This window comes from Mytilus edulis, chromosome 8 (assembly GCF_963676685.1).
Source record: "Mytilus edulis chromosome 8, xbMytEdul2.2, whole genome shotgun sequence".
NCBI classification, from domain to species: Eukaryota; Metazoa; Mollusca; class Bivalvia; order Mytilida; family Mytilidae; genus Mytilus; species Mytilus edulis.
The window spans coordinates 65,237,569-65,309,657 of record NC_092351.1 but is presented as its reverse complement, the minus strand read 5'-3'; the positions used below and the strand labels follow the sequence as shown (position 1 = coordinate 65,309,657).

The 72,089-nt window shown below is 31.5% G+C and overlaps 1 protein-coding gene across 2 annotated transcripts; it reads left to right on the top strand.

Moving 5' to 3' along the window:
* Positions 1-27,382: 27,382 nt before the first annotated feature.
* Positions 27,383-39,966, top strand: LOC139486093 (uncharacterized). Of its 2 annotated transcripts, none has more exons than XM_071270796.1 (8): positions 27,383-27,761; positions 31,358-31,737; positions 32,853-32,990; positions 33,375-33,774; positions 34,965-35,135; positions 35,992-36,076; positions 36,481-36,612; positions 37,383-39,966. In XM_071270796.1, exons 2-8 carry the CDS (start codon positions 31,602-31,604, stop codon positions 37,932-37,934), a joined length of 1,614 nt encoding a protein of 537 aa, XP_071126897.1. In that variant the 5' UTR covers positions 27,383-27,761; positions 31,358-31,601; the 3' UTR covers positions 37,935-39,966. The 2 variants fall into 2 exon arrangements, with proteins under 2 accessions (XP_071126897.1, XP_071126898.1); XM_071270797.1 differs by lacking the exon at positions 27,383-27,761 and adding an exon at positions 29,060-29,076 and having other exon boundaries at positions 31,484-31,737.
* Positions 39,967-72,089: the final 32,123 nt, after the last annotated feature.

The following is a 72,089-nucleotide window of genomic DNA, read 5'->3' as shown; positions in this document are numbered from 1 at the left end:
TTGTTCAATTTTGATAGATCCTATTGCTTCAGTAGTATTTTACACAAATCCATGTGAAATATGAAGTAGTTGTATTCGCTAATAATTCGTAAATAAGCAAAATATCACTTACGTAGTGGGAGCAGCCGACCAGCGCTAACCACCAATCATCATTTAATTTTAATCGACACGATTGGGATTTTTGAATATAAGAACATGGTTTATCTATTAGTTGAAAATGCGGCTTTGAACTAGCTTTCAGTACCTGCGAGAATTCGTTGTTCAATAATGTGTCTTTGTGTTATTATTTTATGTGATAAGTTCTTGTGTTGGTACACCACTGTAACAATGAAGGAGGAAATGAGGAGGGTTGGTTGGGTGGAAGTGGGGAGGGGTATGCGGAGTGCTAACAAACATGTCTATGCGGCATGGGCCTTGATCATTGTTGAAGCATCAATGTAAGGGGCATTTAATATCTTAATAAAACTATTTTTATTTTAGATACTATATATTGTTATCTGATATTGGACGAAAGAAGTTGCCCTTTTATGTAATTATGTAATACAAGTTACGATCATTTGAAAACACATATTAAACAGCCAAATGGATGCACAAGAGCTAAATTAGGAGTCATAGATTCTATTGACAACAATTATCTGCCCAATTTTATTGTTTTTGTAACATTTGTTTCAAATATGACCAACTTCTTATCCAAAATCACCAGCACCGTATCAGGACCCACCAGCACAATGACAGGACCCACCAGCACAGTATCAGGACATGAATAAATTGAGAAAATGCTAAATTTAAATAAATTGCAATGTTTTTTCACAAAATAGTTTTGTCGTGTGGATTGCGGTATAGAAAGCGGAGCAATTTTTGTTTTATTTTTTCAGTTCTAGATTTTCTGAAAATGAGCATTTTAAAATTTGTGTTACGCTTACTGAAACAGTTTAGAGGGTCAACTTTTTAATGGTTTACATATGAACGCATAAGAAAAAAAAATTGAAAAATCTCAACTGTTTTCTTCCATTTTTTATGAGTGAAAACGTCAAAAATCATCATTTTCGTTTTTGTTTACATTTTTTCATTGATCACCAGCACCCGTCAGGACCGAATCACCAGCACAGAACGTTCTCTCGCAGGACAACCATACCCACCGTGATATTGAACGCGCCCCAGTTAATGATAAAATAGATACAATGATTGGTCTTTATTGAAAAATTATATATGAATTATGTGTAAACTGGTTCCCTTTCATGTTTTGATTATTTTAACGTTATTATATTTGGCATCCATCGTCAGTCAGTTAATGATCTAGTATTATTTGTGGTACGCTTTATTAACCCCAAGCAGAATTGCTTTTGCTACAAATGTACAATATATAAATATGTCAATTTTGCAATGTATCATGTAAGCTGTTCATAGCTGTGATCATCTAGTCGTTGGTTCCGAAGGAAATAACTCTGATATTAACAGTGCAAAGTTCAAGCCTAGTACATGGAATGATTTTTTTGTAATGTTTTTTTCTCTACCAAAATATTGTTTTTAATCTTAGAGGTATCTATATTTCGTTTTAACTATTAAGTTGACGAATTTGTTTCTGGGTTTACCGTCCAAGAAGTAGTTTTACAGTCGTAGCTTATCACACTTTATTCACATAAGAGTCAGTTACATGTTGATGTATATTTGGACCATTTATTATCAAACAAAGAAAAACTAAGTGGTCATAGTATGATATCATTATAATCCTAAAACCAAAAGTAAGCATTTACTATGATGAAAAGGGAAAGGCCTTGTACGTTTAAAGTGATAAGTGTAATGAGTACATTGGATGTTTATTTTATCAAGTAATTGTACTAATAAGTAATTTTTACAATTCCTTGATTTTATAGTGTTTATATATTTTATTAGATAACAAAAAGACAATGCATTGACAGATATACGCTATAAGAGTGATATTTAAATAATAATTTTTATCAGCACTCATGGTCTAGTGGTATCATGCATAGACTACAGACTTCACTGTTGAAAATACGCGCGAGTTCGAACCTTTCATTAGTCACTCGTTTTTGAGAGGATTACATATCGTAAGTTTAAAGTTGAAAGTTATGATATAAGTTATCTGAAGTTAACATAGTGGTCAGTGGATGCTTGATAAATAATCCACTGTAAGAACAAAGAAATGGGTTAAAATTGATGACTACTATTGTCTTATGATTTGTTTCAAAATCACAAATAGCAAAATGAGTACGACGTTTCTTTTGTTGATATGTTTCATATAAGCTTTGGATTTCAAATTTTTAGGCCACGAGCATCACTGAAGAGACATGTATTGTCGAAATGCGTTTCTGGTGCAGGAAAATAGGTACCGTTAATGTTATTTTACATGATACCTACAGGGTTAAGTTGTATTTAAGCTACAATAGTGATAATAGCAATTGAGTATAGTATAGATATTATCCATTTAACTATAAAAAAGAAGATGTGGTAAATGACAAAGAAATGTACAAATATAGGTCACCGTACGGCCTTTAACAATGAGCAAAGCCCATACCGCATAGTCAGCTATCAAAGGCCTGAAATTACAATGTAAAACAATTCAAATGAGTAAATGAATGGCCTTATTTAACGTCTTCTTTTAAATATATTACGGTATACGATGTCTGCAGTAAATAAGTCAAGGACTTTCCGCAAATTTAATGGTAAATTACCGTTTTAGAGAGTAAAGATATTTAATTAAAATGACATTTTATTTATAAATCATAATAAAACGATGAATAAAAGAAGTAAGCAGAACATAATCTTATTTTGTGTTATCCAGACAACGTGAAGTATTATTTCATGTCATTGAGTAGAAAAAAAATGATTAAAGCTTGTGATACCTTTGATAAAATCAATATCTAAAGACGAAACATACGATAGTTTTAATCGGCGGATGAATATTTCTAATATCCATGGGTATAGTTCTTAAGACAAATGTCATTTGTTAGCAATATAATGTTGATGATTAATTCAAATATTTCTCTTAATTCAACATTATCTCATTGTGAATTTGTAACACTACATCCTATTATATTCTTCAATATAGGATTTGGCATACTAAGTATAACTTTAAATTCTTTTGTAGTAGCCGTTTATTTCTTGACAAAGGTGTTTAGAACAAATATATTTTATAAACTTTTATTCTCAATTAATATTATGCATATCATTAGTGCAGTTGGAGTACTATTAGGTTATACGTGCCTCCAGGATGCATTAGATATGAGAATAGTGTGTGCAAGTGGACGAATTATTATGCTTGCAACCAATACATCGTCAATAACTCAAACAGCTATAGTTTCAATTGATCGGTTTCAATCATCTCGATGTCTATCTAAAACTGTCATAACAATGCGCAGATTAAAATTGGGAATAGTTTCGATTGTGCTATGCTGCGTTATATATATTTTTTTCAGTGTAATGGGAGGTTTCGGTTACAAGGAACATATGAAATGTACGTCTGATCAAGGTCTTAAAGAGGGAACTGCATTTACAACTGTCAAGAGTATATTTGGAGCATCCGTTTTTATTTGTATTTTTGTTATAGATATTCCACTATGTATATTAACATATGTTAATATCAAGAAAAAATGTAATACTATTAAATACAATGTTAGTTTTACTAATACATGTGCTATGACGGCAAATGGAAGTCCAGTAAAGATTTACTGTCGATATACACCCGTGCTTAAATGGAGACTGGAAAAACTGAAGTTTCAAGCATTTAAAGTGTTGTGCCTTCTTGTATTAAGCCACACGGTAACGTACATATTTTATATGGCACTGTTCAGTTTTGGAAAGAAAATTAAAGAACAGTATATTTTCAAGGAATTAATAATCTGTGCATCTGTGATAAATTTTGTCGTCGATCCAATTGTCTGCATTTTAACAATTAGGCGGATACAACGAATATTAATCAGATTCGTCGGCAGACGAAAACCATCAGTCTTTGACAATCTGTATGGTTAGTACATACATGACAATATTGTAATGTTATTTTTAGCAGTACAACTTGTATTCACAAAACAAAATAGAACAAAACAGGTGATATGTTTTTGAAATATGTTCTGTTAAGCTGTGAACTCTTGTTACAATATTCTAATTCAAAACTAAGAGAAATTTTCCAAACATGTTTGACATTATTTCTAAATTAATTCAATTCGAAAGTCAAGTGTTCATTTATATACTTTGTAGTTGTTTAACTATTATTTTCTTCTAAAATTAAAAACATATTACTGCTATTGGCGATTTGTTCAGGTCATACAAAGGACACACATTTGCTTGTTTCACTGTGCACCTTGGCCTTTGAAAATAGAGACGATATATATGATTTGATCGTTTTTCGTTTATTTTGTTATAGTTATAGCAGTTTGTGTTCGACTCATGTGATTGAATCCCCAGTCGATATCGTTCGCCTCTCTTATGGATTAAAATTTTGTAGTGTTTCAACTATTGATTCTATTTTGTTAAACACTTTTAACAATTTGAGTAAATATTTGACCCTTCGTGTACATCGTGTAGGATATTTTATACAGAGCTTTGAAACGAAAGTGACCAAAGCCTTTTCCAAATGGAACCAAATTCAATTAATGGGACCCGTTCTGCCTTATGATTGTACTTAATCAAGATTTTGGTCAAACCGTATATACTCTAAGCTTATAAATTGATTGAAATTGGCCAACGATTGCATCTGGAATATATAAATATTTAACTCTGATCACTTTCGAAATATTCTTTATGGCAGAAAATAGAAAAGAGAGGATATGGGGTATCCATCATTTGCACAAATTAGAAATCGCACAGCAAAGAACAAATAAACATTTGAAGCTTGTGAAAAGTTCCATGACTCATACCAGAGGAAAGATACCCAAGGGACAGCCAAACTCATAAATTTAATGTGTACAATTGATTTGAAAGTTAAATCTAAATGAAAAGCGTTTAAAATATGTTATAAATTCAAAGTATATACATAACGGAATTTAAAAAGTCGATGTCATTGTTTTTGTTTAGATATACCGGTAATTAATTGAAAATGTGTCGGTAAATAAGTCTTAAAAAAAGTTTCTAGATTGTTCTTACATTTAACATTTGTATAATTTTTCTTTCTAAAAATATAATAAAATTTAACAAGATTTTTTAAAAATTGCCTTTTAAACTAAATCTAATTAAATAATGAGAAGAACAGTAGGATTTAGCAGGCAAATATGTTTTTATTTACACTAAATGGATAACGCTAATATCTGTTAAAAAGCCGCAATAGAGAGCAGCGAAAAATATTCAACTCCATATTTAGTTTGATTTAATTGAACTATATCATGTATATTGCACGTTTCCCGTACCATATGTCGATTGATCAATATCTATTTCGATAATCTGTAGAGATCGTTCAAATCGTACAAAAACCTTGCCCTAAATCGCAGACGACAGTTGCAATAACGAACCGCATTTCTTTTATATAATGATAGAAATTGAAAACATTAAATCAAATTTCTACTAATGAAAGAAAGGAAGTAATTTTTTGACAAACGAAACATTGATACAGATGCATTTCCTAATTATCTCTGAACTTATTGTTTTACATTATAACTAGAAGGATGATCAAAGAGGGACGAAAGACGCCAAAGAGACAGGTAAACTCATAAATCCAAAACAAACTGACAACGCCATGGCTAAAAATGAAAAAGACAAACAGAAAAACAATAGTACACACGAAACAACATAGAAAACTAAAGAATAAACAACAAGAATCCCACCAAAAACTAGGGGTGATCTCAGGTGCTCCGGAAGGGTAAGCAGATCCTGCTCCACATGTGGCACCCGTCGTGTTGCTTATGTGATTACAAATCCGGTAAAGTCTAATTTGGTAGGTCACATTCATGAAAGGTATATATAGTATGCCAATGCCAAGGCAAAAGACGAAAAACCATAAAAATGAATGGATTACAAAACACAACATACAAATATAAAGACTGATCAAAACAATACAGACAAAATATCAACGTGATCCGGGATCAGGGTGTGATCTCAGGTGCTACAGAAGGGTAAGCAGATCATGTTTCACATTTTACACCAGTCGTGTTGCTTATGTAAGTACAGAACCGGTTATAAGTCTAATTCGGTAGGTCACAATCAAGGAGAAATGCACGGGATGGGGAGGGGGGACGACAATTTGACCATGTATGTGATCATATGTGAAACAGATTTTATGTGAAGGTCAATAAATTAGTAATGACATTTTTTATTTTTTTAATAACGTGTTAACAATTCCTAGTTTTGTCCTTGCTTGTTTAACCCTTTACTGTTTAGTTGATTTTTGAATGTATACCTATGCCGTGACTCGGTGCTATACATCCATCAATTGTGCTATTATCACTTTATTTTTCTTTGTTAATTGTCTGTTGGCCGAACCCTAGTTTTTGATATTTTTACTGAATGTGTCTGTTTGCTTTGCTGATAGATTGTAGTCAATACATTGGAATTCATTGCGACTGTCATACATGTCAGAGGGTTAGCTTGCTTAAAGAACCCAGATTTTCCCCACCATTTCTACATAACGAAATGGATGTACAAGGTCAGGAAAATGACAGTTGTTTTCCATTCGTCAGATATGTTTGAGCTCTTGATAAAGGATTTTCCGTTTTGATTTCCCTGCTATCGGTATTTTTGTCATTTTTTATTTGAATGCATATTCAATTATCTTTTACAGTCACTGTGGTATAAAATAAAGAATGATTTATGTAACTGTAATATGCCAGTTATGCTGGCACTTATGGTAGAAGCATCGTTTTGGGACAAAGAACGATAACTCTTTCTAGACGACCCATCTGAAAAGTTTCGTCACTCTCGTTAAATCTCGTACGATTTTTTTTTTAATGGCGGCCAAATTTAACGTTTCAACGCGATCTTGTAAAAACGGGGCAGATCGGAAAAATTACAATGTTTAATACGACATGAATTTCTATTTGTTTGCAAAAACAAGAATTCAGAAATTTTTGTAACTTGTGAAGCTTATTTAAATTTAATTGTACCACGGAAATTACCGAAGTGAGGACAACAACATCTGACGCCATGTTTCGTCTGCTTCAACATTCCATTATCAGTGAAGTCAAAACAAATTACCTAAAAATCACAGGTACTTCATTTAAAAGTCACACAATCTCAGTTAACGATAACATATTTAGTGTAAAAGTTCCGTCCAGGTATGGGAACACAGAAAAGAACTCCGCAAGCAATACATTTCGGATTTTTTTTTATAATGGCCATGCGGCATGCGGGGTAAACTACGGTGCACTGGTTGACCACGACTACTTATGTTCATCTGCCACATTATTCCCCAAATCAAGGAACAGTGATAATTATACTGTTGACTGGTTGTCACGGTTATTCATGGAGTCAATGGCGAATCCAGCATTTTTCATAAAAGGGGGGGGGGGGGGCGCTGACGGGGTGCTCCAGTCATGCTTCAGGCTTCAGTGATTACCTATATAATCAACATTTTTTCCCCACGGACCGCCCCCTCTGGATCCTATGGTAGCCCACAGACTAATTCAAAACTTAACAAAAGTTTAGAACACAAACAAATATTCAAATAATTCACAATCTTCTAATTTTGTACTTCTTTGGCAAAATCTCAACAAATCTTTTCTATGATTATGTCACACCATATACAGTTTGTACAGTCCCAGGAGATGGAAACTGTTTTGTTTTCTCCCTCTTAGTTTATTCATAAAAGGAGACTTGAGTCTGAGTAGTACATTTAGAACTGACTACTGTATATATTGTATGCTCCGATATTGTCCAAAATTGGATTTTATTGGAAGATGGATTTATTTTAACCCATGAGAATGAGAACTTTGATAGGTATATACAGGGCATGTTACTTGGAAGTATGTGGGCTACATCCTTTAAAATTCAAGCTGCAACAGTGGCCTGCATATTTTATGCATCAGTTTAAACCTGATCAAAACATTTTCACTCTACCAAGTACTTTATCGTTATGTCACTATCAGGTTCACATTTCAACCTATTTAGCAATACACACTTATGGTTATATAACCTCACAGTACCAAAATTATACTCAGTAACCAAATTGCACCTATTCAGCAAAAAAAACCTTCAAAAATTTTACTAAGTTTGCTTTCACCATGTGAAGTTATCTTATTATCATCTTTTTAAAATGAGCAAATTACATTTGTTACCAGCATCCTTTTCTTAAAAAAAAATAGTTTAAAGTATTAAATAATGTAAAATTGTTTGAAATATTTGAAGAAATAAAACAAAATTTATGTTTATATCCCAGTTTTAAGGATTTGAAAGTAACCATACATGTAATGATGTATGGAATTTGGGTACTCACCTCATTACAGTATCATGGATTGTTTAGATGTAATTTCAAACCCATTTTTCAATGACTCTACATGGACTCAAAATTAAAATGGTGTATCTATATTGTAAACAAGGATAGTCTACAAAATTAGCATAGAATAAACTTTTGTCTGGTACATAAAAAAAGTTGGTAAAAAACTGACAATTTAGGTGCAATTTGGGTATTTTCATGTTAGCAACTTCACAACAGAACTACAAATTTGTTTTCATGACCAAAACAAAAAAAAGTACAAACCTAAAGGCAATAAAATGCTTCGCCATGCACAGCCTGATACAACCTCAGATGTATGTTTAGCATATAAAATATATTTATGTCAGTTAGAATCAAACATGTTTTAATTTTGGATCCTTTAAACTTCAATATATGGACTAATTTAAAAACAGGTATCAGGTGAACCCACATATTTCTATTCAGCAGCAGTCTCTAACTACATATCTCCTTAATTTCATATGATAGTAAGTCCTAAAAAAATATTGAAAATGTGTACATTTAATTTTTTTTCTAGCTTCTCTCATGTGAAAGCAGTACCTTTTTGGTCACTATTTATGTGTTGCGTCTAAATAAGAATTGTAACACTTTATAGTGACTGAACAGGTTAAACAAATACTTCTCAAGAAAAAGAAGAGAACTTAAAACAGCACCAGCCATGCCAGTATATGTATGAATAAAAACTCAGATCAGAATAGCATGGACAATATGTTAGTTCTAATGTACTTGTGAATATATTGTGAGGAAAGATATCAATAATTCTGCAGATAATGCAATTTTATCAAGTGTTTTGTACATTTTCTGTTAAAAATGTTCATAATCAGTGAAACTTTCAAACAGGCTAAACTAAATTTTTATTATTGAAAGTTTCAAACAATTACAAGTGTTTTATTTACTAAATTTTTATTATTGAAAGTTTCAAACAATGACAAGTGTTTTATTTACCAAATAACTCATGTGTTTCTGTGAGAACAAACAATCATGTGTAATTTTTGGAATTGAAGGGAAAGAAGATCCTTTTGCAGTGCACTTGAGCAGGTCAATTGTGAATATATACTTACTAAATATATTTTCTCCATCATGATACTCACATAGACATTATCAAGAAGTACATATCATTGGAAAAGTGCACAAATTACAGATAAAATATTAAATAAAAAATACCCTATTTTGAGTGCATCTCCTGCCAAATCACTATTTGTTGCATCTATATATAATACTAGACGAGTATAATCAATGTAAATAAGGTAATTTTTGGAAGAAAACCCCAAAATTTGGAAAAGAACCCTCCCCAATAATGTTGTACCAAAATCAATTCTAATCTTCCTTTTGTGTATTAAAGTTTCATAGAGATCCATTCACTTATACTCAAGTTATTGTCTAGAAACCAAATGTGTCTTCTTGAAAACAACTATGACACAAAAATATGACATGATTACTTTTGTATGCTTGTATTATAAAAAAAGAAGATGTGGTATGTTTGCCAATGAGACAACTATCCACAGAAGACAAAAATGACACGGCCTTCAACAATGAGCAAAGCCCAAACCACATTGTCAGCTATAAAAGGTCCCGATAAGACAATGTAAAACAATTCAAACAAGAAAACTAACGGCCTTATTTATGTAAAAAAATGAAAGAAAAACAAATATGTAACACATAAACAAACGACAACCACTGAATTACAGGCTCCTGACTTGGGACAGGCACATACAAAAATAATTGTATTTCCCATTTCCATTCTCAATTTTATTTTGCTGCCATTTAAAAACTTGAAAAGTAAGCTACATCCTGTACATGTAACAAAAAAAAATATATATGCAAAAAATAACATAAAACCGACTCTTAATTAGTACAAAAAATTGATGTAGAACTCACAAACTGACGATGATCAGAATTACAAATGTTTGTTTATTAGAGTCTGATTTTTTTTTACGAAAGCCCTTCAGCGCTATCAATTAAACTTATTTAGTCAAAATTTAACACTAGTTTAAAGGTATATCATAACAAATTGGCAAATACAGCCTTATTATCACCTTAAAAACTACTGTGTACGGAGTTACATGTGCGGTTTGGGAAGTTTTATGTTTTTAGATATATAAAAGTTCAATTTATTTTGCATTTCTGAAAGATAAAATCATTTTTGGTCAATATCAAAATATTTTTTTTGTCGTATGCTTGAATAGATTTTTTATTCATCAATTTGGGAATCAGAATATTTTTTTCAGGAAAAATACCATTACCCCTCATGCCTTTTCAAGTTCAATGTTCGTTCCCTACACATTTTCCATCTGAACTTATAATTTTATTTTAGACATAAACAATATCTTAATGTAGGCAATGTAGCCTAGGACATTCGTTCTGAACATGCATGAAATATTTGCCACTGGACGTTAAACAACCAACAACCTAATCTATATTTAGGACATTGTCTTAGTACAAAGCTGGCATTTAAGGTAGCGCCTTCCTCATATTAATTAAAATAATAGTGATCAACCTGTGACAAAACACACAACATGGTAGGAATTTGCTATCAAACCCTAAAATATATTTCAAGTTATTATTAAGTGTTTTATTTAAAAAAAAATGGAATATGTCTTTTATCAAAACTTATAGATTTGAATTACAAACACATGTTCAGTCAAAAACGAAGGATAGAGATTATCAACACACTATATAACGCTGATGTTATCGGTGTATTATTTTACAGTTAACTACATCTGTCCTTCAGAGGAAAATAGAGCGCTAGATGTCTCATCAATCTCTATCAATACTAAGTCAAAGACAGGGATTTTTATATGGGTTTACTATTATGTAAAATAGTTTTAATGGTTTCTACTGGAATAGTTTCCGGTTTTAATCATTTTAATTTCCCATGTTTATCTGTTTCTAAAGACTGATGGCATATTACATATGTGCAATTGTGAGATACATAAAATTGTTATTTTCTCATAGAAACAACACGATTTTAACATTTTCCCTATGTGTCTGTTTCATAACTTGAACTATAGCATAAAACACGTGCAAATATGAAGTAAAATATTTTTTCATTTCGCGCTTCATACAAAATGTACTTCGGTCACCGCTTTTACAACCCTATGAAGTTACAAAAAGGAGCATTCAATACTGATAATTACATATTTTAGCTAGCATCATGAAAAATAATTTTTATTGAGTTTTTATTCAATTTACCTGTGCACTTTATTACGGAACCTCGTGACATTATAAATGATGAATTTTATTGTGTAATGAAATTGACTAAGGCATAAGGCGAGATTGCAGTGTATGCAATCAGAATAACGTATTATAATGAAACATACATCTAATGTAATTATATATAAAACACGATTTAAGCAATTTTCATTGCTTGTTTGTTTCGTAACTTTGTTTATGACGTTTTACACGTGCGAATGTGAAATGAAATTATTTTTGTATTACTAATATGCGATTGTCACAGCATTCATTCCTAAGATTCTAATTTATTGTCAGACTAATGATATATATAACACATTTGACATGTATTTATAACCATCAAACCAGACATCATTTAATTGCTTATGTAATTCTCGACTCCTAGGAGTCGAGATTAAGAATTGAACTAAGGACAGTGAGTGCGTGAATTTTTCTTGCTACCTGATTGGAAGATATTACGAGACGTGAATAATCAAAGTTTATTGATTGGTTAGGACAATCCAAACCAAGTAAATGTCCTTCAATCCCGTAGAGTATTGGATTTGTCCTCTCTATTTTAGCAATAAGATTTTACACAGGTAACCTTTATCTATAAATAGTCGAATCTTCTGGAGTAAACAAAAACGTTAAACGATACTACTTCATAGCGTGTGACCTCGCGTGTGTGGTAAAAATTGTTGATTGATGCACGTGGTTATATTCTAGTAAATGAATTAATCTACAAAGCGAGAGCACTTTCCATTTTCATCAGCTAAGAGTCGAATAACCTTTTTGAAAGGCTAACGCTTGTTTTGCATGTTATGTATTTGAATTCTTAATTATCGACACTGAATTATTTCATATTTAAATGAACTTATCACGCAAGTCTCGTTTCAAGACATTGTCCATGTAGAACAAGTATGAGCTCTTAGTTTGAATAGAGTTTTAAATGTTAATCTAAATCATCTTATGGAGAAAGGTAAATTCAACACCTGCAGTAACAATAAATATGAATAATAGTTGAGTAACTTCCGTTTAATTTAAATTTTCATTTTTACTGTTAAAAATGTAGTAGAGTTGAAGTGTTGTAATTCAACTAATTTAAATTGATTTGTCGAAAATACGGATTTGCCAATAAATGCATGAATTATTAAATATGTATATATAACTATACTAGTTATTTCATATGAAAAAAAAAGTAGTTGTATCATTGATCTATACATATTATATTGACAACAATCTATATAGACTTTATTGCTCTATTTGTTTTGTGCAGAGTATATACAATCTAATGTTATTGTATCATACACTGCCACATATTTTTTTAATTGTTTTTTATAAATATATATAAAATAGGAGTATATACAGATATTTGTACAAGTACTAATTATTGTGTCCATTGACTTAGGCATTGTTGTGTGGATAATATATTTTGAAAGGAAATGGTATATGGAAACTGTTCTTGTATCTATGTTTTTGAAGATTTACTTGAATCAGTTTGTCTGTTGTGATATTCATCTGTAAGGGTTGTTGCTGGTCTTTTCCCCTGTTTTTGTACTGGTGTTGTTGATTCAGGGTTTACAATGAATTTGTCAATTGGTCCCTTTGATTCAACTTTTGGCTTGTTTTTTGTTTTGTCTTTGTCTTTGTTTTTCTTTTTTCTTGTTTTTTTCTCCTGTAAATCAGGATCAATTTCTGTGGTGACTTTACTGATAGCTGTTGTTGTTGCTGTTATTGCTTCTGTAGGTAGCAATATGGACTGTGAAGGTGGGGTTTCACTGTGATCAACATGATCACCAATGTCAGTCTCTTCCCCACTTTCACTCTCACTAGAATCAGACTGGTCATCTGTTTTATTTGCCTCATTGTCTGATGTTGCTTTACTAGGAGTTTCATTGGCTGGTGTTGCTGTACTGGGAGTTTGGCATTCTTTTGCTTTATGCCCTTCTTTTCCACATTCATTACAAACCCAATCGTTTTGGCATTTGTCTTGTTTGTGTCCCTTATTCAGGCATTTTTGACAAGATATATGTGCATTTATGTAGATTTGGCCTTTGTAATATATTTTAGCATTGTACTTGCTTATCTTTGTGAATCTGGGTAGTGTGCCCTCCAATGGTTCGACATAAAAGATTCTGTCTCCAGATTGGCAGTCAGTCATTTCGCCATCTATTCTCACTCTCTCTCTGAAATAGCTAGTAACGACTACGCCATTAGATTGGAAGAACGAGAAGATCATACCGTCCTCAGCTGATAGTGGAATGTTGGACACACGTACTCGGAGGTATTCTGGGTGTTGCTCAGCTTGAGGGATTCTTGGGTTTTTATCATATACTGTTAAAAGTTTATTACGTATAGATACACCTTTTGTAAGGAGGTGATCTCTTGCTAGTTCTTGTGCAAGATAAATACGCCACATTCCCTTGACTCTTTGTAACCCTTTCATTTGGAATCTGGGTACCTCTGAACCGATACTTTTGTAGACTTCTTCATGTTGTAAGAAGTCTTTTTGTTGGAGTTCTGTATTGCCAAATAAATCTGTTTCTAAAATGAATACCGGTTTTACTGACCTCAGTTCCTCAAGACCTTCATGTATCGGGTAAAAGTTGGTATGTTTATGATATGCTGGTTGTGAAACCACATCGGAATATGAGTTGATGTCAGCCATATTGTTTGTTTTGGTTTACTTGACTGGTTGGATATATTAAATTTACGGTTTTAAGCGTTTGTTAAATTGTTAAATATACTTTTCTAACTTTCCTGATTGTTGTTTTCTGTAACACTATACAAATTTGTGATCTTAGACAAGTATTTCTTTGGTTATTTAAACAATCAATATGTGCGCTATGTCGTATAATCCCGTAAACAGAAAAGCAATAGCACTCTACTATATTTATATAGATATGCAAATTAATTACATCGCCATTTCCACACACCTGTATACAAAATGTAAACAAATCAGTTTGATCTATTTATACCTGTTTTTATATACAGATAATTATCCTTTTTTAGTCGTAGCCTCAAAAGTTTCCATTCATGTATTATGTCTTCATTTTTTTAATTATTTGCATCAAGATCTCCGTGTCCTGCTAAATATCTGTATAATTAAAGTCAAGCCCCGTAAACAAAATAGTTGTAATATCTGTACTGTTATCATAAGCATGCGAAAGTATTTGATAATAATCTCCCGTTGTTTTTGCTACTCGTTTATTAATGTTTTTATTTCTGAAAAGTGTTTTAAAAATATACAGTTAACGAAAAATAAATTCAATACTCACCAATTTAGAAAGATATATATTACATCCATCACATTTGTATACTTCTATGTACGATATATTAGTCTATTAAAGTTAATCCTCGTGCGAATTAATCGTTTTACATGTGAAGGTCAATATATTTTACCAGCTAACAATTCTAAATATAGAAATAGGTGGAAACCTATTAAAGTCGGTCAATATGAAATTAAAACTATGTGTGTACATGTAATTATACTTAGTCTAGCAACTCATACAGTCAAAGCTAAAACTGTCATTAGAGATGCACATATGATTGTATTTTTATCTCTAAATTCTGTATATATTTGTATGTATATTCTGTTTTTTATATTTGAAATACATGTATCGAATACTTTTTTTAAAAACAAACCAAGATGTCACGTAATCCATTGCATATATGTTCTTTAAATTGTCAGGGGTTAAGAAAATATGAAAAAAGAATTAGACTAAAAGAATGGATAAAACAACAAAAATGCAACATAATATTTTTACAAGAAACACATTTTTCGAACAATTCAATAGATAAAGAATTTACGGGCGATTTATATCATAGTTTTGGAAGCACACAATCAAGAGGTGTTTCGATTTATATCAACCAAAAAATTAAATATGAAATCATAGATAAATATGTAGATCAAGACGGAAGAATTGTTTTAATCAACACAGAAATAGATAAAAATATATTTACCTTTGTAAACCTTTATGCCCCAAACACATGTAAAGATAGAAATATATTCTTTAAAAAAGCTTTAAGTGTCATTGAAAAATATAGCCTTGGTATAATTATCATAGGCGGTGATATGAATGAAACGCTTAATATAAAAGATAGAAAAAGTAATAGAAAAGATCAACAAAAAATAAAAAATAAGACAAATGGGCTAAAAACTCTGATAAAAAAACTAAAAGTTATAGATATATGGAGAGCAATAAATCCAAATAAAACACAATATACCTGGAAAAGAAAAAATAATGAAGTAGCTAGTAGAATTGATTATTTTCTAGTTAGTCAAGATGTGAGACCAAGAGTACTCAGCACTGATATACGACCTGCTACTATTCAATATACAGATCACTTAGCGATCTCACTTAAAATTAATCATTGCCAAGGGAACAAAGGAAAGGGATACTTCAAATTAAACAACAGTATTCTTAATGACGAATCATACAAAATAAAAATAAATACTTTGATAGATAAATATGAAAAATTAAGAAATAAAAAAAGTCTAGCAATCGTGTGGGATCTCTTTAAAATAGAAGTAAGAGAGAAAACTATAGAACATTGTAAATTAAAACCTAAACAGAAAAGAGACGAAATTACAAAACTCGAACAAAAACTTAAACTTTTGAACGAAATTCATGATAACAACCTGGATGGAAAAAATAATAATTTGCCAAATATAATAGATTCAATAAATAAAACAGAAGAAACGCTACAAACTCTATATTCAGATAAAATAAAAGGGGCACAAATAAGATCACGAGTTAAATGGATAGAAGAGGGCGAAAAAAATACAAAATATTTCTTGGGATTAGAAAAATCAAGACAAACAAGGAAAAACATTACTGCTATAAGGGACAGTAAAGGAGAAATAACAGAAGATCAAGGCAAAATATTAGAAACGGGGAGAAATTATTATGTCAATTTATATAAGTCAACTAACCCGGATTTAAGAGAAATTGAAAATTATATTGAAAAAACTAAAATAAATTACAAATTAAGTACACAAGAAGGTAATGAAATTGACGGCAACCTGACAATAGAGGAATGTACACAATCTGTTTTTAAAATGAAACTTAATAAAACACCAGGTATCGATGGTCTCTCAATTGAATTTTATAGAGCTTTCTGGTCCAACTTACAAAACTTTGCTGTAGATGTTTTTAATAATTGCTATGAAAAAAAAGAATTGACAAATTCTCAGAAACTAGGATTAATTACCCTTATATACAAGAAAAACGACCCATTAAATTTAGATAATTATAGACCAATTACCTTACTAAATGTAGATACCAAAATTATAGCATACTCTCTTGCACAAAGACTGAAACCAATATTGCATAAAATCATTCATAGTGATCAAAACGGTTATGTAAAAAACAGATATATTGGATTTAATATTAGACAAATCCAAGATATTATAGATTATTCGGAAAAATTTAATGTAGATGGAGCAATCCTATTTTTAGACTTCACAAAAGCATTTGACTCGCTAGAATGGGAATTTATGTATTGTTCTTTAAAGAAATTTGGTTTCCAGGAATCTCTTTTGAGGTGGATAAATACGTTATACACAGATATAAAGGGTTGCATATTAAATAATGGCTGGATTTCAAGACCCTTCAACATTGAGCGCGGAATCCGTCAAGGGTGTCCCGCGAGTTCTATAATTTTTGTAATTGCTGTTGAAATTTTAGCTAGTAGATTAAGACAAAATAAAAGTAAATAAATAAAACCCATACCTTAAAATTAAGCCAGCTGGCAGACGACACTACTTTATTTTTAAATTCAAAACAAGAAGTGTCATTAACTCTGAATATTATAGAAATTTTTGGATCACTTTCAGGCCTAAAGCTTAACCGAAATAAAACAGAAGGAATATGGCTCGGCAATTTAAAGTCCTGCAAAGATAAAGTTGAAAACATTAATTTTACACAAAAACCTATAAAAGTTTTGGGAATATACTTTGGACTTAATAAAAATGAGTGTAAAAAATTAAACTTGCAACGACAATACGAAAAATCTGAAAAAATAATTAAAGATTGGAATAAAAGAAATTTAACTATGTTAGGTAAGATAACTCTTGTTAAATCATTAATCTTACCGAACATTACTTACGTTGCATCTGTAACCGAAATTGATAACGAATACCTAGCAAAATTTAAAAAATTGATACACAGTTTTATATGGAATAATAAATCAGAAAAAGTTAAAAGGGATATAATAAGTAAAAATTACCATGATGGCGGGCTTAAAATGATAAACATAGATAAATATCTAGAAGCGATAAATATTAGTTGGGTAAAAAAACTCATCGATAATGAAGATCTATCACCCAATTGGAAAGTCTTACCAAAATTTTATTTTGATAAATTTGGACAAGAATTCCTTATATTTAAAATGAATTTCAACAATATTAATTTGGTCTATAAACTGAAAGAACTAATTCCACAATTTTACTTAAGAATAATCATATCATGGATAAATTCAAAATCTGAAAAAGAATCAGATCATCTATCATATAAACAAATTAGACAGCAGCTTATATGGGGCAATACAAATATCAAATTAAACGGTAAATGTCTCATTTTCAAAAACTGGATAAACAGTAAAATTCTTTTTTTAAATGACATTATTGATAATAAAGGAAAATTTAATCAAAACATGATCTTAGATAAACTTTGCTGTCATGCTAACTGGTTTTCGGAATATTCTAAATTAATGAAAGCAATACCAAAACAGTGGTTACAAGAGTTAACTAAAGAAGAATCAATAAAAACAAAAGTTGCCATTGACTCCGAATATAAATTTAAAGATAAAAAAGGGAAAATGGTATCACTTAAAAACATTTCCTCTAAAGACATTTACATCTCCCTCTTAAATAGATATTATGAAAAACCAATAAGATTTCAAAAATGGGACAACATATTCATCTTGGAAAACAACACAAACAAAAGACAACAAATGCTAAATTATATTTTTTATTATTTACAAGATAATAAATTCAAAATGTTAAGATGGAAATTTCTGCACTACATTTTACCAACCAAACAATTACTTTTCTCTTGGAAAATAACTAAAACTCCGCTATGTAATATTTGTGATGTCATCGAAGATTATGAGCACTACTTTTTAACATGCAAATTTCTGAAATCATTTTGGGATCAAATAAAACTATTACTTGATAAACTTAAAATAGGACATCATATCATATCAATTAAATCACTTTTGTACGGATACAAAATAAACGATACAAGTTATTACAGTATTAATGATTTAATAACAATTATTCTTTTTACTGTATACAAAGGATACTATATATCCGAACAAAAAACAAAACAAATTAATATGTTTGAAATTTTCAAAAAAGAATTTCTTCAATATCACGAAATATTGATAAATAAAGAAGGCAAATATGAAAAATTCCATAATATGGTTGCAGCAAAAATTAAATTAATTTCATAAATTAGAATTTATAATACATCATGTTATCATATTTCTATTCCGTTACATACATGTCATTATTACTATATATATATATTGTGCACTAACAAGTACTAACTTATCAATGAATTGCTATATACTAACGTTAACGAGGCCGGGATAAGGTACCGGTACTTCATGTATCTCTAACAAATGTAAAATTCAAATAAAACATTATAATTTCAAAAAAAAAAAAAAAAAAAAAAAAAAAAAAAAAAAAAAATAAATAAATGCATGATCGATCATACTAAGATTCGGAAAGTGTAGAAATCTGTAATTTATATAAACATCGTGTTCGTTATCACAGCCATACAGGTCAAGATTATAAATAGTCAGTTGGTATAATTGGCATTAAAGGATTGAAATTATGGACATGGCTCAGTGTAAGTGATCAATGTTGAAAGTTACATAACCATTTTTCTTAACGTTTGCTTAAAATTTATCATATTTTATTAAAATCTGTACATTTGTTAGTTAAAAACATCAAGTACAGGTACCTTGTCCCGACCTCGTTAACATTAGTGAATAACATATTTATACAGTTGTTAGTATTTGATAGTATTATACATTCAATTTTCAATATTTGTAAAAACAAATAATTATACAATGTCAGTAATTTAAACAAAAATGAAGTTACCATTAAGATTTTCAAACATAATTATCTAGTATAACAAATGCACAGGTTTTGAAAATAGATATTTATATATATATAATTTTTTATATTAAATTTCTTTTTTTCTTATGTGCACATGAACATAATAAGTTACACACATTTGTATGCATAAGTGTTAAATACACTAAAAAGAAGATATATAATATATTCAATAGACACAGATGTTTTAGTTTGATACATTGCAGATAATGATTTTAAGACAGAGGCTGTTTGGATATGAAATATATATACATTATATGTGGAGTCTATTGGTTTTTGTTTTTTTGTTTTTATGATAGTAACGGAGTCCAGGGGTTCAAACAGTTTTCTGCGCTACTGAGTAATTTATCTTTATAGAATATGTTTTTTTCTATCAATATGTTTTCTTTTAAAAAAAAATTAAGTGCTATTATATTAGTTTGTTTCATAGATAATTTGCTTCTATAGATGTAGAATTTTGTTAACAAAAGTATTAAGTTTCTTATATCGTTTTTATCTGTTTTGTTAGAATAACAAATAAAACCAAATCAATATTTAAAGTTATTTCTATTTCTGTCTTCTCAAAAATCCAGGAGTTAAGGTCTTCCCATAATTTTGATATATATGGACACGTCCAATATATATGTTCTATTGTTTCGACCCCTCCGCAACCAAAACTACAAATATGTGTATCTTTAATTTTTATTTTAAGAAGAAGTTCATTCGTGCCTAAAATTCGATGTATTATTCTGTATTGAAACCACTGCAATTTTGATTTTTTTGTAGCATAAAAGGGCAATACATGGATATTTTTTCAATTGAAGTTTGCATTGAGAATTAATGACAATTTTTGTTCACATTTTTGTTTAGGATTTGACTTTTTACCATTCAAAATATTATACTTATCTTTTGAACCTTTCTGGGATTTAAAACAAACCTTTAACACTGAGGGCAAAACTGGACCGTTTTCTCTCTTTTAATCATTTGGACATATTTGATACTCTTTTAAATACTTTTTAATTGCCGAAATTAGGCCTTGATATGTGAGAAAATTAGTTTTAATATTGTAAATATTATTAAAGTGATCAAAAGTCATAAAATTTCCACCTTCGTGTAAAGTCATTGATCAGCCAAACCCCTTTTTTTGTCCAATCTTTATATAAAACTGAATGGTTACCAATCTTTATCCCATCATTCTTCCATAAAAGGCATGTTTTAATTTGAGAGTTATTTTTTACATTTTGAAGATCTTGCCGAGCATCAAATACTTCTTTCCAAAATGGATTATTTAACTTTTTATAAGGACCAAGAAATTGAATTTCCAAAAAATTCAAATTCTCTGAAAAGAGGAATAGTTTCACTAGTTTTGAATTATTTCTATTCATTTTTCTTATCCAGGTTAATTTAAGACCTTTTATGTAGTTTTCAATATTTATCATTCAACAGTGTGGTTTGGATAAGGTGTCTCTATTGACTTCATCTGGTTTGTTATCCCAGATAAAGGAAAATATTTTTAAAGTAAAATGTTTAAGCTTTGTGCTATTTTGACTAGGTATGGACAGGAATAGATGGTTTAATTTTAATATTAAGTGTTTTTATCACTGTTATTTTTCCAATTGGTGAGAGTATTTGATTAGTCCAAGTTTTAATAATGTTTTCGATTTCTTTCAACCTGGGTGTATAGTTTAAATTTTCAATTTCACTAATAAAACGCACACCTTACCGGATAGCACGAACGGACGCCTAACGGATGAAAATAAAAGTTGTCCGTTGACAAAATTGTTATCAGTTGGGGGTCCGTTGATGTACTGACCGAATAAAAAGGACGTGTAACGAATGCACATGTACAATGGACACACACCGGATATGCAACGGACGAGAAACGGAAACGTACCGGACAGAACGGATGTCGAACGTACATCCAACGGACGAGTACCGCATAAAACGGACACCTAACGGAAGCGTACCGGATAAAACGGATGAACAAGATATACGGAAAAATTAAAGGCTACAATAATAATACATGTAGATCGCATAAATATTCAAAATGTTTCTGTGTAACTGGTTTTGGTTTGTTCTTCAAAATGCCAGTAAAGGGCAGTGTTTGGCCTGAATAAGAGCTGCTTGATTGTGAAGACGTACCCTTACTCCAAGATCGATTATGAATAATAAGAAAATCATGAACCTTAAGAAATCTGACATACCAATAACTAGCATTTCTGCGCGAAATTTTAAATTGGTATTTATCCGTTTCAGATCCGTTCATCATCCGTGTTATCCGTTATACGTCCGGTAGAAGTCCGTTTCTCATTCGTTCAACATCCGTTTTATTCGTTAAACGTTCGGCAGAAGTCCGTTGGTGAATCCATTTTCCAACCTCCAACGGATGTATAACGGACACGTAACGGATACAAAACGGAAACGAAACGGACGTGTACCGTACAAAACGGACGCCTACCGGAAGTTCAACGGACATTTCATCCGTTGGACGTGCGTTCAAAGTTTTGAACATGCTAAAAAATTTCCACCGGACAGAACGGACGTCGACGGATAAAACGTATGCTAAACGGACATGCAACGGATTTGGACAAACGTCTTACAGATAAGAACGGACGTCTAACGGACATGAACGGATTGAAAAAAAATTATCCGTTAGGCATCCGTTCGAGCTATCCGTTAAGGTGTGATCGAGGCTTAAGAACGTGCTATAATCGCAGTAGAAGCGTGGTTAGATCGTGTTGCGATCGGATAACTCGTACATTACGTAGAACCGAATTAAAATTTGCCAACAACTTTTCTAGCAGTTAGGGAACGACCATTTGACTTTAAAAAAAGGGGGAATGGATTTTGCCACAATTCATCAAAACAATCGGGTCATTCAAACAAATATTCTGAATTCAAAGTTTCCCCATACAATATAGTGTTAAATATTGAATTGGTAACATAAAAAAATAAATAATTATATACTTTCGCGAGAGAAAAAAATCTGACTTAGAGACCCCCCCCCCCCCAAGATTTTCAAGATGTTTTTTAAACGATATTGGAAATGTATAGCAATATTTGGTATTCAACATAAACATTGTATCTCAAATCGACACTATAAAAATCTAACAATATCTACCAGGAATAAGTTGACCACTACGATGTTTCGCGCCTAAACTATCGAGATTCATATTTTCATGGTTTCAGATCGTAGTACATTCGTTTTTGGCTTAGTATATTCAATGATTGTGACATAGTTAACGGGTTGTTTCGTTAATAATACGCAAATTTGTATACTCTAATCAACTGCCGTCTTGTTTAATTTAATAAAAAAAAATACAGAACTTGACCTCAATACGGACACAGGTTTATTAAAAAGGACAAACATTTGTTTCAATGACAAAAATAAAGTAAATAAGCAAAAATACCGAACTCCACGGAAAATTCAAAACGGAAAGTCCTTTATAAAATTGCAAAAAAAAAAAAAAAGCTCAAACACATTTAACGAATGGAAAACATTTGTCATACCCCGAACGTACCAGGTAAATGTAATTTCAGACATTAACCGTGATTGAATATTCATTAAAAAGTACATCAAAACTATACATAAAAAATACATCAAATTTTATATATAAGATCAATCAAAATGGTATGAAGGAAGTTAATTTCAGGGCAAAATTGAATACACCTAACTTCATGTCATGCAAATTAGTTTGTACAATAAATTAATCATTATTAGCAAAACACTCGTATTCGTCCTTCTTTAGTATATCTACTAAAACTTATATATGCTATTATAGCAATTCAAAATATTAAAAAAATACACATAAACTTGTGTAATTCGAACTCATATTCATTATACGCGTACCAACAGAAAATAAAACTACCCACACCATTGTTTGTCGAATATGGTAGATTTTCAAAATGTTGACATTGAAGATCACTCATTGTGACATTCATAGAGATGCACAATGCTAAAACGAATAAGTAATACGGATAGGAAGTTAACTATAATTTTCAATTATAATAGTCAAAAGTAAATAAGATGGAAAGATTCACCCATCAAAAGGAATACTAGTAAGGGGGCTCGCGGGTCTAATTCATTTTTTTTTTAATTTAAAATAGGATTTCGCTATATTTTTCTATAAATGAACTTTATCTTATACTTAATAGAAAAATTAAATATAAAAAATGGGGTCACCGTCCATTTACGCTCACAATCTGCCTTCGAAAGAAGCATAAATTTTTGTAAAAAGTACTTATTTTCTGTTGAAGTGATAGGAGAAAAAGAGGTAATATCGAAATAAAAAAGAACTAAATTACAGAAATCGCTATAATTTTACAATTATTAGTTTATGTACAGCTTATTCGAAAACAACAATAAAAAAATATAGGTCACCGATGAGTTAAAACAGGTATTTCAATTTAAATGCCACAAAATGGCATTTTTGCACCAAAGGGAGATCATTTGGAGCTTTTTCAATGATATTTACATTTTAAAAATCACCTGGAGCCAACACGAATTGATTTTTTGGAATACGTTTTGTACCATATGATAAAGTAACAACTACTAAAGGTAATTAATAAAATTTGTAATGAAAAATAAATGTTTTTTTTTTTGAAAATCTTATACATGCAAGCCATCTTAAACTACATAATGAACGGTAACAATTATGTTCTACAATATATTAGACACAACACTAGTTTTGTCATGTTCAATATCTGAAATAAACCTAGGGTACCGATCAAGGAAAAGCAATAATGGAGTAATTGAATATATTCTTTTTAAAGAGCGATTCTTGATATGCATACATTATCGCTATAAATACAGGCAACAGTAGTATACCGCTGTTCGAAATTCATAAATCGATTGAGAAAAAAAAACAACCTGGGCTACAAACTAAAACTGAGGGAAACGCATCAAATATAGGAGGAGAACTACGAAACCAGAAACACAACTTTAAAATTTAACACACACAGCAACGAACTATAATATAACAATGGACATTTTCCTGACTTGGTACAGGACACTTTAAGAAAAAAAAAGTGGTGGGTTGAACCTGGTTTGGTAGTAATCCAAACCTCACGCGTTTATGGCAATGTAAAACAAATCACAAACATATTGAATTCCGAGAAAATTCATAACAGATAGTCCCTAACAAATGGAAAAATCAAAAGCACTAGCTCATCAAACGAATAGACAACAACTGTCATATTCCTGAGTTAGAACAGGCATTTATTATGTAGAAAATGATGGATTGATCCTAGTTTAATAGCGTTAAATCTTTCACTTGTATGAATCAACATTTCAAATTCGCTAAAAGACGTTATCGTACAATTGTTGCACAGACGACTACTCGACCATTAACTTTAACATGCATTACTTATGCCATGTATGTCAAAACCTATTTTTATAATTGAAAATTAAAAATGGAAAGTTGTATTTACCTTCAGTAATATTACTTTTTTATTTTTTCTTAATTAGGTCCTTGTGAAATAGCTGTAAGCACTTCAAATTAAATAGTTCTGTGTGAAATAAGAATTAAGACAAAACTTTTGTACTGGGGAAATTTCCATATTCGGTGATCTTTGTGATCAATAAAACTAAATTCTGCAGGTAAGATTTTTCATCATCATCACTTCCTTCTCTAAAACCCTGTCAAGGATTTTCACACGTCTTTAATTTCTATTTCATTTTTTTAAATCTTTTGTTAACCTTTTAATAAACGTAAAATTATGTCAGCGCTTTTAACATTTTTACTTGTTATTTTTTTTTTAACTGTGACAAGCGTAATGTTAAAATAAAACTTTTATGTTGGTTTACTGTATTCTCTATTTCGTTTTTCTTCTATGCGTTTTATTCATTTATTAGCATTGTCTTGTTTTTTTTCTATGATATAAAAAAGGAGATGTGGTATGATTGCAAATGAGGCAACTCTCCAAAAGAGACAAAAATGACAGACAAATAAACAACTATAGGTCACCGTACGGCCTTCAACAATGAACAAAGCCCATACCGCATAGTCAGCTATAAAAGGCTCCGAAATGACAATGTAAAACAATTCAAACGAGAAAACTAACTTCCTTATTTATGTTAAAAAAATGAACGAAAACAAATATGTAACACATTAACAAACGACAACCACTAAATTACAGGCTCCTGACTTAGGACAGGCACATGCATACATAATGTGGCGGGGATAAGCATATTAACGGGATCACTTTCCTAACCTGGATTAGTGGTATAACAGTACAATTTGAGAACGAAATATAAAATTCAGTTGAAAAAGGCATACAATACTAAATTTTATATAACAATAAACGTGATTTAGGAGAATAAAGGTAAATATATATAATTATAATCCTACGGTCTTTCCATTCGGAATACTTCCTACTTTATTTAATTGAAAATAAAAGCCTGATTTTGAAAATGAAGCACTTCCTGGTTACTATTTTTTTGTTTAGAATATCAACCTCTTAAGGACGCTAACGTTAAATATAATACAAATGTCTACGCCTTTCTATTATTATTGTATATATTAAATGAATACACTCTTTTCACAACGAAATATTAATAAAAACTAAAACACAAAAAATGTATTTTCCAATTGCTGGCCTTGATTCACACCGATTGAATCGTTTATTATAATTCTTTTTATACCTAAACTAAAATTGTTCCATATATTTACGACCAAGTTTATTGTATATATACGTTATGCACTTGTGTAGGGATTGATTGGGTTAAACTCCTAAGTTATATAATTGTATCTTTACCGTCATATGTCTACTTAAGAAAATGCCAGAACCAGTCATGAAGATGTAAGTTGTTGTCAATTCGTATGATGTGTTTAAGCTTTTGATTTTGCCATTTGATAAGGGACTTTCTGTTTTTGATTTCCTCGGAGTTCAGTATTTTTGTGATTTTACTTTTTTTATATGCATGTAGTGTATATATGTTACAGGGAATTTGTAAAACCAGGGATTTTGTAAAATCACTGGACTATTCAGTGATTTTGTAAACTCACTAACAGTTTCAGTGGTTTTGTAAAATCCCTGAAATTGTTAGGGATTTTACAAAATCACTGAAAATAATGTGTTTTTCTTAATATAAAAATAGACTAATGATCACTAATGATTTTGAAATATATTTGTTTAATAAACACTGTGAGTTAGAACTAGTGTATAATGATAATGACTAAAAGGCATATAAGCAGATATTTAGACCACTGTGAATTTAATTATTTATGCATGGCAAGTTTGGATGACATCTACTGTTACATCATTGCCCTGCTTTTCGATGCATGTCTGTATCAAATCAACCTGTTCTTCGAAAAATTGAACTCTTTGCTTAACGACAATAACTTTATTGTAGCAGCTCTACAATTTTTTTTTACTTGGCATTCCTCTAAAAAATTTTGAAAATTTCTAAAGCTTTGTTTGAAACCTTTGCACACTTTCTATTTGGGTACTTTTAATAACATTTTGTCCCTACCACCATGACCTATTGATATGTGAATTTTCTGAACTATGCTTTACATGTCTTCAAGACTTACATAATATTTTTGACATCTTTCTGTAATGAATTGTACCGTTTTTAACTATTTTTCAAATCTCCACATTGAAGAACTTCATACCTACATTAAGGTAGAGACGGACGGGTATCACATGACCTACTTAGCACGTGCATTTTGCGTAATTAAAATCGGTTCCGATTCTTTTTTTACTCAATCGGTAGACAAGGTAAACAACAAAAATGGCAGACGACTGCGACCGCCTTCGTGTTCGCGGTCGGTTTATAAAGAAAGATAGGTTCAAAAAATCCACAAGGATGGACTCTTTGAATGAGAGTGGTAAATCGATTCAATGGGGAGACCATGATTACGGTTCGAGGGGAGAATTGCCATCGGAACCGACAAAAGAAGAGACACCGATATTAGTTGAAAACATTGCCTCGAATGTTACGGTTTTAACTGATATCGGGCAGAGTGAAAACATCTCATGGAATGAAGGCAGGAGGGTTGTTGAGTTGGAAGTTCTAGCGGAACAACTCTTTTGCAACAAATGCAACACCCCACTTCATCTGAAGGATATAGTTGGTGAAATGAGGTAAACAATAATTTTCAGCACCCCTTCATCTGTTCATTTTTTACAAACTATGTAGCCTAAACCATGTGAAGTTTGTAGGAATATGATTGCAATTCACCTTCAAATATGTCCTGCTGTCAGAAATCGTTACAATTTCTCTCTCAATCTAAACCCTTGTACAAAATGTTGTAGGAAATACATAATTTATTAATTATTTGGACTAAGGCAAGCTATGAAAAATCAAGTTAGATATGAAACATTCCTCAGTTCCTGACATGTTATCAAGTTTATAGAATGGACTGTCTATGAAAAATATACATAGCTGTGATACATACATGTTTAGTTTCTCACTTTCTGACACTATATACTTGTCACTGCACTGCATCAAAATGAAACCTCTACATACATTTGTAAAAAGGGACAAGAAATAAATTTGGCATTTTCAGCACTGAGGTGTATGCACAATGGCTTAAAGGTTAACTTTAATGATAGTTTTGAGGTTAGAAAGATAGAATTTTTAAAATTCTAAAAAAAAGAAGGTAAGAATCACCTATTTAATAGTAACACAGAGAGTGTATATATGGTTCATATTCCATAAATGTAACCTGTCCCAATAACCTCTCTTCTTTTTCTTTCAACACATCTTCGGTCTGGGATGTACATGGGTGGGGGGTTGAAGTTTTAAAAGGCATTTGCTAGGAGGGGTGCTGTCCAAATTTTGTGGATCAGTTGTTAGTTGCTATATATATTATATTTGTTTTTTGTTTATTATTTTGTACATGTATAAATCAGGCTGTTACTTTTCTCATTTGAATTGTTTGACAACATTGTTTCTTAGCCTTTTATACATTGTAGGTAATTTTACTATGCTACAGGGTTTTACTCATTTTTTGTAGGCCCTGCAGGCTGACCTAAAGTTGTTAAATTCTGTGTCGTTTGGTGTCTTGTTGAGATTTGTGTAGATGGTTGTTTTATTGGAAATCATACCACATCTTATATAAATAAAATTTTGTTTCTTTCCCCTTGCCTTATATAATGCAACCTATATATACATGTATATAGCTACCGAAGAAAATGTCCCTACAGAACCCTACTCAAAAAATGTTGTTTTGACATTTTGAATAGAAATAGTTGTTTTCTTTCAAGTCTATTGATGGACAATGATAGATAATAAAAATGTAAATTTCTTGACATTTTGGTAAATTTCCCTTCATGAATACAAAATAAGATATTTTTCCTACATAACCTTCAGGTACATTTTTGTATACATGTATGTACCTACCCAGTACATACCCAGTCCCAGTAAATATAATTTTTGTCTCAAAAGTCGCTCTTGGTAAGTGCAAAAAGCTTTAATATTTTGTATTTCATTTATCATTCTGACATGTAAATGTTTTTAAAGTAGTTTCTTTCAAACCCATGACAAGGGTATGAGGTGTTGAAATTTGGGTACTGTGTAGTCTTATTTATTATTTAGTGTTAGGAACGACATCAAAAGTTCAATGAAGGATAAAAAACTTTAATTCACATAAAATTTAGTTTAAGTAAATAGAAATCAATGAAATTTAAACACAATGTTAATGACTACAAAAGGAAGGTTTGTATTGATTTTGGGAGTTTAGGTCCCAACAGTTTAGGAATTAGGGGCCAAAAAGGGACCCAAATAAGCATTTTTCTTGGTTTTCGCACCATAACGTTAGTATAAGTAAATAGAAATCTATGAAATTTAAACACAAGGTTTATGACCATAAAAGGAAGGTTGGTATTGATTTTGGGAGTTTTGGTCCCAACAGAATAAGGGGCCCAAAGGGTCCAAAATTAAACTTTGTTTGATTTTATCAAAATTGAATAATTGGGGTTCTTTGATATACCGAATCTAACTGTCATGACTGTGTATGTAGATTCTTAACTTTTGGTCCCGTTTTCAAATTGGTCTACATTAAGGTCCAAAGGGTCCAAAATTAAACTTAGTTTGATTTTGACAAAAAATGAATCAGTTAGGTTCTTTGATATGCTGAATCTAAAAATGTACTTAAATTCTTGATTATTGGCCCAGTTTTCATGTTGGTCCAAATCGGGGTCCAAAATTAAACTTTGTTTGATTTCATCAAAAATTGAATAAATGGGGTTCTTTAAAATACCAAATCTAACTGTGTATGTAGATTCTTCATTTTTGGTCCTGTTTTCAAATTGGTCTACACTAAAGTCCAAAGGGTCCAAAATTAAACTTAGTCTGATTTCAACAAAAATTGAAATCTTGGGGTTCTTTGATATGCTGAATCCAAAAATGTACTTAGATTTTTTATTATGGGCCCAGTTTTCAAGTTGGTCCAAATCAGGATCTAAAATTATTATATTAAGTATTGTGCAATATCAAGTCTTTTCAATTGCACAGTATTGCGCAATGGCAAGAAATATCTAATTGCACAATATTGTGAAATAGCAAATTTTTTTTTAATTAGAGTTATCTTTCTTTGTCCAGAATAGTAAGCAAGAAATATCTAATTGCAAAATATTGTGCAATAGCAAGATTTTTTTTTTAATTGGAGTTATCTTTCTTTGTCCAGAATCAACTTAAATCTTTGTTATATACAATATACAATGTATATTCACTTTTTACTACCAACTGATAAATTATAATAAATAACATTCAGTGATAACAAGCAGTTTTTTTTACATCTTAATATTTTATGATGTATTTAAATGAGTAGTTATTGTTGCAAACTCCATTAGAAATTTTAATTGAGATTAGTTTTGGAATAAGGGAAAGGGGGATGTGATTAAAAAAATTGGGTTCAATTTTTCTCATTTGAAATTTCATAAATAAAAAAGAAAATTTCTTCAAACATTTTTATGCCCCACCTACGATAGTAGAGGGGCATTATGTTTTCTGGTCTGTGCGTCCGTCCGTCCGTCTGTCCGTTCGTTCGTCCGTCCGTTCCTCCGTCCGTCTGTCCCGCTTCAGGTTAAAGTTTTTGGTTAAGGTAGTTTTTGATGAAGTTGAAGTCCAATCGACTTCAAACTTAGTACACATGTCCCCTATGATATGATCTTTCTAATTTTAATGCCAAATCAGAGTTTTTACCCCAATTTCACGGTCCACTGAACATGGAAAATGACAGTGCGAGTGGGGCATCGGTGTACTGAGGACACATTCTTGTTTTGAGAGGATTGATATTCAACAGCATAGTGAATTGCTCTAAGAGAAAACAAAAATTTTAAGTTCATTAGAACACATTCATTCTGTGTCAGAAACCTATGCTGTGTCAACTATTTAATCACAATCCAAATTTAGAGCTGAATCCAGCTTGAATGTTGTGTCCATACTTGCCCCAACCGTTCAGGGTTCAACCTCTGCGGTCGTATAAAGCTACGCCCTGCGGAGCATCTGGTTTATTCTATTTTTAAAACACTATTTTTAATTCAAAGGATTTTTGGCATCTTCCAGAAAAGAAAATCCTATCATCATAACCTCACTACTTAGTAAACAGCAAACCAATGTATGGGCTTAAATTGATTTTTAGTAAGGAAGTTGTATTTTCTATGTATTTCTGCTTGAACATTAAAAAGGTCAAAATGAATTATGACATTGAGTTTTATCTGCTCAATACATGTAGGTTATAGCGCTATCAATTGTCACCCGCTCTTTTATTGAATTGTAATTGATTTGATTGATAAAGATATCTATATGCAGTATGTAGATAGTAAAAATTAATAATCATAGTTAATCATAATAATTTCAGCAATGATGCACTCTGGAATGGGTCCTGATCATGTTGTGAATTTTCTCAGCACATGTAACATACCCCCACCTGATCCCAAGACACTGAAAAAAAGGAGAAATCTATAGCATTGTCACTTATGGATGAGGCATCTGATTCCTGCAAAACTGCTAGTGCAGAAGAAAAAGCTATTTCCCCATCTGATGAATTGGAATGCAGTTTTGACGCTGGTTGGCAAACAAGAGGCTCTGGTTGGCAATATAACAGTAACACAGGTATCAAGTCAACATCAGCAATATTATACATGTAAAAATAGCAGTGGAGGAGTTTATTGATGTGTAAATGCTTCCGAGTTGCTTATAAACTGAATCAAGTCAGAAGGAAATGATGTAAAACATGTGTGTTATTTAATTCTGTCACCTTTACACATCAATAAACTTGTCCAAAATAACTATTTAGGTTTCAACTATGAAAATAGTAGGTACATATAGGTTTACCACTGTCCCTCGATGCATATATCTGTCCTTTCCTACCGATCATGGTTAAATTTTTTATGTTTAGGGCCATATTCAACCTACTTTACATGGTAGACCAATATACTTGGTCAAAAGATTTTCCCTAGGAATAACTAGTAGAACTGTACATTTGGGTTCAATAAAATATAGGCCATTCTATCCTACAGTAATTATACCCCCGCTTTAAAAAAGGGGGGGGGTATACTATTTTACCTCTGTCTGTCAGTCCGTCCGTCCGTCAGTCCATCCATCAGTCCGTCCGTCCGTCCATCAGTCCGTCAGTCAGTCCGTCCCATGAAAACTTTCGTCACATTTTTCTCAGGAACTACACATCCACCCTTTCTGTAATTTGGTATCAACATTTATATATGTCAGCCATACCGTGTGATGCGTTTTCAGATTCATCACTTGACAACTTCCTGTTTACCGAACACTTGTCTGATTTTACACATGATAGCCAAGTTGAAAATTTTCGTCACATTTTTCTCAGGAACTACAATACAAGGATTTCTGAAATTTGGTTTCAGGATTTATATAAGTCAGCTATACCGTGTGATGCGTTTTCAGATTCATCACTTGACAACTTCCTGTTTACCGAACACTTGTATGATTTTACACATGATAGCCAAGTTGAAAATTTTCGTCACATTTTTCTCAGTCACATTTTTCTCAGAAACTAAAATACAAGGATTTCTGAAATTTGGTTTCAGGATTTATATAAGTCAGCTATACCGTGTGATGCGTTTTCAGATTCATCACTTGACAACTTCCTGTTTACCGAACACTTGTATGATTTTACACATGATAGCCAAGTTGAAAATTTTCGTCACATTTTCTTATGTGACTAAAATTGACATGGACTTTGTATTTTTCAGGACATTCCAGTCTAGTTGGTGTAAAGACTGGAAAAGTTCTAGACTATGATGTAAGAAGTAAACTATGCAGTATATGCCAGCATCATTTGGGAAGAAAGAAAAAAGTTCCAAATCATCCATGCAACAGTAATTGGCAAGGTACACAAACAACATTTTTTTTTAAACGTCTTTTTCAAGCAAAATCCAATAGCGATGATTTCAGGTTAATCCAGATTTCTGTGCCCTATAGTCTGTCCGCCTGTAACAAGTTGTGCCCCCTATATATCTAGAGAATCATTATGATTTCATACATTGGTTTCAGAACTATATGTTCCCATTCAAATGCATTGATCGTCCAAAAAAAAAAGGTGGGGTTCCAACCCCCTGGAACCCTCCACCTGGATCCGCCACTGTCCCAATGTCAAATAACTATATGATTTTTTAAGTTACTTGTATAAAAAGGGAGATGAAATAAGTTTCAGTCATCTTAAATAGTTCTCATGTAAGAAATTGTAGTATTTACAGTGTCCTTTTTTGTTACAGGGTCAAGTAAAGGCATGGAGCCGGACATGGCTTTATCAATGGTTACTAGGATGGACAACAGAGGGTGCACAGTTGGGATCATTCACGCAGACAATGACTCCACAACAACCTCAAGACTGAAGCAAAAGTTTGCAAACATAAAAAAAAGAGACGACAAAAACCATGTCAAGAAAAATCTGTCGAAACAACTGTATGCAGCAGCAAATAAGTACAAAGAGCTGAAGGGGAAAGGAGTTATTGCTTACATACTTAGATGTTACATGTATGCTATAAGTTCAAAACAATCAAAGGAGGATGAACTTTGTGAAAGATTAGACAGAATAGTTCCTCACCTATTTGGAGACCATTCAGGCTGTTCTGGGGATTGGTGCACATATTCCAAGCAACCAGAAACTTACAGGTTTTAATTTTTTTTTTAAATTTGAAGGATGTTATACATATAAAAGAAAGTGTTTTTAATGTTTTTATACGACCGCAAAAATCGAAAATTTTTTGGTCGTATATTGGTTTCACGTTGGCGTCGGCTGCGTCGGCGTCGTCTTAGTCCTATTACTTTTGGTTTTCGCACTATAACTTTAGTTTTTAAGTAAATAGAAATGTATGAAATTTAAACACAAGGTTTATGACCATAAAAGGAAGGTTGGGATTGATTTTGGAAGTTTTGGTCCCAACAGTTTAGGAATTAGGGGCTAAAAAGGGCCAAAATAAGCATTTTCTAGGTTTTCGCACTATAACTTTAGTTTTAGTAAATAGAAATCAATGATATTTTAACATAAAGTTTATGACCACAAAAGAAAGGTTGGGATTGATTTTGGGTGTTTTGGTTCCAACTGTTTAGAAATTAGGGGCCAAAAAAGGGCCCAAATAAGCATTATTCTTGGTTTTTGCACAATAACTTTAGTATAAGTAAATAGAAATCATTGAAATTTAAACACAAGATTTATCAACACAAAAGGAAGGTTGGGATTGATTTTGGGAGTTGAGATCACAACTGTTTAGAAATTAGGGGCAAAAAGGGGCACAAATAAGCATTTTTCTTGTTTTTCGCACCATAACTTTAGTATAAGTGAATAGAAATCTATGAAATTTAAACACAAGCTTTATGACCATAAATGGAAGGTTGGAGTTGATTTTGGGAGTTTTGGTCCCAACAGTTTAGAAATAAGGGGCCCAAAGGGTCCAAAATTAAACTTAGTTACTTGCTAATGGACTATTCTATCTGAGATATTATAATAACAAAATGAGTTTTCGGGTAACATAAAACTGTATAAAGAGCAAATATTCAAATACAACACAGTTTTTGTTATGCACATTTACTATTAATTTTTAAAAAACTTCATCCGACAGGTTCTTCATTTTTACGCCCTGAAGATATGTGATGTTGTCCAATCAAAATCCTTGGTATAGAAAAATGCATTACAATACATAATGAATTACACAGAGTTCAGCAGCTTAAGGAATATTTAACTATGTAATTAAGTGGTAAATAAAATTGTACAGTTTAGATCTATTTGAAACATTGCCATAAATCAACATACATGTAAATGTATGACATTTCAACTAGATGTATTTTCTTTTATATCATTTCAGATATAAACATCTCCCAAAAGGTGAACCATTGTCAAATGAAAACCTGCGTAAGCACTTAGAGACAGTGACAGAAAATTACAAGAAAAGATCAAGCCAACTTGTAGATTTAGGCTCAACACAGAGCAATGAAAATTTCAACAATATAGTGGCAAGCAAGGCTCCAAAAAATAGGTCAGTAACTAAAAACATTGATTATAACCTTTCAGTAACATCCACCCAAACAAACATAACAATAAAAAATAGAGGTCTTTCATTTTTGAATGGAGATGATTGCTGTTTGTCCGTCAAATGAAAATTTACTATTTAAGATTTTTTTTATCTGAAAACTGACTTAGCAGAATTCTATTTTTTAAAATATGATCATTGGCATATTCTTAAAAAAACAATCCTTCATTTTGATATCATTGTATAAACAAAAAATAACCAACAGTGCAAACAGTTAAATAGAAACTTAAGATTCATTTAATTAAATTAAATTGAGATATGAGGGGAGCAGGGGATGCCAGGTGGCAAACTCCAAAACCTTGAAAGATATAATTTAAAAATTTAAAAACTAATATGAGATCTTATGAAACAAAAGTATACAATTCAAAAATATTTGAAGAGTCATTCCCCCTGAAACAGTTTTATAATAGTTATTATACCCTCCACCGCTTTGAAAAAAGGGGGTATACTGTTTTACCTCTGTCTGTCCATCCGTCTGCCGTTCGTCCGTCTGTCAGACCCATGAATATTTTTCGTTACATTTTTCTTAGGTACTACAATACAAGGATTTCTGAAATTTAGTTTTAGGTTTTATATAAGTCTCCTATACTGTGTGATGCGTTTTAAGATTCATCACTTAACAACTTCCTGTTTACCAAACACTTGCATATTTTTACACTATTTAAATTATCCACTTCAGCGGGGGTATCATCAGTGAGCAGTAGTTCAGAGTTTCACTTGTTTTAGCTAGTTTAATCTTCTGACAGCTGCTTTACAATATTAACTGTAAAATGACTGAAATTTGTGAAATTTCTTTTTGTAGATCATATGGTGGAACCAGCTCATTAAAAGCAAGAGTTTCAGCTGCAGTTCTTCAGAAGAATGAAGGTTATACCTGGGTTAACAAGGTATTGTGTTACAGCTTATACATCATAAATACTGTGTATTTCCTCTTTCATTTTACCCCATGAAACATAAACATAGTATAATGTTTGTGACCTGTCAATTTAGGTTTCTCAACAATAATTTGAAAACTGATACAGTGATTTTAGCCAAATTTGATACAAAGGTGAATGACCTTACAAAGGTGATCAAGTTCAAATTGGAATTTATTGTATTTTTTTAATCAATTTTATCTCAGCAATGCTTGTCCACACATAAATGATGTTAATATGGTTTTTAATTGTTTAAATATGAAGCAGTGTGTGTTTGACCTTCATGTGACCCGATCTAAAGGTCAGATATAGAATTTAAAGGGATGGTTATGTTTTTTGTCATCTTAAACATTTCTCACTATTTTACCTTGTTTTAGGTTAACAAGAAAGCATTGCTGTCACCAGGCACAATTTCTGTTAGAGTTGGACAGAGGATTGATAGAAAAAGACTCTGGCAAAAGAAGAATAGCTCCTCAGTTCTTTTCAAACGTGACAGATTTAAAAGAAAGGTAAAACTTCATGGCATATAATTAGTCAAATTAATGACACCAATAATTAGTCAAATTAATGACACCAATATAAATAAAAAGTCAAATTAATGACAGCCATATAAATAATAAACAAAGGATATGGGGTATCAAGTACATTTACAACAAAAGACCCACAAAAAGCAAAGGAACAGCTCACTGCAATTTATTGATAATTTTTAATAATACATAAATATATGATTGAATTCTAAAATTTGAGACATATTTAGCCTGTTTCTTAGATGTGAAGTGCCTTATTAGGTTATCAAAATTTTTATTTATCAGTGCAGTACCCTCTGTGTATGAATACAGGTATATTGATCTGGCTTCTACGAAATGTTTTGAAGTGATAATTTCAATGTGGATAGGAAAGAGGGCCAAGAATAGGTGGTGTGCGTCTTATTTAAAATTTAGTATATCAACTGTCATACAATTGAAAGCATGATGTGGCATATATAAGAGAAGTTATCTCAATAATAATAACACCATAACTTTAAAAATATAAGCACAGGGACATGGTGAAACTTACATGAATTTTGTTAAATTGTAAAATGGGTAAACTATAATATAAATTGCCAAAGACAATATAAATTGCAACTTGACCAAAAAATAGAAAACAAGATGATGACATTTCAAAAGAGTGATATGGTTATTAAGAGTTATATTCCATTTATTTTACAAAGTACATGTAACAATACAACCAGGTATAAACAAAAGATTTTTCTTAATATTTTCTTTTTGTCTTTTTCTAGCATAAGAAAACCTTTCAACAAGTTAAAGCAGCAGTTCTAGAAGGAGAAACATATCAACCACAAATTGAAGAAAATGTGTCGGTAAGAGACATTGAAACAATTCCAACTAAATATTCTTTGGAAGGCATAGACAATTATGTTGTGTTTGATTTAGAAACAACTGGGTTATCAAGAACCTCTGATATAACACAAATATCAGCATATGATGGGATGAACATGCTAAATCTTTATGTGTCTCCACGACAATCTATTTCATCAAAGGCCAGTGATGTTACCGGTATTACTTTCTCTTTTGAGAGAAACCAAATGTATTGCCATGGTGTTCCAGTTGAAAGTGTTTGTATAAGAACAGCCTTACTTCAACTAATTGAAATGATACAGAAAAAATCTCGTCCTGTGCTTGTTGGTCATAACATCCATTCATATGATGTCCCTGTACTAAGAAATTTGTTGCGCGAGTTTAATCTGCTGAGTTCTTTTGATAACCTAATTTATGGATGCATTGACACTTTGAAAATTGCAAAACGTGAAATACCAAAAGCTGATGTTTAAAATTATAAGCAGCAAACATTAGTTCAAAAGTTTCTGGAGATTGTTTATGATGCTCATAATTCTGAGGAGGATGTTAGAAGTTTATACAAACTGTTCCATCTGAAGCTGAAACAGACATGTTCTGGAAAGGATTTATTTCAATTTAATTATTTGTCAATTGTAGAGGGTTTTTCTGGTGTCATTGTTAAAAAGGTTATTTCTAAAGACACTGCAAGGAAAATTTCCTGCACAGGTCTCAGCCTTCATCACCTGGAACTTGCTTACAAAAGAAACAATGACGATGGCGTAAAATCCATCATGCAGGAACATGGTTTGAAAGGGAAAACGGCAAATGTGTTCAAGAAGTGTTTTTCTGAAAAAGAGGAATAGACTGTAAATGTGGTTAAAGACTGAGAAAATTTCATATTTATATGCTATAATTCTGTAGAAAAACTGGTTATGCCTATCTAAAAATCTAATCCTTTGAAACAATCCTTGATAATAGTTGATAATGAATAAATTGAAGTTTTTACTAAATTTTGAGTAACCAAAGAGTACTTACACTTAAAATATATATAAGAATTAGGGATTTGTTATAAAATTGCAGCATCGTTTAATAATTACTCTGTCTGTAAATCAAGTTTGCCTCGACAGAGTGAAAAAAATTGATACACAACAAGTATAGTATTTTACTGAATAAATATTTTCCATTTTCGTCAATATTGGTGGATAACTTCCTGAAGCCTGAAGGATTATTTCTCATATAGATTTTTATTTTGATTGACAAATTTTTCAACAGATTATTATGAACTTTTATACAAAAGTAGGTGCTATTGTAACAATATAAGTAAACTGAATCTTAATAAAGGGGAGATAACTTTAATTTATCTACATAAACCAACATAATAAGCATTAGGCTAGGCCATAAATCAGACATGAGGGGGACTCATAAGGTTGTATAAAAGTAACAATATTGTAATGTATCAGTTCCAATGCTTTACAATCTTGCCCCATTACCACCGCACCCTTTTTCCACATTTTTTTAAAAGATTTGTTGTAGCAATCTGATCTTAGGGCAAAACAATTGTTTTATATGAAGTTTTAATGAATATGTTTTTTAAAGATTGCAGTTTTCATGAAATTGGACAAACGTTTCAGTGAGTCCCTTGGAAACTGAATCTGTCCCATATTTATTTTTGAGACTAAACACCTTTGCAAGTTTAATCCACATTGTCATTGACATGGATATGTATTGTAAATTGATATTATATTGCCATACTTCTTATATGATTTGCATATTAGAGAATACTTTTATATAATTGGTCGAGAGGACCTCCAGTAGTTGTTCATGAAGTTGTTTATTTCTCGATAGAGGACGTTGACCAAACTTCTTTTTGTAATCAATGAGGCGATAGTACATGTAACACAATCTGACTCAATGTTAAAACTATTTATTTGCACATGGCGTTAATCTTTAAATTGAAAACAAACACAAAAAATTCCTTTGATGATTATAATAAGACTTTTAGTAACAAGGAGTACATATTTTTGTGTGAACCAACAAATAAATTCATGTGCCTGGCCAATTCAATGACACAAATATACTACATGTATTACGCTATGATGGTGATAACGAGTGTTGAAAATTATTTTTTTTGGCCAAAATTAAAGAATAAGGATTAAACGCTTTTTTAGAGGAATTTATTGGTTAATAAACTGGACCAAGTCACTCACAAATATATTTTCAGAGAATGCAGTTTTCATGAAATTGGACAAACGTTCTAGTGAGTCCCTTGGAAACTGAATCTGCTCCATATTTAGTTTTTGTTTTTGAGAGTATACTTTTTTACAAGTGTCATCCACATTCTCATCCTGGATATGTATTGGAAATTGATGTTATATTATCATAATATTTTGATAATTAATACAGTGGTTTGTTTTATATTATTGAAACATGGTCCATCTAGATAAAAATCAATTGTTGTCTGTAAAATGTCTGCAATTACATAAAAAAATATGATGTGAAATAAAATTTATTTTGCATATATATATATATATATATATATATATATTTTCTTTTTTTCTACATGATTAAAATCATGAACAGTGATTTATGAGTATGTTGATTTTTACACTTCCAAGACTTTCACAGCAATCATTCAGATCAAACATTACACTATTCATATAAAAAAAGAAAGATGTATGATTACCAATGAGACAACTCTCCACGAGAGACCAAAATGACACAGAAATTATCAACTATAAGTCACTGTATGGCCTTCAACAATGAGCAAAGTCCAAACAAAATAGTCTATATGTTAAGAGTATTTAAAAAATAAACATCAACAGTCAATTAAAAGATCTTAGTATTTCCAAGCAGTGACCACTCAACAAAACTACTAAACAAGAGCATGAGAACATCAAAATCATACAATTTAAAATTAAAACATCACGAAACACATAATACACTGTAATGATATATATAAATTAGTAGGACAATCCTTTTCACATGAGGAAAAAAAAAACCAAGGTATGATAAATAGTTATGAATACTTATTTAATGAAAGATTAGTTTTTTCATCAAGGATTATTAACCATGAAAATGATGATTATGCTCATAGGTCAACTGTCAACTTCCTGAATATTCAAAACTGATGCAACCTCCTCTCAGCATAAAGAAGGTTAAATGAAAGGATAAAAAAGTATTACAAAGACATGGAAGCTGCAAAATCTATGCTCATTAAAGAAACAATCCCACCTTAAGTTAAGATATTTAAAAAAAATAGTGAAAATTTTAACATTTTTCATGAAATCTGCATAAAAGGGTGTGTGACAGGGTGTCATTCTACCCCCGTAACTTTTTATTTTCCCTGGAAGCATATCTTTATTTTTTTATAACTTGTAGCATGGATATAAAGTATTTTATATACAAATTTAAAAAAAAGTTCATTAACACAATTTTTTTTTTTTTTTACTTTTACAATATTTTTTTGGCAAAATTGTACACAAACCGGTTACAGGCATATTGCAAAAAAGGGTAGCCATTTTGAAAAAAAAAAAAAAAAAAAAAAAAAATTATGTCTAAAATATTTCAAAATATTCATTTATCATTATGTTCTGAGAAAAAGTTAAAAAAAAATTATATATGCCTGATTTGGCAGGTACCTTTATAACTTAAACAGGCCAAAAAATGACATTTTTAGGACTGCAAAGGGAGGTAACTTTTTCAAAGAATATTTCTAAAAATAGCCTGGAAACCTATTCTCAAATTTTGATATTTTGTTAGGTACACCCCAATGAACAATATATGGGAAATTTAAGAAAGTTCATTGGCTAGATGTTTTTGGTCTTCAGTGTCCTTCTCTACCTTAATCAAATTATCAACTTTTATTTGGCTAAAAAGAGTTGAGAAAGTTTAGAAACTTCTTAACAGATATTTCACTTTGTGGTAGAATACATGTAACTGATATATGACCAAAGTAAGTAAAACTATTTTCATTTTTGCTTGGTTAGAACCTATTCATAAACTTGCAAGTACAAAACAAAGTATTCTTACCTATATTTTCTATTGTCTTTTTATATTACTATTTTGTGAATGTAATTGTTATTTTGTAGACAGCAAAGTTTAATAATACAACACTTATTTGCTTTTTATATATCAATTTTCATGCAACAACAAGATGCTCTTGCTCTGATATGTATTTTTTTACAGAAATTCTTATAAAAACGAATTAATTTATTTTACAAATTCCCTGAATTTCATCAGTGAATCTGTAAAAAAAATCTTAATTATTTCAGGGATTTTGTAAAATCACAAGTCCAAATCAGGGATTTTATAAAATCACTATCTGTTCAGTGATTTTACAAATTCCCTGAAATTTCAGTGATTTTACAAAATCCCTGATTTCACAAATTCCCTGTAACATATGTTATACACCTGTAAACATATGACTGTGTTGTTGGTAATATACCACAGGGTAATGTATCTCTTGTATGGGATTGTCCTGTGGATGTATAATGACGCTGGCTAGCAACATATTTTGTGAAAAAGAGCAGAGCGTGTAGGTCCTTCCTGCCATTACATATCCCCTGTATTACCTAGAATCCAGCAGTATCCTCCACGCTGTAGCACACGGAAACTGATAAGTAAACATCAATCAGGAGAATCTGTTGGGAGTCTCGTTGAAACAAGGGCAGTGTGTAAGCCCATTGATATGTGGAAATACATAAGTACTAATTAACATTGCACCAACTATGGGTCATATGGTAGACCAAATGAGGGTTACAGACAGGTTGCGACAATTTTCCTAATAGAAGAAAACCATAAACTCAAGAAAAACGGTAGATGAAACTCGTTAATTTATAAGGTCTATGAAGTTTGCTGTTTTTAAGAAGAAAAACCATAAACTATTAATCCTGGTCGACCAGAATGACGGTTCAGCAAGGGGATAGTCTTCCCTACTCGTAATATAGCATCTGATTACGGACACAAGGACTAGAATCATCAAGTCTTTGTGCTTTATTCCTTTGGGCATAGAAGGGCTAGGTAGGTAGGGACACAGATGCAGTTTACGTATTTGACACATTGAAAACATTTCTTATTGCTTGATTTTCTTTGAAATTTGTGTTTGTGTAATTAAGTTTCAGCTTTTAATAAATGTTTGATTTGAAGTGATAAAAAGTAAAAAAAAAAAAACCAATGCATTGAATGTGTCTGAAGTAAACTTTATCACCTGTCCTAAGCCCGGAATCTGATGTTCAGTAGTTGTCGTTTGTTGATGTAGTTTATAAGCGTTTATAATTTTTTGTTTTTATATAGATTTATACAGATTAGACCGTTAATTTTCCTGTTTCATTGCTTTACCACTAGTAATTATGTAGTTTGCTGTTCGTTGTGAGTCAAGGCTCCGTGTTGAAGAACGTACATGTTTTTGATATCCATAAATATTCAATCATTAACACCAATAATGGAGAGAATTTGCATGTGATATAGACGGGTGGGAAGAACGATATAAACTATGGGTGTTTTACTTCTAATCGCATCGACGAATAACAACCCAGATATGACGTGTAGCCGAGAGTTTGAAAGACCAATGATGATATATTTTTCGCATTGTTTTTTAGGCAACGTCATTGCATTTTAGAAATAAAGGAAACAACTACTAAAGTCGGTCTTTCTCTGGTCCCTTAACCATAATGTATTCTACTGCAGCAAAAATAGACGTCACACTAAACACTGAAACAAAAGTAAAAACATTACAATACTAACAAGGACCAAAAGTAACTGAATTTGGGCAGGCGTCAAAATGTGGCTGGGTCAATCCCATTTTGTGATATCTCAACATACCCCTTATAACTCTATTTAAAGTAGAATAAACAAACACTAAGCAATACACATAGTATTCATTGTCCATTCTATGCGGTATGGGCTTTGCTCATTGTTGAAGGCCATAAGGAGACCTATAGTTGTTAATTTTTGCGTCATTTTGGTCTCTTGCAGAGAGCTGTCTCATTGGCAATCGTACCACATCTTCTTTTCTTATAATACAATTCTGATAAACGTTGTTGCGATTTGTCTTTGCTGATTTTAATCATAAATTGTGACCCTCAACAATTCAGAACATGTCTGAAATAAGAGGTACACAGTTAGTCCAAATTGAAATAATAATAACTTGACGATATAAGGAATCTCAATAGCAAACATAAATGTTATCTAGTAAAAACAAAGTGCAGTTATCGTACATAAGAAGGTCCAATTGGCATGGTTCTTCTGTTTGTTGTTACTAAAAAGTTACTAAAATAAACAGATGATTGCACTCCTTTTCTATAAGTACCCATTTATTTATGTTGTAATTATTTTTGTTCCAGTTAGAACAATTTTGACAACGCTATAGAGGTACCAAAATCATTAAGATTGTTCTTATTAAGTTTCTTTTTACGATTTATATGCATACCTTATTAACACGGGAAAAAAGACTGTCCAGCTTTAGGTTTTATTTTTGTTCACATGAAAACATTCCATCAGCTTGATTAAACGAATTATTTATAGCTCAATTGATATCTTATACATTACCTTATGTTTAGAATCAGATCATCTTTGCATGTAAGTTTCCGCTTAGATTGATTGATTGATTGATTAGTTCAATTTAGTCTTCGGAGCTGACAATACGTATCAATAAAGACAGAGGTCATGTGTATGAATCGAACTCAAAACCTCGTTGTTAAAAGGCTACATAAATAAGGCCGTTATTTTTCTCGTTTGAATTTTTTCCATTGTCAATTTCCGTAACTTTTATAGCTGACTATGCGGTATGGGCTTTGCTCATTATTCGAGGCCGTACGGTGACCTATAGTTATTTATATCTATGTCAATTTGGTCTTTTTTGAAGAGTTGTCTCATTGCAATCGTACCACATCTTCTGATGTTATATTTATACAGTAGTTGAACTACTTACAACAGTCGGATTCCGAAAAACCGCGCTACAAATACGGCAGGCTTACATTAAGACGTTTAAAAATAAAAACGCGCAGTCAAGATTATATTCGGAAAAAAATAAGTAAGAAAGCTCTTACAAATTGTTTTGTGGTTAGTTATTTTATCAGAAAACCAGTATTTATGCAAGATTTACTTAATATTAAGACATATTATCATATTACTCAGTTCAGCATGGTAGATATGTTTAATGACTTCACATAAGAGAGTACACCATACAGATACATCTGATAACCCAATACAATGTAAGACAAATACATGACATCCCCCCTTTTTTGAAAAGAGTTTTTTTGTAAGTTTGCTGTTCAACTCTAATTAAATTAAATTAGATAACAGTTCTCTCTTTAAGAATAAAGTCTGATTCAATGTATGCAATATAGATAAAGTTCTACTGGATTTCACTGTTAAAGTTTAAGTTGTCACATCTTCATTATCGTTAATAAAATTTCTAATGGATTTCACTCATGGTATAAATCGTCACTTCTTAATGACTTCACATAAGAGAGTACAACATATAGATACATCTGATATGTCATGTATTTTATGTATTACAGGTAAACATCCAAGTCCAGTAGATAAATGTGAATATTTGGCTTCTGAGCATGTCGCAGCTCCTAATACTGATTGTGATTTTGTATTCGCAACATAAAATTCTACTTCATGTTTCTGGTTTTTTAATGTAACTGGTAAAGTTATTTTGCCATCACATTCTATGTTGTGTCCAGAGAATGATTTCAATCTTGAATCTGGTTTGCTTAATACGTTATTTGTCTTCATGCGTCTAAAATCTGTACGATTCAAAACATTACACCGTGCACCCGTGTCAAGTTGAAAATTAATACTGACATTTTCAACTGTGATATCTTCACACCATGTGTCACTCTCATTTTTTTCATTGTAGAGTGCACCAACAAATAATGTGTCTGAGTCACTTGAGTCATAGTAATTAGAACATTCTTCTCGGTCTATCTCGTCTACCTTTTTTTCTTTTCTGGTTTTGCACATTTTAGCAAAATGATCTTTTTTGTCACACTTTTTGCATTGTTTACCTTTGGCTGGGCAATAACTTCCTGCGTTATGGTCATAACCACACCTCTGACATACTTGTAGTTTTGATTTGTCTTGTTTATATCTAGGTTTAGCACCTTGTCCATATTTGTGCGGATAACTGATTTTGGAGTTTGTTTTGAGTATATTTTCTTGACATTTGGGTCTTCACCAATATTCATTGTTTGTAATTGTCTTTTAGAAAGCTCATAAGTTCTTGCTATATCTAAGGCTTTTTCTAATGTAAGTTCTGAGTAACTTTAGATGATTTTGTTCCAAAAACAATCCTGTCTCTGACCATTCTATCGGGGTTTGCATACTGACAATCTTTTAGATCTGTTACAAATTCTTCAAAAAAAGTTTCATTTGTTTTTTGTAGTCTACATTGGAATTTATAGCTTGAGAAAACTTGGTTGGATTTGGGTTTAACATAAGCTTCAAAGTTTTCATAATATTTTTCAAGTTTTTTTCTGGTCTTCTGCCGTCATATCCCAAGTACTTTAAACATTCCTGCCCTTTTCGCCAACCTATATCATCAGATAAGCGCATTTCTCATCTTCCTGTTTCTTTTTTAACGGCCCTTGGAACATAAATTCGCAATGCGTTTTAAATGCTTTCCAGGTCCCTGGGAGGTCCCCACTGTCCCAGTTCATACACGGTGTTCTACCGTTTATACCGTCTGCCATTTCACCTCGATGCGTTCATTTGACACAAATCTAAGTGTATATACTATTGACTAGGTTTTTCGACTTCTTCTTGGTCCTTATTTCATGATTTTAGTGGACCGACATCTGACACCATATCATATAACTCAGTTCAGCATGGTCGATATGTTTAATGACTTCACATAAGAGAGTACAACATGCAGATACATCTGATAACCCAATACAATGTAAGACCAATACATGACACATGTGTCATAATGGGACAGATATTTGCATGCTAGGATTTCTATTACAGAAGTACTTCTATTTAGTAGAAGCGTTATGAAGTGAATCAAAAATAAGAACATGACCTTGAACTCTGACATTGAACTAATTTTCTTTCTGGTTGACACAATATCTCAAAAGCAAATACTCTAGATGTCAGTTCGTTAACGTTTACCAGTTACAAATCGCTTTACGTTTGCGAAAGGGCGCATAGAGATCTCAAGAACATCACTCTTTGGTGAGATATCTCATAGAAAGAAAAGTCTTCGGTTGAAGAGTTGAAAAATCAACTAATTATGGATTAATTTTCGAAATATATATAATAAGTAGTATAAAGGGGAAAAATATACAACAATGTAACAGCCGCAATATTGGCAGAAATGACAAAATATATCGTATACATGCAAGATAAACTGTAAACGTATACAGATGAAGTAAAGAAATAATATTATCTTAGTGAGATTTTGGTGAAAGTTTCCGAAATTTGTTAAACAGTTCAGGAGCAGTAACAGTTGGCTGCATACCAATCATTACATATAGAAAAGATGAAGAAGTTAACGGGTCGTTTACTCGAGTGTCATTCATGTATATGCCGAGTTAACTGTGCGTTAACTCCGAAATTTTAGTAGACATAAAAAGTATACGGGTGTTTATTTTCGTGTTTACTTCTCACGTTAACTGACGATTCTCCGAAGAATCTTGCATAATCATTACTGAAGTTAGAGATGAGTTGATACGATCAGATAATGTGCACGTTTCTAAAAAGGGTTGATATCATGCATTTTTACGACGTTTCCGTCAGAGTGAAAATATTTTTATGAGTCGATATTTGTACAAGTCATGTAACTTTTGAAAAGTAAATATAGAAAATCCGCTTCTTAAAGTTATTGGAAAAGTTCTTGCAATTTATACAAGTTAATATTTCGAATTAAAAGTGTTTTTGGATTGTTTTGGTTTTAACACATATACGTAAAATATTAAGATAAAATTTGTTTAACAAAATAGAATAAATGTGCAAATGAACACGAAGCTTAATTCATAATTTACACAATCAATTAACGCATAAAGTAAACGCGCGTTTACTTTCAAGTGCACGTAAAAATATACTTGTGACATCTGTAGTAACCAGTTTTTTTTAGTATGATACTGCGTATGATTTCTCAGGTATACATCTTTCTGACTGTTTTTAAAGTAAGCAGCTCAAGGTTTAATGATGCCAAATAAAACCGACACAATCCTGTGAGATTACTTGGTATTTACGTTTTTGTTTAAAGGTACATATGAGAGCATTTTTGCCAAGGAGAAATATATTTTGTCTAGATTTATTTTCATACTTTCTTTTATTAAGAAGGCCATCCTCGGCTGCATTTTTCGTTTAAAATTAATTATTTATCATCTAAAAAAATATAAATCATGTAAGTCAATAGGTATAATTCTGTAGAAAAGTTATAGTTTAAATCATGCCTTCAAATTTCGTCTTTGCAGAGGTGAAGTCTATTATAAAGAATACATAAATTATGTATCCTTTTATGTCTAGATGTTAAATTTTATCAATATATATCTTGTATTACGACGATTTAGTATTTCTGAATTTTATCGACAAGGTTTCTTTTCAAGGCTTGGTTCTGACATCTGGATATTTAATTTCAGGGCTTGTCTTTTCTGTGATAAGTTGCCCACAATTTATATTTATTACACTTTAAATTAAACATTTTATGATAAGTTATCCAAATCAGGAATATGAAAAATGTTTTCCATTTGTGTGATGTGTTTAAGCTTTTAATTTTGCAATTTTATAAAGGACTTTCTGTTTAAAATATTCAGTGGAGTTCGGTTTTTAAATGTCTTTACTAAATACACTAGACGATAACTAATTTGATACTGTGAGCTAAACCATTAAATTGTTAGTTATAAGAGGGACGAAAGATACAAAGTTGGACAGTTAAACTAATAAATCGAAAATAAACTGACAACGCCATGGCTAAAAATAAAAAAGACAAACAGACAAACGATAGTACACATGTCGTCACAACATAAAAACTAAAGAATAAACAACACGAGCCCCACCAAAACCTATATCAATAAAGCTGTAGCAAGTTTTATAAATATCATAAAATTATAAGCAGTAAAAGATTAATTTAAAAAAATGAAAAGTGTTAGTAAATGTATTTGATTTATTGGTGATTAACGCCACTTTCAACACTATTATGCCATTTCATGTCGGTCAGATTTTTTAGTGGTGGCAGCCGGGGTCCACGGAGAAACCCACTAACATTCAGTAGGAAAGCAGACAGTTCTGGAGAAAAGAGTCGAGTGCTCTCGCACTTACAACCTCCGAGTGACTTGCTTGTGATTACAGTAGTTAAACTTATGAGACCATACGGCCACCAAGGCCCCAATATGTACTAAAATACCTTAGATATAATTACAGAACTTTTCTACAGGCAAAATATTCCTTTCTTTAAGGACAATAGATATTCTATCGGTCATTTTGTTCCTGTTGATTACAATATTTGAATAAAGTATATATAATCAAACCTTGTGATAAATGGTTATTTTCTTCAAAGTCGGATTGTTAATTAAACACAACCAACCAATCAATCGATCATACTATGTGTTCAGCTGACACAAACACCTAATTACAATCCGTGTATACGTAACACTTTTGTTTTATAAGGCTTTTGAATGTTTTGAAAAAGGAGAGTTAAATTGACGCTGTGTCCGTTCTTCAATCTATCAGTTCAAAAGTGCTGGCATGTAGCATGTGTAGATTAAACTTTTAGGAAACTCTAGTTCTGTAGCAACACAACGCATCTTAATTAAAATGGCAATATCTTATGAGGTATACGAATCGAGGCTTCTCAAATCTTTCATTTATAGACAGGGTATGATTATATTTTAAAGATAAATTTTGCAGATTAAGAGTTCTAACAAAAAGCATTGTGTTTATCATATATGATGAGTTTATTCACATAAAAAAACATTGAATTCTGACACATAATTTTATTACACATTACAAAACTTTTTGAGGAATAAAAACGGTAATTTTTCAGTTTTCTTTTGACAATAACATCTTAACTATTCATCGTAACTATGTTCTAACTATAAAAACAGCTCCCAACTTGTCAAATGTTTTGATTCAGAATTCAAGTGTCTGCAGTTGCTTGTTTTGAAGTTGAATAATATACACTTTATGTTATTTATGACATGCATGTCAACCATCTTTTACTGTTATACCCCGGTCTTGTCTGTAGATGTAACAGTGATAAATAAACTCATCATGAAAACATCTGAGAGGTTTAACGAGTATAAAATCATGTCAAATCCACCATTTTCTACATAAGAACATGCCTGCATCAAGTCAGGAATATGACAGCTGTTATCCATTCGTTTGATGTGTTTGAGCTTTTAATTTTGCTTGTAAAACACTAGTCAACTGTATAAAAATATCCTTTATTTGATTAAAGAAAAAACAATTGTTTTGGGCAAGTAAATTTATAACTACAATTTTGTATTTGGTTTGTGGAAAAAAATATAATTCTATTGTAAGCATTTTAATTCGGATGCATTGACTAACTAAAACGTTGTTTTCTTGACTGAACACTTCAAATATGGCGTCAGAATCAAAAAGTAATACAGCATGGTGATCATCTCGTCTCGTACACTTGTACAGAAGTAACGTTGTGCTTTGTGTGACCAAACTCTTAGGTTGACAGAAAACGATAATGAAAATTTTCAATAATACTTATATTTACATGAACATTGTTAAATAAAACATTCAATAATAAAGTTGTAACAATGGAAATGCCAAAAATAAATGAAACAAAAAAAATGTTCTTGCAAATTTGTTTTTTTTTATAGATATAAGACAATATTACAGATGGTGTAACATTCTACTAGTTATATTAGATATCATGATCACGTGTTTCAAATGTTATTTTACGTATCCGTAGCCTTTTTTTTCTATTTTTACGTATATTGACGCTACATTTCTTTTTATATGTATTGTAGTGGTCAATATGAAAACATCCGCAGAGGTAACGTTACAGCAGACAAAATGAAAATTTTCACTGGATATTTCAAAAAATTGTATGTTAAATGCAGACATTAAAATTCAAGAAGGCTAATAATGCAACAAGCTATGAAGTTGTTAAAAAATAATGAAATTGTCAATAAAATGTAAAAAAATACAATATAGTTCAATAGAAAGAACATTAAACGCCATGTTCCTAATACATTATTTACATAATTATGTTCAATAGAAATTAAGGAATTGCACTCAGTCAATATGTAATATATGGACCTGGTAGATTAGATTAACACTCGGACTTCGTCCTTGTCAAAAGTCCATAATTGATAAATATGGTATGGGTGCTAATGCGACCAATCCCCATCTAGGTCACAATGTGTAAAAGTAAACCATTTTAGGTCAAAGTAAGGTTTTCAACTAAATGGTTGTCGTTTGTTGATGTGGTTCATTGGTCCTTCTCGTTTCTCGTTTTTGATATATATTAGACAGTTGGTTTTTCCGTTTGAAGGGTTTTATACTAGTTTTGTCAGTCATGTTTGGGCCCTTTGTTTATAGCTTGCTGTTTGGTGTGAGTCAAGGCTCCGTGTTGAACACCGTTCTTTGATCTATAATGGTTTACTTTTACAAATTGTGGCTGGATGAAGAGTTGCAACTCATACCACATCTTTCCTATATCTAAGACATACACACCAAAAGTAAATGAAAGATGCCAAAGGGACATAATTATCATAAATTATCCAGGTAGACCATATATTTATTAAACATTTATCTTCGAATTGTAATCAATGTTAAACGAACTTTAGTAAGGATGTGAGCTGCTCTATCAAAAAATAACAAGCTTTGTAAAACACTGTAATGAATTGATAGTATATAAATAAAGAAACTGAAAGAGCAGAAAAAATTGGGGGTCCGTGCGCTTTTTTTTCGAGATGTAAACCGTTGAAAATTTGGCGGGACATAATTCTCTCTATAGTTTTCATATATTTAACAAAAAATTTCTACCTCAGGCATAGATTACTTTAGCTGGATTTGGCAAAAACTTTTAGGAATTTTGGTCCTCAATGCTCTTCAACTTCGTTCTTTATTTGGCCTTTTTTATTTTATTTTTTTAACTTTTTTTTATTCGAGCGTCACTGTTCAGTCTTTTGTAGACGAAACGCGCGTCTGGCGTATATACAAAAAATTAGTCCTGGTATCTATGATCAGTTTATTTATAAGATTTTGAAATATGGCTTTTTATTTGACAAAAATTCAAAAAATGTAGAATTTAACATCCTTAATTGACACATACACTCTAGAACTTATTCCATCAAAGACCTTTTATCGTCTTTCTATTTTTTCAAGTAGGAAGAGCAATGACTATATGACCTCCTCCAATATCTTTTATATCTTTTCTAAAAAATAATTGCATTAGATTTCTTTATGACATTTACATGAAGTGAAGTCACATGACGAAAGAACATAAGTCAATGTGATATCCTGTTTTTCATCTAAAAAATATTTAAGAGTACCATCAAACTTCCTAATTAACACTTTGTATCAATAAAAATATGACAAGAAATAATTAATTAATTTGAACATGTTGTTCTTTTGAAATGACTGACTATCAAAGTTACACAGATAACGTTAATTGAAATCTTACACGTTCTTACAGAAACAGATGTCTCAATTGTATATAATCAATAAGCTAGAAAAAAACATACGACAAAGAAAATTTCATAGGGAATCATTTAAAGCGTTGTGTGATTTTAGGAATCATACAAAATTCATCATGGCGATAAATCTCAGTACTCTTGTTAATTCATCAGAAACTAAATGTGAATTTATCACGATTTACTCTCTTGTTTTTGTTAACATAGGATTATACATTTTGGGAATCACATTAAATTCATTTGTAGTGGTCGTTTATTTCGACAACAAAGGATTGAGAACAAATATATCTTATACACTACTATTTTCAATTAACATAATGCATTTATTTAGCGCGGTTGCAATATCAGTATTTAGTTCAAATATATAATCTTAAATCAATCCTAATTCTATCTTATTCATTCTTATGTGACGTCATTTTTAATTTTTTGATGATCTGTTTTACAAATTCAAATGACGTCATTTTTGCGTCATTTTTCAGTTTCAAATAGGACGTCACTTGGCGTAGAGCTTTAAACTTATTCGGATGTGTCTACTTTTGTGTTTCAAATGTCTGGTTATGTAAATGTATTTCAGTTGTTTCCTGTAACTAGTTTATACTTCAGTTTTATCATGTACATCTTTTGAATATTCATTTTATAAAATTTACTGTTTGCAAAAGTATAAAATATTCTAAATTATAGGGATTTTCTGGTAACTAACAGAAAACCCTTGCCGTTTTTTGGCACAACCTTTTTGATCTTTTGGTCCTCAATGCTGTTCAACTTTGTACTCGTTTCTGCTTTCAAACTTTTGTATCTGGGCGTCACACGTAGGTCTTGTGTGGACAAAATACACTTCTGGCGTATTAAAATTTTGAACTTGTTGCCTTTTGTTGGCTGTTGTTCGTGTGATTCTTTGTCAATTGTGTTATCCAATTTATCTATATTGTAGTCCTGTGTTGTCATTTTGATGTTATATTTCACATGGCCATAAAAGTGCGAGGTTTGGCATGCCACAAAACCAGGTTCAACCCACCATTTTTTCCTTTAAAAATGCCCTGTACCAAGTCAGGAATATGGCCATTGTTATATTATAGTTCGTTTCTGTGTGTATTACATTATAACTTTGTGTCGTTTGTTTTCTCTTATTTTTGAGTGAAAATTCACATTGCTATAAGACGTGTCACGGAACTTGTGTATCCCAATTCATGTATTTGGTTTTGATGTTATATATATATGTTACATTTGTTATTCTCGTGGGATTTTGTCTATGTGTGTTACATTTTAGTGTTATGTCGTTGTTCTCCTCTTATATTTAATGCGTTTCCCTCGGTTTTAGTTTGTTACCTCGATTTTGTTTTTTTGTCCATGGATTTATGAGTTTTGAACAGCGGTATACTACTGTTGCTTTTATTTCTATTGGACTGTGTTGTATAGTGTATATATTGTTTATTGTAATTGGAATTGTCGGCTACAAGGAGCATATGGAATGCACATCTCAACAAGCACTGAATGGTGGAACCACCCTTACGGTATTACGGATTTGTTTTGCATCATCAATTCTTATTTGCATTTTTGTTATCGATATACCATTGTGCATTTTAACATTTTTTAATGTCAAAAGGAATTGTAATACAATTGAATACAATGTTAGTTTCAGGAATGCCTTGACAGAAATTAGAAATTCGGCAAGAATAAAAAACCGATCAACATCATTAAAGAACCTGCAATTAGACCAATTCAAGATTCAGGCATTCAAAGTGGTATGCCTTTTAGTGTTATCGCATTTTGCAACTTATACTTTTCAAATGTTGTTGTTTCTCTTTGGATCAAACATTCGAGAAACATATGTCTTTAAAGATTTCCTCGTTGACCCGTTGGTTTGTATTTTAACAGTTCGACGCGTACAACGAACGTTAATTAGGTTATTTTGCAGACGCAAGAGAACATATCTAGACAACCTGTATGCTTAGTCTTCACATTCTTTAATCATATCGGAATTCTTATATAGTTAATGTATTTCTGTTGTTATTTGTCCTCACTCATATAAATTATTTCATATTATTCTCACATTATTTATTCACTTTTTTTTAATTTAAACGTGCCATAACTGATTCAAAGATAGTTCAATTGTGGAAAGCTGCACATCACACAAATATCAGAGATGTACTTATTTTTGCAGCATTAATCTTCTCCAAGGCAATTTAACCAGAAATACCTTTTAAGACATATAAGTAAAATTAAGTTAAACAAAATGTGTATCGATCTGAATCCCTTTTCAAATGCTTTGTTATACAGTGAAACCTGGGTAAACCGAACCCTGATAAAACCGAATTTCCGTTTAAACCGAACAATTTTCAAAGTCCCACAAAATTTCCCTATCAATTAACGTTAATCTAACCTGAAAAAACCGAACCCTGTCAACACCGAATTCCGAACGATTTTTGAAGCTTCGATAGTAAATATGTATCTAAAAATTACCTGTCAAAATCAATCGATAGCAATCAAAACAAAAAATTATTTTTAATTATTTTCATGATTTCATTAAACAAACACAGGATGACAGAGTATCCCCGAGGGTATTTGAGGTTAAATTAACTGGTGAGTTGTTATGACAAACTAATTAGCATGTTTGTGTCCATGTATTCAGTGATCAAATGATTTATGTTGTAAAGAAACGTTAAACTGGTAAGCTGCCCCCATCGCCGAAAATGACAAGAAACGAACTTTCCCTTAGATCAATTAAATGCACGTTACTCAAATATTTATCGTGACTGCCATTCTGTAGCTGAACTGTTTAATTAAGTAATAGTTTTAAAGTTTTAAAGCCTTTCACTAGATTAGGAAGTCATGCAACACGACAAGGTCAATGGCTTTCGATTGCCGGATTCCCTTTAGAGGATTCGGATGCTCCTGAAGACTTCCGTAAGCTATTAAACAACGATAAAGTCCGAGAATAAACTGGACACAACTGGACCCCTGCTGTTGTTTCACTCTTATCGTGTTGCGAAGTATCAGTCAGCGGGGGCAAGTTTAGTCCGAGAACTCGTGTGTACAATGACGATCTCGACTCAACTACGGAATCGTCTTTTGACAGTGACTTGGAATATGAAGTGGTAAGCTTAAGTGATTTAATGGATTAAAAAATAATTGTAAAAAACAAAATTGATCCACGTCGGACATCATTGAACGATTTATACATTTTAGTTTCACAACGACGAGCGTGATTGACGGAGTGGCGTTTGATTTATAAACAAAAATGTACCAATAGGTCTATCTTTATCTACTTGTATTTTTACGCTTACATCTATATCATCACGAAAATAAATAGTCGTCTGTTGTGTCACCTATTATTCCTTGTCAGTAAGTGCTAAAACTATTTTGGTGTCGACTTCCGTTTACCTCTACAATCCGAACACCTGTGAAAACCGAACAAAACGCAAAGTCCCGTGGGTGTTCGGTTTGGACAGGTTTCACTGTAGTAGTTTTCTTATATTGTATTGTTTCAACATTATTCGAGGTGAAAGGGAAGGTTGGCGCAGCCACACTAGTTAAATCCCATCACATTATGCATGGGCATGTCTCAATCCAGCAGCCTGTAATTCAGCAGTTGTCGTTTGTTGCTGTAGATAATATTTGGATTTCGTTCACTATTCTGTACACGCATCAGGCCGTTAATTTCTAGTTTGAATTGTTTTACTTTTGTCAAGTTGGGAACTTGTAAAGCTTACAATGTAATAGGGTTTTGCTCAGTGTTGAAGTCAGTTAAATAATGTATAGCTGGTAACTGTATGTCATTTGGTCTCTTGTGGAGACATTGGCAATCATACCACATCTTCTTATTTGATTATGAATGTTTACATTTACTGTAACTACAGTATAAAATTATTAACTTTTTTAGCAATAGAACCATCATTTTAACAGTAAGTCTTTTACCTTAGATCTTTGTTTTCTATGCCAACAATATCAAGTCGCCAATATTTCATTTCATAGATATTTTATGTTTTGTTTTTTACACCACGGTCACACGTTAAGGTGAAGGTTGGCTCCTGTATAAACGTTAAACCCCACTGCATATGTATAAACGTTAAACCCCACTGCATATGTATGCACTAGTTATAAGTAAGGAGCCTGTTTTTAAGTGATTTTCGTTTGTTGGTGTGGTTCACAAGTGTGTGTCGTTTTTCGTTTTTTGCTTTAAAGATTATACCTTTTATTTACCTGTTTTACAATTGTCATTTTGGGGGCATTGATAGCTTGCTATTCTGTATGAGCCAAGTGCCCCGTGTTGTAGGCCGTACTATAATCATGATAAAAAGTAAAATCACAAAAATACTGAACCTAGAGGAAGATCAATTTGGAAAGTCCACAATCACATGGCAAAATCAAATAACAAAACGCATCAAAAACGAATAGACAAAAACTGTCATATTCCTGACGTGGTACAGGCATTTTCAAATGTAGAAAATGGTGGATTAAACCTGGTTCTATAGCGCTAACCCTCTCACTTTAATGACAGTCTCATCAATTTCCGATATTTTTACATTGATGCGTTAAATAATTGTTTACTTTTTTATATATGACTTGAACAATGAGTTGTGTCATTTGAACTCATACTTCATCTTCTTGTTGACTTTTAAGGGCATATCTTATTTACACAAAGATTAAGAAGCCAAAACAGAAAATTCAAATGACACATAAGGTATTTTTCATACTTCTCCAATATTATGGTATTCAATTGATGAAGCAATTTTCATAGGCTTAGTATATTCATATATAAAATTATTTATAGAATATCTCACAAACATTATTAATGGTAAAGGCTCACCATTTTTGTAACTTAATTTTCAACAATGCTCTTCAACTTTGTATTTGTTTGGCTTTTTAACTATTTTGATCTGAGCGTCACTGATGAGTCTTATGAAGACGAAACGCGCGTCTGGCGTATAAAGTTATAATCCTGGTACTTTTGATAACTAATTATGTTAATTACAGAAACAAATTACCAATTTTTGAATTTGGTGCAAACAAACAAACACACCACAATTATTTTATTACCCCATGAAGGCGCCCAAAATTAGCAATACAGTTTCAGAATTATTTTAAACATTATAAAAAAGTAAATTAAGAATAGGATAAACAAATTACAAAACATGATTAATTTTGATTTAATTGATTTATTGAAGTAAGTTATGTGTAATATTAAAAGTATGACCCAGTGTTTGTTATTATTGACCTTTGCAACTGTATCATATTGCTTGATAAACTATCACTCACAAATCAAAAACTAATCAATGATGAAGATGATAACATGTGCAGTTGTAGTTTGCAATATAAATAAAAGGAGGGTTAATTCAAGCGACAGTTTATGACTCATGTCTGAATATTGTAAATCGATTTAGAAGAGACAATTCACTACTGTGCAATTTATTCGATCTGTCTTCAAATTCGGCAAGAGAAATATAAGCATGATTAGTGTAAAGAGTAGAGAAAACACACGTGTCATCCTTTTGAATAATGAAAGGGACATTCACGGTATATAACAATCTTTTGATGTTTTAAGTATCTATTTCTTTTGACACCATTCCTATATTGAGAAATTAAGTAGTTATTACAAAACACATGCATGTAAGCAAACTCGATATGGGTTTCATGTGGTCAATCCATTTTAAGAAATTATATTGCAGCAATTCATTTTTAAACTAGTGTTCAAGTTATGCAAGAGGAGTGTAGAGTATAGAAAACACACGCGACAAGTGTGACAAGACTAGACATAGCATAAACGAATCGATAAAGAATGAAATTGATTCCCAACAAATGTATGCTTGTTCTGCAAAACAAATGAAAGACGGCAACTAAACGATATTAGTATGTTCATATGATACTCTATAATATCAAATTAACAGACGCTGAAAGGTGAACATCAAATTCTGATTCTACAACTCCTAAGACCAACACCATCATATCCTCCACAGTTAAAGTAGCCATAATTTTGAGCAGCTTGAACTACTACCTGTCCTAGGGCAGCACGACCATTTTCTGAAGATAACTTCACCTTCAAGGTCGTGGTTATACGTAAAACTGCAGATCTGGTTATCTTTATATTTCATAAGAAACAGTATTTAACTAGTCCTATATACTGGACAGTATACAAAATTGACAAAGTAACACGTTGGTGTCCAGGAGAAAATGAATCATGTGCGATAAGGTGATAATATATTACCATTTACTTGTATGTTTCTTTGATTTTTTTATACTCTAGTGTTATTGCAATATAAACTAGTTATATACAGTTTCGATTTGTAGAGGTAGATGTAAGTTATACCTTAGCGAATAGATGTGTCCGATTTCGAAGATTGTTTAGTTTTCAACAAACGACTAATGATAATGGACAAAAGTTTAACCCTTACCCTAAACCTAACTCTATAGTTTAGATCATATGTCAAGCTGTAAATCGATCAGAGTTCAGAAAGTTTTACAACTTGCATGTAATTTCTGCCAGAATTTTTTTAACATGCAATTTTTCTGCATAAATTTATTATTTTTCGTATTCAAATTATAAAATTTAACTAAAACATGTTTTCATCGAGAAAGCGTGCTTGCATCTATGATGAGTTTATATACATGCTGTCAAACTCTTTTTTGAATTAATGATTAGGGTACTATCTCATGGTTTAAGTGGAATCACGTAAGCACAACAACGATATATAATGCAGAAGGAGAAACAAATGAACATTATCATTAATATTTCCAGCTTGTAATTTTTTTTAACATTGTCATGCATTGTATAAGTGGGAAGTTTGACAAGCCATAAAACAAAGTCCAACCCACAATTGTTTCTTAAAATGTGCATTTACCAACTGAGGAATATGGCAGTTTGTATCAAATGATTCATTTGTTTTTGTTGCACTTCAGTGTTTCTGTTGTTCCTTTGTTTTCCTCTTGTAGTTGTTGTATTTCCCTAGGTTTCAGATGTAATGACGCCATATCATAGAACGTCACATCCGGTTTCATATGAAACAATAACTCTCCCTTGAGTTTGACAAATGTAAGTAATTAATCTTACATTGCATTGCAGTAAAAAAAAATCTGGGTCATAAACATATACCGTAGGTGTTTCAATTCACCATTATTTTTTTATTTGGTGTTTCTGTAAAATATTTTGGGAACTTGAGGTTACATGATTACTAAAGCTTGTGCACAGGTAAGCAAAAGGTGACAATTTGATTGGTCAACTACCAGTGATTGTGAATTTCATATATTCAATGAAATGTGATGTGAGATTTTGTCTACAGTACTGTTTAGGATATAACTTTACTCGACGTGCAAAGTATTTTTTTATTTGAAACTAAGATAACTTCTGCAAATTTTTTTGAAAAGTAGACATTTAACAAAAACTAATAGGGGAAAATTAATGGTCGTATTACACCTTTAGAGTTTGACCCGGAAAACATTTTTAAATTTGCAAAATGCTAAATGAAGAAAACAATCAATACATGATGTTTATCAACTGCGGTCTAAACGAAAAATCTTAACCACAACTCATGCGTTTATTCTATTTTTCGGTATATTATAAGTATATCACCCTCAAGTCAAAATTGTTACAAGCCCGTAAGCAATTTTCAAGCTTGTGCTGGTTGGCCGTTGGCCACAGGATACGACTGTTATTGTATATAAAGACATGACAATGTCAAACAAACGTGCTGGTCGTATTTAGCTTCACAAAACTTCAAGATAACGTTGTTTTCCAAATTACATAAATAAATATCAAATTATTGTAAAGAGCAATTACTCACTCAACTAGAACACATTCTTTTATCCCTGGAAATATATCCAAACTTTTGAATTATTTTATATTGTCATTTCGGGACCTTTTATAGCTGACTATGCGGTATGGGCTTTTATCATTGTTGAAGGAAGTACGGCGGTGACCTATAGTTGTTAATTTCTGTGTCATTTTGTCTCTTGTGGTGAGTTGTCTCATTGGTAATCATACCACATCTTCTTTTTTTATATTGGTTTTGTATTTCCTAACGTCATGAACACAAGTTTGCACTAATTTTTAAAATTTGAAAAGGATTTTTTTTAAGAATTTCATTATTGTGAATGTTCCAACTCCGTCATGCAATACAAAGTTGATATTCCATTGATTTTAAAACTACGACATGCTACCTTTCAACATATGTCTTTAGCGAGATTCAACACGAGGGAAACTCTACAATCAAAATATGGTGACTGGTATGATTGCCAATGAGACAATTGTTCATCAAATTTCAAATGAGGTGGATATAAGCAATAATAGGCAACTACATGTATTATACCTATAACAATGAGACAACCCCCTACCGTAAAGTGCGTTATAAAAGTTCCCGAAAGGGAAAATACAAATCAACAAAACAAGAACCAACATTTGACATAATGGACCCATAATTATTTTGTGGTGTTGGTGCTGCTTAATGTTAAGATTTGTTCTGTAGTGTTTGGATATTGCCATAATATCTTGTCTCTCGTTTCTAATCTGCTTCCTCTTTAAAATAAAAAAAAAAAACACTTTGATTTTCTAGTATAATTATGAAACTGTCAAAGACATGCTGGTATAATCACATGTATATTATGCGTATGGTATTTTATGGCTAAACACATATCGCTAACTCCTAGGTTGAATATTTTCCTTGCTTCCTATACTGGACACTTTCACATAAGATGCCTATTTTTCTTTTTTTTGTAATATTACAATAACTATAAATGATACAGACGCCGATGTTACATAAATGGAAGGCTTCATTTTAAACAAATGTATTAAAGGGAACTTTCAACTTGTTTCAAAAACTCCCAGCATTCGTTTTTAAAGAACTCATTATTAAGGTCTTTCCTTTTTAAAAAGGGAAAGACCTTCCTGTATTTCTTCTGTTTATTATTAATATTTCTCCGCCAAACTTTGACAAATTTATCCGAGTTAACCGTAAGACGTGTCGCTTTCATGTTCACACTTTGTATCGGTGTTATGAATACCTATCCGGAACTCACCCTGTGATGAGTCGAAATATTTTGTCGGTTCGGAGTTATCCCTCCGAAACCCAAAAACCTTGTTATCGTTCCAACACCGTAACCGTAATAGATAGAAAAAAAACGAAATTTGTTCAGGACCAGACCCTGGTTCTTCGTTACATTTTGATTGAAAAGATTCAACGACTCATTGGTAGGGTTATGCCCCTATTAAAATTAACCGGTGTCGGTTGGCCACCAAAACTCAGAAACCGTAAGTCGTAGACACCTAGGATCTTCACCATTCATCATCAATTCATGTGACTTTGAATAATACCTCAAGGTCAAATGTGTATGTTGACCTTGGCCTTTGACCTAACACCTTGTTAGCGGATAATCTCAGCAACCTTAATACTTTCAGAAGTGTTGTATAGTGGAAAATGTTTGGGTCATTAATGCGCAACTTTGTTACATTTGACCGAAGAGATTTGACCTTTCTGTAAGGGGCATAACTCTTGTTTTAGGTTTCTGAAAAGGCAAAATCAGCTTTTACTATATGACCAAAGGTCCTAGACCCATGGGTTCTTCACCAATGACATTGGGGACCAATGACCTTGACAAAGGTCAAAAGGTCAAAGGTCAAGGTCATGTCCCATATAGCGAATTATGTGTTTTTGACCTTATTTAAAGGATATTCGGTGTGTTTTAAAGCTTTTTAAGGTTGACCCTGGCCTTTGACATTACAACTTTTTGGTCGATATCTCAAAAACGATGGTACTTACAGAAATAGTAAATAGTGAAAAACGTTGAAGTGGATGAGGTGCAACTTTTTTACATTTGACCGAAGAGATTTGACCTTTCTGTAAGGGGCGTAACCCCTGTTTTAGGTTTCTGATGTTTCAGTCTTTTGTGTGTAAGAACTTTTCAATACATTCTACGTCTATTGGAACATGAATTTACATTACAAAAGGAAAGACCTCTCAATTGTTCAAGAACAATTGACATTTTAATTATTTTCTTATTTGTACTTTTTGTTATTTAGCTTGCAGGTGTCTGTTCTGAATTTATTGTGTTGTATGTTTCTTTACACATTTTGTTATTGCACTACTTATGATTAAACAAGGTTAAAGTTACATTTGAAAAAAGTAGTCTTACCCAGCTTCATATCCATTTATTTATACAAAATTTATCGCAATTAGGTGATAATCGATAGTCATATTATCATGTTAACATTTTCTTCAACTTTCGTTTTGATCTCATGACTTTGACGGATGTAACACGCTGTGAAAATTTATATACTACTTTGTTTTAGTATTATACATGAAAAAAGCTCTTTCGTGCGAAAAAAAGACAATTCATTTATATAATTCTTAATATAATATGAGAGGACAGCTCATATTCTGTGTTTTGTTTTAAATAAAAGATTGAACACGGGGTCAACGAACACGCTTTCTTGATGAAAACATGTTTTAGTTAAATTTTTTAATTTGAATACGAAAAATAATAAATTTATGCAGTAAACTTGCATGTTAAAAAAATTCTGTCAGAAATTACATGCAAGTGGTAAAACTTTCTGAACTCTGATCGATTTAGAGCTTGACATATGATCTAAACTATAGAGTTAGGTTTAGGGTAAGGGTTAAACTGTTGTCCATTATCATTAGTCGTTTGTTGATAACCAAACAATCTTCGAAATCGGACACATCTATTCGCTAAGGTATAACTTACATCTACCTCTACAAATCGAAACTGTATATAACTAGTTTATATTGCTATAACACTAGAGTATAACAAAATCAAAGAAACATACAAGTAAATGGTAATATATTATCACCTTATCGCACATGATTCATTTTCTCCCGGACACCAACGTGTTACTTTGTCAATTTTGTATACTGTCCAGTATATAGGACTAGTTAAATACTGTTTCTTATGAAATTTAAAGATAACCAGATCTGCAGTTTTACGTATAACCACGACCTTGAAGGTGAGGTTATGTTCAGAAAATGGTCGTGCTGCCCTAGGACAGGTAGTAGTTCAAGCTGCTCAAAATTATGGCTACTTTAACTGTGGAGGATATGATGGTGTTGGTCTTAGGAGTTGTAGAATCAGAATTTGATGTTCACCTTTCAGCGTCTGTTAATTTGATATTACAGAGTATCATAAAGAACATACTTATATCATTTAGTTGCCGTTTTTCATTTGTATTGCAGAACAAGCATACTTTTGTTGGGAATCAATTTCATTCTTTATCGATTCGTTTATGCCATAGATATAGGAAGATGTGGTGTGAGTGCCAATGAGACAACTCTCCATACAAATAACAATTTAAAAAGTAAACCATTATAGGTTAAAGTACGGCCTTCAACACGGAGCCTTAGCTCACACCGAACAACAAGCTATAAAGGGCCCCAAAATTACTAGTGTAAAACCATTTAAACGGGAAAACCAACGGTCTAATCTATATTAACAAAACGAGAAACGAGAAACACGTATATATTACATAAACAAACGACAACTACTGTACATCAGATTCCTGACTTAGGACAGGTGCAAACATTTGCAGCGGGATTAAACGTTTTAATGGATCCAAACCTTCTCCCTTTTTCTGAAACAATAGCATAACATCACAACAAAGAAAAACATACGATAAAATATCAATTTGTTCATGTCTAGTCTTGTCTCACTTGTCGCGTATGTTTTCTATACTCTACAATCCTCTTGCATAACTTGAACACTAGTTAAATGAATTGCTGCAATATAATTTCATAAAATGGATTGACCACATGAAACCCATATCGAGTTTGCTTACATGCATGTGTTTTGCAATTACTACTTAATTTCTCCATATAGGAATGGTGTCAAAAGAAATGGATACTTAAAACATCAAAAGATTGTTACATACCGTGAATGTCCCTTTCATTATATAAAAGGATGACACGTCTGTTTTCTCTACTCTTTACACTAATCATGCTTATATTTCTCTTGCCGAATTTGAAGACAGATCGATCACATTGCACAGTAGTGAATTGTCTCTTCTAAATCAATTTACAATATTCAGACATGAGTCATAAACTGTCGCTTGAATTAACCCTCCTTTTATTTATACTGTAAACTACAACTGCACATGTTATCATCTTCATCATTGATCAGTTTTTGATTTGTGAGTGATAGTTTATCAAGCAATATGATACAGTTGCAAAGGCCAATAATAACAAACACTGGGTCATACTTTTAATATTACACATAATTTTCTTCAATAAATCAATTAAATCAAAATTAATCATGTTTTGTAATTTGTTTAACCTATTCTTAATTTACTTTTTTATAATGTTTAAAATAAAACTGAAATTGTTCTGCTTATTTTGGGCGCCTTCATGGGGTAATAAAATATGTGTGGTGTGTTTGTTTGTTTGCACCAAATTCAAAAAGTGGTAATTTGTTTCTGTAATTAATATAACAATCACTAAAAACCATTAAAAGTCTGAAATGGCCTATATCTGTACTCGACTGTACTGATTTTTACTCGACCAGTCTGAATTTGTCTGAGATTTACTTGATAATACTCGACTGTAGTCTGAACCATACTTAACAGTCTGAATGTGTACTTGACCAGTATTTAACCGTTTTAGACGAGTCTGAACCGTACTGGACCTAGTGTTAACCGTACTGGACCTAGTCTGAACCGTACTCGACCTAGTCTGAACCATACTCGACCTAGTCTGAACCATACTCGACCAAGTCTTAACCAAAATAGACCTATTCATTGTATCTATCAACTGAATTTTATCAATTTAGGAATTTTTTTTTATAAAAATGAAATTTAAACAACAACTTGAAATTAAAGATGTATTCAATACAGTATTGAAATTAAAATTTCACAATAATCAATCATAATATAACTTCAACTCAATATTAATCAACACTTACATAATAATATATATCAACTTTTAAAATATAAATAAAATAAGCTGACCAAATAATCTAAAAAAATGAATTGTGACTAATATTTTCAATATTTTTCAAAAATTTATGAATATTTCGGAAGTATTTTATGGTAATTGGACTATTTTCACCATTAACTTAAGCCAAGTATAGATTTCAATTGAGTTCAGGTAATAATGCAGTGAATGTGTTTTTATTAAAATATCTATAAAACAGTATAACTTAATAAATTTAAAAAAAATGAAAGCTTAATTGTTTTGTTTTATTAAACCAAGAATTTAATATAATCATTATAATAGAATTTCCATAGCAATCCTTGATAACCTTTTAAAGAAAGGAAATGTATTCCAAAGTAACAGTAAACAAAATTCAATTAATTTAAGTATTTTTTTGTCAAATTAACATGGCATACATAAAGCACTTTAATATATTCTAATTACCTCAGTACATGTGTGTTTTACAGGTAAAAAGAAATCCCTATTTTCTTAAATTCGTGTATTACTGATCTAGTACATACATGTATATTCGAAAGGCCTTGTTATTTAATTTAAACAGGATGTTGCAATTTTGAATCAATGTTATTTAGAATTTAATACCTCTGACCAGCTGTGATCTTATTTATGAGTTTGCCCCAAGCAGAGGTGATACTTTATATTTCATCACTAATCAGAAAAACAATTTTATCTATTTATTCAATTTTATCCCTTTTTGATATAAGTTATATATAATATATTTTTTTATCCCAAATATAATCAAAGATATATTTCTTTAATAAGGTTAAAATCTTTTATAAATTTTGTTGGCTGTTGTTATATATGTCAGTTAAAAAGAAATTTATTCTAACAGTTAAAAAAGTAGAGGTTTTTTGGTCTAGTATGGTTCAGAATGGTCGAGTATTGTTCAGACCTTTAGTTAAGTATGGTTGAGACTGGAAAAATAGGTCGAGTACATGTCGAGAATGGGTTAAGACTGTTTCAGACTGGTCGAGTAATAGTTCAGACTATTTTAAACGGCAAAGATAAGGGTCAAGTACGATTCAGTACAGTCAAGTATGGTTCAGACTGGGGTCGAGTAATGTCAAGTAAAAGTCAGACCAATTCATACTGGTCGAGTAAAAATCAGTACAGTCTAGTACAGATATAGGCCATTTCAGACTTTAAAGGTTTGTAGTGAATGTTGAAAATTAAGTTACAAAAATGGTGAGCTTTTACCATTAATAATGTTTGTGAGATATTCTATAAATAATTTTATATATGAATATACTAAGCCTATGAAAATTGCTACATCAATTGAATACCATAATATTGGAGTAGTATGAAAAATACCTTATGTGTCATTTGAATTTTCGGTTTTGGCTTCTTAATCTTTGTGTAAATAAGATATGCCCTTAAAAGTCAATAAGAAGATGTAGTATGAGTTCCAATGAGACAACTCATTATTCAAGTCATGTATAAAAAAGTAAACAATTATCATGGTTATAGTACGGCCTACAACACGGGGACTTGGCTAACACAGAATAGCAAGCTATCAATGCCCCCAAAATGACAATTGTAAAACAGGTAAATAAAAGGTATAATCTTTAAAGCAAAAAACAAAAAACGACACACACTTGTGAACCACACCAACAAACGAAAACCACTTAAAAACAGGCTCCTTACTTAGAACTAGTGCATACATATGCAGTGGGGTTTAACGTTTATACAGGCGCCAACCTTCACCTTAACGTGTGACCGTAGTGTAAAAAACAAAACATAAAATATCTATGAAATGAAATATTGGCGACTTGATATTGTTGGCATAGAAAACAAAGATCTAAGGTAAAAGACTTACTGTTAAAATGATGGTTCTATTGCTAAAAAAGTTAATAATTTTATACTGTAGTTACAGTAAACGTAAACATTCATAATCAAATAAGAAGATGTGGTATGATTGCCAATGTCTCCACAAGAGACCAAATGACATACAGTTACCATCTATACATTATTTAACTGACTTCAACACTGAGCAAAACCCTATTACAGTGTCAGCTTTACAAGTTCCCAACTTGACAAAAGTAAAACAATTCAAACTAACGGCCTGATGCGTGTACAGAATAGTTAACGAAAACCAAATATTATCTACAGCAACAAACGACAACAGCTGAATTACATGCTGCTGAGTTGAGACATGCCCATGCATAATGTGATGGAATTTAACTAGTGTGGCAGCGCCAATCTTCCCTTTCACCTCGAATAGTGTTGAAACAATACAATATAAGAAAAAAACTATAACAAAGCATCTGATAAGGGATTCAGATCGATAAACATTTTGTTTAACTTACTTTTACTTATATGCCTTAAAGGGTATTTCTGGTTAAATTGCCTTGGAGATGAGTAATGCTGCAGAAATAGGTACATCTCTAATATTTGTGTGATGTGCAGCTTTTCTGCCATTGAACTATCTTTGAATCAGTTATGGCACGTTTAAATTTAAAAAAATATAGTGAATAGATAATGTGAGGATAATATGAAATACTTTATATGATTGAGGACAAATAACAACAGAAATACATTAACTATATAAGAATTCCGATATGATTAAAGAGTGTGAAGACTAATCATACAGGTTGTCTAGATATGTTCTCTTGCGTCTGCAAAATAACCTAATTAACGTTCGTTGTACGCGTCGAACTGTTAAAATACAAACCAACGGGTCAACGAGGAAATTGATCACAGAAAAGAAAATAACCAAATCTTTAAAGAAATATGTTTCTTGAATGTTTGCTCCAAAGAGAAACAAAAGCATTTGCAAAGTATAAGTTACAAAATGCGATAACACTAAAAGGCACACCACTTTGAATGCCTGAATCTTTAATTGTTCTAATTGCCGGTTCTTTAATGATGTTGATCGGTATTTTATTCTTGCCGAATTTCTAATTTCTGTCAAGGCATTCCTGAAACTAACATTGTATTCAATAGTATTACAATTCCTTTTGATATTAAAAAATGTTAAAATGCACAATGGTATATCGATAGCAAAAATACAAATAAGAATTGATGATGCAAAACAAATCCGTAATACAGTAAGGGTGGTTCCCCCATTCAGTGCTTGTTGAGATGTGCATTCCATATGCTCCTTGTAGCCGACAATTCCAATTACAATAAACAATATATACACTATACAACACAGTCCAATAGAAAATTGTCCCAATTTCAATCTACGTGTCACCAAAACAGATGTTGATACACATCGTGATGACTGAAAGCGATCAATTGAAACCATTGCTGTTTGTATTATTGATGAAATACTAGTACCAAGTAACAATACTCGTCCGATTGCACATTCAATTTTCAGGGCCTGGTTGCATGAATAACCCAATAATACTCCAACCGCGCTAAATAAATGCATTATGTTAATGGAAAATAGTAGTGTATAAAATATGTTTGTTCTCAATCCTTTGTTCTCGAAATAAACGACCACTACAAATGAATTTAATGTGATTCCCAAAATGCATAATCCTATGTTAACAAAAACAAGAGAGTAAATCGTGATAAATTCACATTTAGTTTCTGATGAATTAACAAGAGTACTGAGATTTATCGCCATGATGAATTTTGTATGATTCCTAAAATCACCCAACGCTTTAAATGATTCCTTATGAAATTTTCTGTTTCATATGAATTTTCTGTTTCATATGAATTTTCTAGCTTATTGATTATATACAATTGAGACACCTTTTTTCTGTAAGAACGTGTAACATTTCAATTAACGTTATCTGTGTTACTTTGAAAGTTAGACATTTCATTTTTACAAATTAATTAATTATTTCTTATCATATTTTTTTTTATAGATATAAAGTGTTAATTAGGAAGTTTGATGGCACTCTGAAATATTTTTAGATGACAAACAGGATATCACATTGACTTATATTCTTTCGTCATGTGAATTCACTTCATGTAAATGACATAATGAAATCTAATGCAATTATTTCCTAGAAAAGATATAAAAGGTATTGAAGGAGGTCATAGCTCTTCCAACTGTAAAAAATAGAAAGACGATACAAGGTCTTTGATGTAATAAGTTCTAGAGTGTATGTGTCATGTTAGTAAGTTCTAGAGTGTATGTGTCATGTTAGTTCGTTAAACATTGATGTAATAAGTTCTAGAGTGTATGTGTCATGTTAGTTCGTTATACATTGATGTAATAAGTTCTAGAGTGTATGCGTCATGTTAGTACGTTATACATTGATGTAATAAGTTCTAGAGTGTATGTTTCATGTTAGTTCGTTAAACATTGATTACAATTCGAAGATAAATGTTTAATATATATGGCCTACCTGGATACTTTATGATTATAATGTCCTTTTTGGCATCTTTTATTTACTTTTTGTGTGTGTCATAGATGTAAGAAGATGTGGTATGAGTGCCAAAGTTTAAAAAAAATCAGACAAACTATACTTCTTCGAATTGGCAAGCTGAACGCAAAAGTCTGGTCTTACCTCTGTAATTAGTTTCATTACCAAATACCTGATTTGACTGGTTAGGTAAAATATCAAAATAGATAAACAAAAAAACAAAAAACAAAAAAACTAAACACATTAATGAACAAAACAGATAAATTCATGACTAAAAAGATAAAAATCATAAAGTTCATCTATCAAAAAAATATAGCGAAATCCTATATTGAAAAAAAATCGATTTATACCTTCGAGCCCTCTTAAAGTATAGAAAAAAAACTATCAGCTTTTTTGTTGAATATGAAGTACATTGTACCATAGGACTTACTCTGATCAAGTCGAATTTCTATATTATAAAAATAATGTTTGTTTGCCTTTTATTTCAAGGAGTATATGGCAAAAGGGGGGGGGGGGGCTAATGTTTTTTTTTAAATTTTATTTCTAATTGTATTTTAACGGATCTGAGATACTACACACAATATCCTCATCCTTTTGTCAGTAATACAATTATGAGGGAATCGTTGTTTGAGTATAAAGACCAGTGGCAAATACTTCTGTCAGCGTGTACGTCCAATCGATTCGGGAAGACCTTTTCAAGTTAATAAGGCTACGTAAAGTGTTTTTATAACAAATAGCAAGTTTAGACGAATATTTCTGTAAAGAACTTTATTAATTAGTTTTATAAGTATCACTTTTATATAAAAAATATTTCTTTTTAAAATATACATGGGAAATTAAGTTTTGAATGCCTAGTTTTGTGTACACTTAACCTACACAAGGCCTACATTGACTATCGACTGCATGTAGACAAAACATGATTTAAACATCATGTTAACATTGAGTTTATCAATGGGAACGTAATTATGTTAAGTTCTTGTATGAGTTATACTAACACAACACCGAATTTAGGTCAATGTGAACACGGCCTAAGTTCTAGAGTGTATGTGTCATGTTAGTTCGTTAAACATTGATTACAATTCGAAGATAAATGTTTAATATATATGGCCTACCTGGATACTTTATGATTATAATGTCCTTTTGGCATCTTTCATTTACTTCTTGTGTGTGTCATAGATGTAAGAAGATGTGGTATGAGTGCCAAAGTTTAAAAAAAATCAGACAAACTACACTTCTTTGAATTGGCAAGCTGAACGCAAAAATCTGGTCTTACCTCTGTAATTAGTTTCATTACCAAATACCTGATTTGACTGGGTAGGTAAGATATCGAAATAGATAAACAAAAAAAAAAAAAAAACAAAAAAAAAAAAAAAAACTAAACACATTAATGAACAAAACAGATAAATTCATGACTAAAAAGATAAAAATCATAAAGTTCATCTATAAAAAAAATATAGCGAAATCCTATATTGAAAAAAAATCGATTTATACCCGCGAGCCCCCTTAAAGTATAGAAAAAAAAACTATCAGCTTTTTTGTGGAATATGAAGTACATTGTACCATAGGACTTACTCTGTTCAAGTCGAATTTCTATATTATAAAAATAATGTTTGTTTGCCTTTTATTTCAAATGCTAACTTTCTCTTAAATCATCTTTTAATAGAATGATTTGTTACACGTCCGTGTGAACAAAAAAATACTACACCAATTCATTGAATTTGTTATTTAAATTTAAAATACCCACTTAAATGTCCATGGAAAAACAGAATAAATAATTTAATATACATCATACTTATAAGGAAATGAATATTAATTTAATATGAAAGTCTGCCTCATTTGTCGTTGAAATTGTTTTTTTCAGGTTTATGATCAGGAAATAAATAATGGACAATTGTTGGATACAATTTCACATTTACCTTTACTCAACAACGATTGAGTAACACAGATCAGCAGGTGTTTGTTAAGGTTTGTTTGGGAATCAATAATTATGCATCCTAACAGTACAGTGCAATTCATATTTTTTCACCAAAAATGACGAGATCATTAGTATTGCAACTATATGAATGTGTTGACAAAATGACATGATTTTCGTTCACGATCGTGTCTGGAATTAACTTCGTTTGTTCAGCATAAAACCAGGTGTTGAGAGAGGTTTATATGTCAAATGTGCAAAAACATGTAAACCATTCAGCACAATGGTTTTGTTAAGAATATACTTTGGTCTCTTGTGGAGAGTTGTCTCATTGGCAATCATACCACATCTTCTTTTTTATATTAACATTAATCAACTTTACATATTGATAAAGAAAATACACACACAACGTAGCGGCTGGTATATTATGTGACCAAGAGGTAGTACAAGAACAGAAAAATATCATGAATAATTGGATTATGGTCAAATAATTCGTGATTCTGGTTTAACGTTCCACACTCGAGACCACAATTTGAAATTCCAAACAATGAAACACACGAGAAAGTGGTTGTCTATTTTGCATTTTTGTTATATAATTAGTTATCAAAGGTACCAGGATTATAATTAAGTACGCCAGACGCGCGTTTCGTCTACATAAGACTCATCAGTGACGCTCATATCATATTCTTTTCTGAATCAAACTCTATTTGCAGATCTAAATGGTTTTAGTTTTCAAACAAATTAACTTATCTACTCGTAATTTTGTATTTAAGATTAACCTATGTCTTTTTCATAGCTGACAGGGAGAGTACATTCCAGAATAGTCATACCAAGCTCGATATCAAGGGTCATGGAACACCATCTCTTCGAA

Bases quoted from the DNA above. Each gene is read 5' to 3' on its own strand.
- LOC139486093 (XM_071270796.1), top strand. From the start codon at position 31,602: ATGGATGAGGCATCTGATTCCTGCAAAACTGCTAGTGCAGAAGAAAAA. The intron at 32,991-33,374 runs GTACACAAACAA...TTTTTGTTACAG, and splicing joins ATGCAACAGTAATTGGCAAG to GGTCAAGTAAAGGCATGGAG. The intron at 36,077-36,480 runs GTATTGTGTTAC...ACCTTGTTTTAG, and splicing joins GTTATACCTGGGTTAACAAG to GTTAACAAGAAAGCATTGCT.